Source organism: Elephantulus edwardii, unplaced genomic scaffold, assembly GCF_000299155.1.
Source record: "Elephantulus edwardii isolate Elephantulus edwardi_28Jun2011 unplaced genomic scaffold, EleEdw1.0 scaffold00212, whole genome shotgun sequence".
Lineage (NCBI taxonomy): Eukaryota > Metazoa > Chordata > Mammalia > Macroscelidea > Macroscelididae > Elephantulus > Elephantulus edwardii.
The window spans coordinates 3,096,284-3,160,144 of NW_006399962.1; the positions used below are offsets into that span (position 1 = coordinate 3,096,284).

General features: G+C 39.6%; 1 protein-coding gene across 1 annotated transcript; it reads left to right on the plus strand.

Moving 5' to 3' along the window:
- The first annotated feature begins 34,052 nt into the window (after positions 1–34,052).
- On the plus strand, positions 34,053–52,883 carry LOC102873456 (retinol dehydrogenase 16-like). Its single transcript, XM_006897608.1, has 4 exons — positions 34,053–34,365; positions 50,330–50,588; positions 51,831–51,994; positions 52,666–52,883. Exons 1-4 carry the CDS (start codon positions 34,053–34,055, stop codon positions 52,881–52,883), a joined length of 954 nt encoding a protein of 317 aa, XP_006897670.1.
- Positions 52,884–63,861: the final 10,978 nt, after the last annotated feature.

Genomic DNA, 63,861 nt, shown 5'->3' on the forward strand with positions numbered 1-63,861 from the left:
CTTAGCAGTCCATGGTATATTCAGTACCCTTCTCCAGCAACACAGCTCAAAGGCATCAATTCTCCTTCTATCCTCCCTAATGTAAAGCAAATGATTGACAAGACCATGGCCTGTATCAGGAGCACCTTAGTCTCCAGAGTGTCACCATTGCTCTTAAGTACCCCGGAGAGGTCCCTAACAGCTGACTTTCCCATCACAATACGTCTAGGTGCCTTCAAGTCGAGTATGATTTATAGTGATTCTAAGATTAACAGATATGAGTCCTCTACTATCCTGTGCCATCCTCTTAATCTCTCACATGCTTTAACCCTTTGCTGCAGTCATTGAGTCAATCCATCTGGTTGAGGGTTTTCTTCTTTTTTGCCAGCTCTTTACCTTTCCAAGTATGACATTCCTCTCTAAGGAGTAGCCCCTCCTGGCAACATGTCCAAAGTATGTGAGGCGAAGCTTTGTCATCTTTGCCTCTAAGTACTCTGGCTACACTTTCTCCAAGAGGTGTCTGTTCTTTCTTTCGGCAGTCCATGGGGCTCTTCTCTAAAACCACAGCTCAAAGCTATCAATTCTTCTGTCATCCTTAATCATTGTTCAGTTTTTAGATACATAGAAAGTGACTAAAAAGATGGTGGCCTGAATCAGGAACACTTTAGTCCTCAAACTGGTATCATGGTTCCTCAATAATTTGGAGAGGCCCCTGACTACGTACTTTTCCAGTGCAATATGTCTCCTGATCTCCTGACTGCTGGTAACAAGCATGCTGATTGTGGAGCCAAGTGATTAAGCTGTTGACAATTTTAATCTTTTCTCCATATATTATGATTTTCCTATTGTTCCAATGGTGAGAATTTTTGTTTTCTTGACATTAAGATGCAAACTTTGAAGGCTATGTTCTTTGATCTTCTGTAGCAAGTGTTTCAGCAAGCAAGGTTGTGTCATCTGCCTATCAGTTATTACTGAGTCTTCCTCTGATCCTGATGTCATACTCTTCTTCATAAAGTCCAGATTTTCTAGTGATTTGCTAAGCATACAGGTAAAATAGGTGTGAAGATAGGATACAATCCTGAAGCACATATTTCTTAATCTTAAACCATGTAGTGTTCACTTGCTCTGTTTGCACAACAGCCTCTTGGTCTAGGTCTAAGTTTTACATGAGCACAAGTAAGTGTTAGCCACAGTTTGTTATTATCCATAAAATCAAATACCTTTGTATAGTTGTTGTTGTCGCTGTTGTTTACCTTCGAGTCAGAACCAACACATAGCTGACTCTCCCAGGGTTGTCAGAAGCAGTTAATTGCATGAGTGGAGATGGCCTGTCCTTCTCCCATGGAGCAAAAGCACAAATAGGCATTCTTCCAGTGGACTCTGCTGTCAGCTAGAATCCATCTGGCATCGGCAGTGATATCCCTGGAGCCATAACTTCTAAATCCATCTTGAACGTCTGGCAGTTCTCTGTCTATGCATTGTTCTAACCATTTTTGAAATATCTTCGGCAATATTTTGCTTGCATGTGATGTTAATGATATTGTTGGTTAATTCCCACATTCTGTTGGATCACATTCCTTAGGAATGGGAACAAATAAGGATCTCTCTCCAGTCAGTCAGGTAACTGTTCTCCAAATTTCCTGGCACAGACTGCTGAACACATCCAGGGCTGGACTTACTAGTTGAATGTGTCAATTTGTATCCCATCAATTCCTGGGACCTTATTTTTGCCAATGTCTTCAAGTGCAGCTGGGACTTCTTCCTTCATTACCATTGGCTCTTGATCATTTAGTACTTCCCCAAATAATTCAATGTTGGTTGGTTCTTTTTAGTACAATGATTCTGTGTATTCCTTCCATCTTATTTGATGCTTCCAGGATCATTCAAGATTTTGTCCATAGCATCTCTCAGTATAGCAACTCGGGGCTGGAATTTGTTTTTCAGTTCTCCCAGCTTGAGAAAGGCAGAGCAAGTTTTTCATCCCCCCCCCCACAGTGCTCCCCCCACCCTGACCCCACAGCATCTTTTTGCTTTGTTTTGGCGCCTAACACTTTAGTGCAATTTTCAAAGTCTCTTCTATCATCAGTTCTGGTTTTATCTTTCTCTTCTATCTTTGCTCTTCATGGAAGATATCCTTGATGTCATCCCACAACTCATCTAGTCTTCAATCATTGATGTTCAATGCTTCAAACTTACTCTTAGGATGATTTTTAAATTCAGGTGAGATAGACTCAAAATTATATTGTGGTTCTTGTGCGCTTGTTTTCATTTTCTTCAGTCTCAATTTGAACTTGCAAATGAGTAATTGGTGGCCTGATCCACAGTCAGAACCTTGCCTTGTTTTGACTGTTTCTCCAACAATTCTTCTTTCCACAGGTGTAGTTGATCTGATTCCTGTGCAGTCCATCAGATGAGGTCCATGTGTAAAGTTGCCACTTGTGTTTTGGTTTTTTAAAAACTCCTTGTCTCCAGTGAGCAGCTTGGTTTCTACTTTTCGGGATAGATCTGTTTGTTCTCTTGGAAGTCCACTGTATGTTCAATAATCTTCTCCAACATCACAACTCAAAGTGATAGATTCTTCTATCATCATTGGTAATTGTCCAACTCTCTGATGTATAGCAAGTAACTGTGAAGACTATGACCTGGATCAGGCACCTTTTAGTCTCCAGGCTGACATCATTGCTCTTTAGCACTCTGGAGAGGTCCCTGACAGCAACTTTACCTAGTGCAATTAATCTTTTGAGTTCTTGACTATTGGTGCCAAAAGTGTTGATTATTGAGCCTAGCAAGTGGAAATTGTTAACAATCTCAATATCTTCTCCATCTATTGTGGTGCTGCCAATTTTCTAATAAAGTGACTCTCCAGGTGCTAAAAGCAAGTCCTCCCTCGTGATACTAGCCTGAACCCTTTGTCTTTTCTACTCTTGTCTTCTCTCTAGCTCATCTTGATTTTGGAACTCTGTATTTTGTTGTTTGTGCTGATGAGAACTTGGTTTTTCAGAATTCATCTTTATCTTATCCCCTCCCCTTAAAGCCAATGTTCTTTCCCCCTTCTTTTCTTTTTTAAAAATTAATATTTTAATGAAAGTTTATAGAAAACTTGGATTTCCATTCATTCATTGTTGCACATTTTCCTCCCTACCACTCTCCCTAGTCATTGTTCAGCTCTGTGATGCATAGTAAGTGATTGCAAAGACCATGGCCTGGATCAGGTGCACCTTAGTCTCCAAAATGACATCACTGCTCTTCAGTACTTTGGAGAGATTTTTGACAGCAGACTTTACCAAAGTAATACGTCTTTTAATTTCTTGGCTGCTGGTGCCAAGACTGTTGATTGTGGAGCCAAGCAAACTAAAGTTGTTTACAATCTCAATCTCTTCACCATCTATCATGATGCTGCCAATTGGCTCAGTTTTCTTGATATTAACATTCAATCCATATTTAAGGCTGCAGTCCTTGACCTTCTGCAGCAAGCACTTCCGGACCTCCTCAGTTTCAGCAAGCAGGTTGTATCATCTGCATAACACAGATTGTTCATGAGTCTTCCTTCAATCCTGATGCCACATTTCTCCTGCTAGAGCCCAGTCATAGATTGAAAAGGTATGGAGATAGGACACATCCTTGGCATACACCCTTGAAAATTTTGAACCATGTAGTATTCCCTTGCTCTGATGATTGTCTCCTGGTCTAAGTATAGGTTTTGAATAAGCTTGATCAAGTGTTCTGGATTCTCATTCTTCTCAGAGTTAGTCACAGTTTGTTGTGGTCCTTTGCATAGTCAATGAAACACAGAGAACTGACACCTTTGAGCTGTGGTGTTGGAGAAGAGTATTAAATACACCAGGGATTGCTAAGAGAACAAACAGGTTTATCCTGGCAGGGTTAAATCAGAATGCTCCTTGGAGGTAAGGATTCTAAACTTTGTCTGACATACTTTGGACATGTTGTTAAGGAGGGACCAGTCCTTGGAGAGGGATGTCATACTTGGGAGGGTGGAAGGACAGTGCAGGAGAGGAAGACTCTTGATGAGATGAATTGATTCAGTGACTGGGGTAATGGGGGTAGGTGTGTAAGAGACAAGATTGGCACAGGATAGAGCAGGGTTCAGGGCTGTTGTACATAGGGTCACTATGAGTCGCAGGTGACTTGATGGCAAATAACAACAACAACAACAACAACCACACCCCTCCAAGTTCAGTTTTCTCTTTTTAAAAAGATTCTTTCATTGTTGCACAAAAAGCCAGTGCTCTTGATTTACATGTGGCTGAGCTCCAGGATTAGTGATGAAAGTTAACAGATGATGGGGCAAACTCATCTCAGTATTTTACCACTTTTTTCCACAAGATCCATAGTTACCTAAGAAGATAACCAAGAAAAGTCTCATTTTCAGATGCTTCAGATGAGAACATTGAAATGTCAAATCACTTTTCAGAAAAATCGAACCAATTTCTGGTGAATTGATCCTGACTCATAGTAATCCTATAGGAACAAAATCTAGCAGAAGCCAGCTGTCACATCTGTCTTTCAAGGAGCAGGTTGGCGATTTTGAACTTCTCATGTTTCAGCTAGCACTGATCTAGCACTGCCTCACAGAATTCCTTGGAAACTGCTTCAGTTTCAAATAACTGACATGATACTTGGGCTCTGATGGCATAGTCTGTATGGTTGCGCGGCTAAATCAACAGTAGTGTCTCTCAGACCGATCAAATCCACCAGCTGCAGCAGAAAAGATGAGCAACCTCCTTCCATTTGATTTACAGCCAAAACCCCACGAGGGTCAGCTATGAGTCAGCTCTGACTGCGTGGCAATGAAAGAGTGAGGCTCTTATTTTATCTGGAGAAGAGGGAGGAAAGACTATTCAAGTTTCTCACCTGATTGTAAATGTAAAATATGATTCTTGGGAAAAATATTATCAAAACCAAAACAAAATTGGCCGTAATTTTAGCACATAGAGGTAACTGCTGTTGTTTTGTTTTGTTTTTGTTTTTAACTTGTTATGTGCCATCTAATTGGATCTGACGTCACAGGAGGAGATTGCCCCTCCTTCTCCAGCAAAGCATCTGATGGGTTCAAACTGCGTGCCTTTGGGATTGCAGTGCAGCTTCCTGCCACTAGGCCACCAGAGCTCCCTATCTACTGTTAATATTGTGGCCACCAGAGCTCCCTATCTACTGTTAATATTGTGGCATATGTAGAACTATATTTTGCACATATTTTGTATCTTTTCACTTAAAACATGATCAATTTTACAACATAATGAAAATATCTGTTGTTATTATGTACTGTCAAGTCATCTGTAACTCAAAGCAGCACTATGCACAATAGGTCTGAACTCTGACTATTCTGAGTCAGTCTTGCTGCTTTCAACATACCTACCCCCACTGCCCCAGTTACTGTGTCAGTCCATCTCATCCAGGGTCTTCCCTGCACCTTTCCAAGCGTGATGTCCTTCTCCAAGGACTGACCCCTCCTGACAACATACCTAAAGAAAGTGAGACAAAGCTTCAAAATTCTAGCCTCCAAGGTGCGGCTTGGTTTCACCCTCTCCAGGACAGACCTGTTTAATACTTAATAATTTAGAATATCCATCCTGTTGGTAAGAGTTGGAATCAGCTTGAGGCCACTCTGCACCAACATGCTTTTACTTTATGCTCAAAGTCATAGTGTGAATTCGCACTTGTGAGGATCCCATGTGTTACAGAGTAGAGCTACACCCTAGAGTGTCCTTGGTTGTAATCTTTACTACAGCATTACTTATGGGAACTCCAGCAGCTTAGTGGTAAGAAGTTGGACTGCCAAACCAAAGGCAGAGAGGGAGCTCTGGTGGCCTAGTGGCGAGAAGCTTTGCTGCAATCCCAAAGGTGCACGATTTGAATCCACCAGATACTCTGCTGGAGGAAGGCAGGGCAATCTCCTGTGCCAGTCAGATCAAATTTGATGGTACACAAAACACAAGAAAAAACAAAACAAACCCAAGGCAGAGAGTTCAAATCCACCAGATGCTTTACGAAAGAAAAATGGGCATTTCCTCCCAGGTGATTTGCTGCTGGAGAAAGAGCTATGAGTTGATTCTGACTCAATGGTACATAACAACAACATCTATGCAGTAATCTATAGTTTGGAATTGTTTCCTCCTTTTATTGCTATAAATCTCTAATCTCTATTAATATGTATATTGAGTGCATTCTTAGCAATAAAATACGTAGAGCAAAGCATTTCTACTCGCATTTTTATTAGTATATAGCAAGGCATGGTTTTGAACAGGAGAGAACTCATCCCTCTGAAGCAATTAAGCCCAGAATCAGCAGACACTGCCCTCTGCCCTAATTCAGCCTAAACTTACTCTTTCCTCCCCCCCACCACTTTATTTTTATTTTATATTGGTTTGCACACAAAATTTGCATATATTGTGTATTATTCATGTACATTGCATTTTACACATTTCTACATTCACATTGGGTTTCAAACGATCAATCTAGTACATTGTGTTTTATAAAATGAATCACCATTGGCTTATGCCAACTATTACCTTCTCTTTTCAGGTCCCCATTGGATCTTTCCCAATTCCTCACCTCCTCTCTTCACTCACCATACTCTGTTATTCTAGTGATTTCCTCCCCTCCTCATCCTCTCCCTCCCTGTCCTCCTCCCCTTTCCATTTGAGAAATCATCTCACCCCAGTAACAATGTTTAACAGAACAGCAAGCAATAAGTGTTGAAGAGGATGTGGAGAGATTGGAACTCTCATGCACTGCTGGCAGGACTGCAAAATGGTCTAACCACTCTGGAAGGCAGTTTGGCATTTCCTCAAAAAGCTAAAATAGAGGTTCCATATGACCCAACCATTACACTGCTAGGAATACACCCCAACAAAAATAGAACTGAGACACAAATGGATATTTGTACACCTAACAATCTGCGTTATGCAGATGACACAACCCTGCTTGCTGAAACTGAGGAGGACCTCATGCACTTGCTGCGAAGGGTCAAGGACTGCAGCCTTCAGTATGGACTAAGGCTCAATGTCAAGAAGACAAAGATTCTCGCCACTGGACCAATTAGCAGCGTCAGGATGGATGACGAAGAGATTGAGAGTGTTCACAGCTTCAGTTTGCTCGGTTCCACAGTCAACACTCTTGGTACCAGCAGTCAGGAAATCAAAAAGCGTATCGCGATGGGAAAGTCTGCTGTTAGGGACCTCTCAAAGGTACTCAGGAGCAACAGCATCTCTCTGGAGACTAAGGTGCGCCTGATACAGGCCATGGTCTTTGCAATCGCTTGTTATGCATCAGAGAGTTCGACAATGACTAGGAGGACAGAAGGAGAGTGGATGCTTTTGAGCTGTGGTGCTGGAGAAGGGTACTGAATGTACCGTGGACTGCGAGGAAAACAAACAGATTCATCTTGGAGAGGATTAAACCAAGCTACTCCTTGGAGGCAAGGATTCTGGGGCTTCGTCTGACATACTTTGGACATGTTGCCAGGAGGGACGGGTCCTTGGAGAGGGACATCATGCTTGGGAGGGTGGAGGGACAGCGCAGGAGGGGAAGACCCTCTATGAGATGGATTGATTCAGTGACTGGGGTAATCGGGATGGGTGTGTCAGAGGCAGTGCGGTTGGCGCAGGATAGAGCAGGGTTTAGGGCTGTTGTGCATAGGGTCGCTATGAGTCAGAAACGACTCGACGGCACATAACAACAACAACAACATGTTCATAGCACATTATTCACAATAGCAAAAAAAAAAAAATGGAAACAACCCAAATGTCCATAAACAAATTAATGGGTTGAGTAATTATGGTTCATTCAAACAATGGGATATTATGTAGCTGTAAGAATAAATGATTTTATAAAATCCTATGTAACATGGGAGAATCTAGAGAACATCATGCTAAGTGAACTAACTCAGTCTCATAAGGACAAATTCTACACAAGATCATTATTATAAGAACAGAAGGATAACTATACCTACTTTTGATGCTCTGAGGTCTACCTGTTTACTCATAGTCTGTAGACTTGTGCTTTCCCCCCTTACATTTTCTAGATAGTTGTTTGTTGTGGGGTGTTTTTTTTTTGTTTTGTGTGTGTGTGTGTGTGTGTGTGTGTTTTGTTTGTTTGTTTTTAAGGTTAGTGGGAAGGAGCTGAGCAAATGGAAAAAGAGTGACTTTCAAGGTTGGGGGGAAGAAAGCGTGACATATTCTATGATGTCAAATAAGGACTATTCTAAAACATCCCCTTAAACTGGGATGTCGGGTCTGTATTTCCTCTTTTTAAATTTTACTTTATTTCATTATTTTTTGTGTGTACCGTCAAATCAGATCTGACTGATATAGGAGGAGATTGTTCCTCCTTCTCCAGCAGAGCATCTGGTGGATTCAAACCATGTACCTCTGAGATTGCAGTGCAGCTCCTTGCCACTAGGCCACCAGAGCTCGCCCAGGTCTGTGTTTTCTAACCAGGTTGTGACCAGATTTTTCTTGTACTTAGTCTCTTTCTCATTCTTGCTTTCTTCTTATTTCTTGAAGAGTTATAAGGCATCCATAAAAATTGGAAAATGCAAGTAAATATGTAGAATATCAATTCTGTTTCTAGACTACTGGACACCTTCTATTTCTTTAATGTCAGTTTCTGTACTCACAAAGTAGAGGAATGACCCATTCTCTCCCAGACACTGGCTAGGGTTATGAAGACTAAAAGGAGAAGGAAGACAGAATAGGCTAACAGGATCAGCAAGTTTCTCATAACCTGAAGCTACCATTTGATTATTTAAATATCCTGCTTCCTCCAGCCAACATCTACTACAATCTTTGTAATTAGAAGATAAATTAAAACTTAGTTAAAGAGTATTCATTTGGACCCAAACTATGGACACATGGACATACTCTCCTAATGTCTTTAAGTTTTCACTCTCCCTAGGTCTCTGAAGCCTTGTGACAAATGCTAGCGTATCTGTGCCCATGGCTATGTGAGTGGTTGGCCAAACAAGGCTTTTATAAAATACCAAGTGGGAGCCTGCTGGATATAATGGAACTGGCCCCGAGCCTGCTGTCACTAAAGACTAAAGACGTTGGGGTGGGGCATGTGGTCATAGTCTCTGGTGTCATAGGCAGTGTATCCTTATGCTGCAGTGATACTGCACTCTCAAGTAAGGCGTAGAGGCCTTCTGGGAGTCCCTTAAGTATGAAGCAGGGTCTGAAGTCTCTCCTCAGCTCTCTTGCTTCTTTGAGAACATTCTCCTGGGAATGAATTTAACCACAGCCTTAGATTTCCTCCTTGTAGATCTCTTTTGTATTGTATTCCTCCCACTTCCCTAAATGGGGCGTTCATTGAGAACCACTTCTCAATATTGAGTGGAAAGAGAAGCTGAAACCCAAAGATTTTAACAAAACATACATCTTCCTTAAAGTAGGACTCACAACCAGGAATTGTCTGTGGTTGAACTGGAACGTGGATGCCGTGACTCCTGCACACACGTGCACATATCCACTGCGATAGTGACCTTCAGGGAATGATGAAGTTGGGGATCCAGTGGACTCTATGCAGCAGATATTTACTAGATAATCTTATAGGTGCTCAGTATGTCTAGAGCAAACACAATTTAACAAACTGTCAAGCTAAATGGGTGGAGAGGGTAGGCAAAGGAGAGGAAGATTTTCAACCAGGTGGATTGACATGGTGACAGCTGCAATGGGCTCTGTGTGTCAGGAAATGTGAGGATGGAGCAGGATAGAACAGGGTTCAGATCTTTTGTTCATAGGGTTGTTATGAGTTGTACTCAATACCACCTAACAACAACAACAAGCTAAAAGCAGTTTAAGATATTATAAAACATTGTTTTCTTCTCAAGTAACACTAGGACTCAATTATACCTTGATGTCCCTGGTTGAAGGTGATTCTTGAGCTAAGTGAGATCTGAACAGAAGATGGAAGAAAAAGAAATCAAGTTGGTATCCAGACAAAGAGAGTCTTTGTAAAGGACTTTCTGGCTCCCCTCAACAGCTCAGGCTGAAGGTGAACATATTCCCTGTGCTGCGAGGCTTCCAAGCAGGAGGGACAAAGCTCGCTGTTGTTAGGTGTTGTAAAGTGGACTTCAACCCATAGTGACCTTATGTTCAGCAGAGCAAAATCTTGCCCCATTCTCTGCTATCTTCCCAGTCTGCTATGCTTAAGGCCATTGTTGTAGTTTCAGTCTATCTCCTTGAGATCTTCCTTTCCTTCTCTGAGCCTGACAACATGTCCAAGGTCTCACCATCTTTGTCTCTAAGGAGCACTCTCGTAACACTTTTTCCCAACACAAACTTGTTTGTTCTTTTGGCAGTCCATGGCTTAGTGTTTATGGGACTAGAAGGAAATAGGAGGAGATAGAATGTGAATGGTGCCAAGTTCTAGAATAGGTAGGATTTTGATATAATGATCAGATTAGGTAAAACTATTTGAAAAATGTTTCAAACCGTGTGCAAAGCAATGTTATTAATTTTCACTGTTGTTCTCCCACCGACTTCTCCTCAACTCACTAAGCTTTAAGGCCTGCCCCAGCTTGGTCCTAGGTTATAGTTCTGTTTGGTTCCCCATCCCCTCATTCCCTTACACACACCTATGGAGTCCTTTCCCCTGTATATATCTGCCTTTGAAGAGAGAGCTCACACCCTTTGGGTGAAGATGGCTATGATAAAGCCTGGTTTGTTCAGGACCATATAATTCGCAATGATAGGCTTTCAGGAATCATCCTGGAGATAGGGGACATAGTAACAATGAAGTTAAGGAGGCCTATGGCAAGGAGTTCCTGGCTTCCTATGAGTGAAATTGGACAGAGCATGGAAAAGTAAACCCTTGGCTGGGAAACCAGGGCCTGTCACTTTCTGTTCCATCCGTGCCTTGAACTGTACTCCAGGCTCTGTGCTTGCCTTCTCATAGAATGAAGGCATTCAACTATATACCCATGGTTTCACATGGTCAGCTCAGAGCTCTGGTGGCCCAATGGTAAGGAGTTATGCTGCCAGCACAAAAGCTCCTGGTTTGAATTTACCAGCTGCTCCATGGGAGAAAGATGGGCACCCTCAGAGCAGATGGTGACAATGGCAGAGAAAGGGGGGGGAGAAGTTTGTTCTGCTGTGCAATTTATTGCCTCTGAAAACCTTCTGAAGAGTCAGCTATGTGTCAGATCCAACTCAACAGTACATAATAACAACATATGATCAACTGGTAATCCCAAGAAAGAGATTAAACTCGGATGATTTATCTACATGAACCAAACTACAGGAGGAGCTGAAAACTAAAACCAACCAGGTAGTCTGCATGTAATTGACTCCCAATAAAAATTTTAGACAACAAAGACTTGAATGAACATCCTTGGTTGGCGACACTTGCTATATATTCTCAAACATCCACGCCAGATTAATGGATCCTAACTCCCCATGGAAAGGACAATGAAGAGCACAAGTTTGATAGTTCTTTTAGACTTTGCCCTATGTACTTTCTTCTAACTGATATTAATATCTGTTATTTTCTTGTAATGAATCATAACTGTGACTATAAAAGCTTGTAATGAGTTCTGTGAGTCGCTCTCATGAACTATTGAACCCAAGGTTGATATTGGAACACACAAGAACTTTGCATCTAATATCAGGAGTGAAAATAGCCATGGTTGGAACTGTCTCCTCTAAATTCATACCTGTCCTGAATCTACATGCAAGCTAATAAAGGTTTTTCTATTTAAATAAAGTTCAATTTCTTTCTTCTCCTTTTGTTATCTGTACTTTGTGTTTCTTATCCAAGAAAGCATTGCCATATCAAAAAATTACTAAGAAGTCCTTATGTTGTATATTGTAGTTTATATAGCTCTTAAATTTGTCTTAGATAAATTTTTAGCTATTTTTATATATGGTATAAGATAAGAAGCCAATTGATTTTTTTTAAAGCATGTAGATATCCAGATTTTCTGGTACCAGTTTTCCTTTCATATTGAATGATTCTGGCAATCTTGTTTAAAATCCGTTAACCATATACATGAGGGTGTATTTCTGAATTTTTTATTCTATTCCATGCACAGTTCTATTGTTGAGGACTTTTTTTTAAATCCACCTTCACACTATCAAGCACCTGAGTGTTGTAGATTGAATTTTGTCCTTCAACATTATGTTTCAACTAGCTATTGCATGATTTCCAGTATGGTGTTATTGTACTCCATATTGCATTGATGTAATTATCTCCTATTTAGTACTGTGTTGTAAATCCTAACCTCCATCTATGGTTAGAGTAGAATTATATTATCCTAAATAGGATTAAGTAATCAATCTGATTCCCATGTAGGCCATCAAGTGAGGTTCCATTTGAAAAGTTATTGTTTGTGTTTTTAGAAAATGTAGCTGCCAATATTGGTAGAATTGTAAAATAGTACAACCACTCTGGAAGGCAGTTTGGCACTTCCTCAAAAAGCTGATCATTGCAAAAAAAAAACCCACAAAAAACATACAAACAAAAAAAGCTGATCATTGAAATTTCATATGACTCAGCTATTCCAATGCTTGGAATATAATCCAAAGAAACTGAGAATTGAAGCTCAAAAGCAGACTTGTACACCAATGTTCATAGCAGCTTTATTCACCATCGCTAGAACATGGAAACAGCCCGTATGTCCAACCACAATCAAATGGATTAAGAAATTATGGTATATTCACACAATGGAATACACATCATGCAGGAGCAATGATTTTGTAGATTACTACCTAACTTGGGAGGGGCGGAGAGCACTATGCTGTGTGAACTAAGTCAGTCCCATAAGGACAAATACTGTATAAAACCATTATTATAGAATAAGTATGAATATTCTGGGGAGGGGGGGAGATCTGGTGTGAAAAACAATGTATTTGAACTTTATAAATAAATCAGTATAAAATAGAATAAATGTATTTTTTTAAAAAAGGTATTTACAAAGAATAAATCAATGTATCAAATTAGATAATCCTATTTCTGGCCTCATTTCTATCGCCATGCTCCTAATTTCCAATACCATTATTTCTTTACTGTTTCCAAATTTTGCATTCCAGTCATCAATTATTATTAATGATAATGCATCTTGATTGCTTGTTTAGTTAATACTGGACAGCAAAATTTGGTAAACTTCTTCAATGTCTTCCTCTTTAGCTAATGGTGCATATTATTTGAATAATGTTTGAATAGCATTAATGGATCTTCATATGCATTTACATAATATTCTATCATTCTCAACGTTGTACTTCAGGATAGAACTTGTAATTACTTTTTAACTATGAATGCTAATGCAGCACCACTCTTCTTTTATTTTTCATTCCCAGCATAGTATACTTTGTGATTGTCTAGTTCTAAGTGGCCAAAGCCAGTCCATTTCATCTCACTAATGCTTAGAATGTCAATGTTCTTGCATTCCATTCCATTTTTCAAAAATCCTAGTTTTCCAACACTCATTTCATGTTGAATTACTAAAGGATACTTACATCTGTCTCCTCATTTTGATTGACTTCTAATCTGAGCTCTACCTCTAATAAAATAACTATCTGTGTTCCTCTATTGTTGATGGGTTTTAAGATGCCTTCTGTTTAAGAAGTGGATGGTCAATCCTGCATCCTAGTCTGTCCTAAACTGGGAGCTCCACTAAAATCTGGTCACCATAGGTGACCCTTCTGACATTTGACACAGGTGGCATAACTTTTAGGATCATAGTAACCTACAATTTACCTCAGTACAGAAAACAGACAAGTGTTATACTAATAAGAACAATATCAAACAAGCAATAATATGCTTAAGGTATAAAGTAATTACCAATATGCAGCTAATTCCCCCGATACAACAAACTGACATGAAAGTGTTGCACCTCTAATAGGAAATCAAACATGACTATCATGTTGCTAGGTCCAGTTGAAGCCTGTGGCAGTGTGGTAAGATAAAGCCCCAGGTGTGTGTTATAGTGTTCCCCCTAAGACCCATGGCTGGCACAGCAAGGTAACACCTGGATGTGGATATTAAGATCATAGTGAGGCCTGAGCTGGATCTGCAATGCTGGTATTTCACACAAAGCCCCAGGGGTGTTGTTATTAAAAAAGGGCTCAAAGAGGTATTGTTATAAAAAAGGCTGACTGCCAACCAATGCTGCTCTAAAATAATTGGCCCAGGAAGCAAAGATGTTGTTGTCGAAAGGCTGATGGGCTGCATAGGAATCAGATTGACTACATCTGTGGAAAGAATCATTGAAGAAGTTCCACATCACCAGTCAAAACCATGCTAGGTGCTGACTGTGGAGCTAATTATTCATCTATTATCAATTATTCATGTGCAAGTTTAAATTGAAGCTAAAGAAAATTAAAGCAAGTTCATAAAAACTAAAATATGATCTTGAGTCTATTCCACCTGAATTTAAAAATCATCCTAAGAATTAGTTTGAAGAATTGAACACCAATGATTGAAGACCAGATGAGTTGTGGGATAACACCAAGGATATTATCCATGAAGAGAGTAAAAGGTCATTATAGAAATAGAGGAGAAAGAAAAGACCAAAATGGATGTTAGAAGATACTCTGAAAATTGCACTAGAGCATCATGAAGCCAAGACAAAGAGAAGGTGAGGTAAAAGAACTGAGCAGAAAATGTCAAAGGGTAGCTTGAGAAGATAATGCAAATTATTATCATGGAATGTGCAAAGAGCTGAAATTGGAGAAGAAAACGGGAAAAATTAGTTTTGCATTTCTCAAGTTGAAAGAACTGGAAAATAAATTCAAGCCTTGAGTTGTAATATTGAGAGATGCTACGGGAAAAATCTTTAGTGATTCAGGAAGCCACAAAAGAAGATTAGTAGAATACATAGAACCACTGTATCAAAAAGAATTGGCCAACATGGAAATATTTTGCAAAGTACCATATGATCAAGAGCCAATGCTGATGAAGGAAGAAGTTTAAGCTTCATTGAAGGCATTGTCAAAAAAATTAGGCCCCAGTGATCAAAGAGATGACAATTGACATGTTTCAAATAACAGATGTGCAGCTCTAGATGTGCTCACTAGTCTATACCAGGAAATTTGGAGGACAGATGGCCTGGCCAATTGACTGGAAGAGATCCATATTTGTTTCCATTTCCAAGAAAGATGATCCAATAGAACATGGAAAGTATTGAATAACATTAATATCATATGCAAACAAAATATTGGTAAAGATAATTCAAAACCAGGTAGAACAGTAAGTAGAAAGAAAATTGCCACAAGTTCAAGCTGGAATTAAAAGAACTCATGGCTCCGAGGACTGCTGATGTCAAATGGATCCTGATTGAAAGCAAAGAATACCAGCAGAATGTCTGTATGTGCTTTACTGACTCTGCAAATGTTTTTAACTGTGTGGATCATAACAGTTTATGGCTAGCATTTAGAAGAATAGGAATCCCAGAACACTTAATTGTGCTCATGCGAAACCTATACCTAGAACAAGAAGCTGTTGTGCAAACAGAGCAAGGGAACACTACCTGATTTAAAATTAAGAAAGGTGTGCCTCAGTTCTCATTTCCTCAGGGTATATGCCAAGTAGTGGAATAGCTGGTCATATGGAATTTCTATGTTCAGGTTTTTGAGGAAATGCCAAGCTGCCTTCCAGAATGGCTGTACCATTTTACAATCCCACCAACAATGTGTAAGAGTTCCTTTCTTACCCCATCCTCTCCAACATTCGTACACCAATGTTTACAGCAGCATTATTCACCATCTCAAGAACATGGAAACAGCCCAAATGTCCAACCACAAATGAATGGATTGAGAAATTATGGTACATTCACACAATGGAATATTATGCAGCACACAGGAGCAATGAATTTGTAAATTATTACCTAACTTGGGAGGGACTGGAGATCATTATGCTGAGTCAACTAATTCAGTCCCACAAGGACAAATATTGTACAAAACCATTATTGTAGAATAAATATAAGGATCCAGGAGGGGAGGGAGAGGGTGGAAGCAGAGGGATGAGTATGTGCAGGGGGAGGGAGGAATTAATCATGGGCTTGTACAATTTGATAGGAGAGGTGAGGGAAATGGAAAGAATCTGCTCTTGAAAACAATGTATTAGAATTTTGTAAATAAACTAGTATAAAATAAAAAAATAAGAAATGTGTGTAGTAGAGTTGTATCCTCTCTTCATACTTATTCAGTCTGCATGCTAAGTAAATTATTTGAGAAACTGTGTACTCTTGAGAAGAATGTGACATTAAGATTGGAGGAAGACTTATCAATAACCTACAGATGATACAATCTTGCTTGCTTAAATAAGGAGTAATTCAAGCACTTGCTCTAGAAGATTACAGAATATACCCTTCGATATGGATTGCTCTCAACATCAAGAAAACAAAAATTTTCACCACCGGACCACTAGGTAACATTATGATAGATGGAGAACAGATTGAAACTGTCAATGACTTAATCTTACTTGGATGCACAGTCCATACACTTGGTACTAGCAGTCAGGCAGAAAATCAGGAGACATATTTCATTGGGAAAGTACGCAGTCAAGGACCTCTCCAAATTATTGAGGAATAATGATGCCAGTTTGAGGACTAAGGTGCACCTGATTCAGTCCCTGGTCTTTTCAATAACTTGTTATGCAGCTGAGAGCTGGACAATGAATAAGGATGACAGAAGAAATATTGATGTCTTTGAGCTGTGGCGTTGAAGAAAAGTGCTAAATATCCCATGAACTGCCAAAAGAACCAACATGATGTCTCAGGGAAGTTGCAGCCAAAGTGCTCCTTGGCAGCAAGGATGCCAAAGCTTCATCTGGCATACTTTGGACATGTTGCTAGGGGAGGCTATTTATGCCCTGGAGAAGGGCATCATGCTTGGGAAAATAGAGGGTTGGCAAATGAGAGGAAGACCTTCAACCAGATGGAGTGACACAGGGATGGCACCAATGGGTCCAAATATGTCAGAGATTGTGAGGATGGCACAGGATAGGACAGAGTTTAGATCTGTTGCTCCTGGGGTCACTCTGGGTTGTACTTGATGGCATGTAACAACAAAAACAACAAAGAAGATGAAGCTATACTTATTATGCTAATGATGCAAAGTTAAGGTGAGATACATCTTTCCTAAAAGTGACTACTCTTACTCAGGTAATAGTCCTGATTGCATGTAAAGGGAGGATTTTTTTGATGTGGTCTTACATCACCTGTTAGAAGAGATAAAGAGAGAGAGAACTGAGCAGAGAAAGAGGTAGCTCAGTAATAACAAGGAACAGCAACTAGGAGCAGAGCATGTCTTTTGGTTGCAGAATCTCTGTGCCAAGAACCTCCTACATCCAGAGGAAGAATGATGCAAAGACACATTGAGATCTCAAAGGGACACCAGGCCCACAGACATTAGAGTGCACAACCTTCTCTCAGAGGTAACAAAGAAAGACTTCCTCTAGATTGATGCCTTGAATGTGGACTTCTAATCTCTTAAGTTGTAATAAAATAAATTTCTCTTTATTGAAGCCCATCCCCTGTAGCATTTCTGTTATATTGTTTGTTTTCTGGTGCCATTGAGTCGACTATGACTCAAAGCGACCATGTGATAAGCAACAGATCTGAACATTGTCCTATCCTGTACCATCCTCAGTCTCTAACATGCTCAAAACCATTTTTGTAGTCACTGTGCCAATCCATCTCATTGAGGGTCTTCCTCTCTTTCCCTAACCCCCTATCTTCCCCAGAATGGTGTCTTTTTCCAAGGCCTGATCCCTTTTGAGAACATGTAAAATATGTGAGAGGAAGTTTCATTTTGCCTCTAAGAAGTCCCCTGTTTGCATTTTCTCCAACATAGACTTGTTTGTTCTTTCAAAAGTCCATAGTAAACACTCTACCAAAACCACACTCAAACATGCCAATTCTTCTGTCTTCCTTAATCACTGTCCAACTTTCAGAAGCATGGGAAGCAATTGAAAATATCACAGCTTGACTAAATGCATCTTGCTGTTTGAACTGACATCTTCACTCTTCAGCACTTTTAAGAAGTCATCGACAGCAGATATTCCCATTGTAACATGTCTTAATTTCTTTGCTGCTCCTATTGATATAGTTTGTGGATCCAAGTGAAATGAAGTTGTTGACAACTTCAATCTCTTCTCCATCTATTGTGGCAATGCCTATTGACCCAGTGGAGAGGATTTTTGTCTTTTTGATGTTGAAATGTAATCCATATTGAGGACTATAATCTTTGATCTTCTGTAGTAAGTGCTTCAAGTTTTCTTCACATTCTGCATGTTGGGGTCATATCATCAGCATATTGCAAGTTGCTGATGAGCCAGTCCTGGTGCCACATTCTCTTCATACAGTCAAGCTTCTCAAATTATTTGCTCAACATATAGATTGAATAGGTAGGGAGAAAAGATGTAAACCCTGGTGCACACTTTTCCTGATTTTAAATAATGTAGTAGTTCCTTGTTCTGTTGAAACAACTGCTCTTTGGTCTATATTTAGGTTTCTCATGAGAACAATTAATCTTGTACTCTCATTCTTCTTAATGTTATCCATAACTTGTTATGATCCACATAGGTAGCTACCTTTCATAATAGATGAAACACAAGTAAGCATCTTTCTAGTAGTCTATGCTTTCAGCCAAGATCTATCTGACATCAGCAAGCTATTCCTCATGCCAAAACATCTTCTGAATCCAACTTGAATTTTTGGCAGTTCCTCGTCAGTGTACTGCTCTAGCCATTTAAAAATAATTTTCAATAAGATTTTACTTGAATGTGATAATAATGATACTGTACAATAATTTCCATGCTCTATTGGATCACCTTTTTTGGAATAGGAACAAATATAGATGAGTGCATGCAGAGCTGCTTCTGTTTCTTGAAGTACCTTAAGAGAACCAAATCATGAGGCCTTATTTTTTAACTATTTATTCAGTGCAGCTTGAACATCTACCTTTGTTAGCATTGGTTATTGATCATATGATACTTTCTGAAATGGTTTCAGACCAATCAATTCTTTTTTAATATATATCATGGATCTGTATATTTCTTCTGTGTTCTTTTGATGAAATTTACAAAGTGTTGAAATTTGAAAGCAAAAGGGGGAGAAGACACTTGGAATTTCTCAAGCTTAAAGAACTAAAAGACAAATTCAACCTTCAAGTTACAGTACTGAATGTCTCTATGGGCTAAATGATGCAAGAAGCATTTAGAAAAGATGTATTTCTGTTATATTGTTGTTGTTGTTAAGTGCTGTTGAGTTGTAGATGACTCACAGCGACCCTATGAACAAAAGACCTGAACACTTGTATAACTTTCACTGTTTCTCCAAGTTAATAGAACTTCCAGAGACAAGTTACTTCAGAAGTGGATGTCACTCCTGCTTCCAAGCTTGTTTTAATTGGGGAACTCCACCAAACACTGTCCACCATGGGTAACCATTATCACATTTGACACATCAGTGTCACAGTGTTTAGCTTCACAGCAACCACAAGTTACCTCTGTACAGCAAATGGACAAACTAGTGCTATACCACTTAGAAGAATGTTTGACTAAAACTAGACATGGAGGTTGCAGCCCGAGGGCCCAAATACTCTTTTAAATAGGAGGCTGAAACAACCTAAATAGGAGTTAGAAACAAACTAAGTGCCCATCAACAAACAAATGGATAGAGAAGCTGTGGTATATTCACACAATGGAATACTACACTGCATTGAAAAACAAGAAACTCATGTAATATTATTCAAAATGAGTGACCCTGAAGGACATTATGCTGAGTGAAATATCTCAGTCACACAGGGACAAATACTGCATAGTGTTGTAAAACAGGACTGACATTGGAGTTGGGGGGAGACTGAAAAAAAATGGGATAAATAATGTATACTGCATTGAAACAGATGAGGGAGAAAACGGTTTAAAAAGATATGTGATTAGGCATTATTGTCATGACAGGAATCCCAGATGAAGACTGTATCATGGAGTGGACCTGGGGGAAGGGATTGTAAAACAATGAGATCATTTTTCTTTTACTTTTCAAAGAGAAGGGTGTACTGGGGCAGGGGCAGGGTGAAAACAGCAACAATGAATGGATGGAAATCCAAAGTCTCTGTAAATTTTCATTAAAATTAATAAGAATAAAAAATGTTTAAAAAATAGGAGGCCGAATATAAACAACTCACAGCCAATGGCCAGTAAAATTGTCCCAGAGTCACCAGAAACAGAAATCTAAATCTCTGTAGAACTAGACTGCTTGAGAATACTCCCCACCTGCATAGCAGCACTATATATCTAAGACTATTAGGAATGTGGATAGGTATCTCCACAGCTTTCCATTGAGCTGGAAGATGGAGAATGGTAATCTTTATGAGAAAGCACCAAAATTTACCAACCTCTTCAATGAGCTCTCTTTCAGATATTCCTTTTGCTGTCCTAAACCCCAGAGTTTAGAAATAGTTGACGTAGACAGTTCCTGTCAGTTTTTCCTTGTTACAGCAGGGAACTATTCCTGGAACTTTTTACTGTGTCATCTTCCCAATACCCTCCCCTTCCCTATAATTTCCAATCTATCTTTTTCAATATTCAGAGTGATCTTGGTTGCTGTGAACATTTAACTATTTTTCAGAGTTCTCACATAGTTTGTTCTGATATTTTCTGGTTTTCGTTGATGCTTCTGTGGATAGATTTTAATTTGGGATTGTTTACATCCTCATTTTGCTGACTTCACAGTGTGATGAGTTTTTCCCCCCTTAAAAAATGATAAAACAACTTACACAATGGAGAAAAAACAAATGAATATTGTAGATCTGATGAAATAGGCAAGGTATATAAAGAATTCTCCAACTAACACCAAAAACATAGGTCATTCACTTTCAAAAGGATCAATAAATTGATCAGATATATCCAAAGACTATTAACATATGATCATATAAAGCACATGAAAAGATGCTCATTAATGTTGTTATTGTTGTGTACCATTAAGTTGAAACCAACTAATATCTGACCCTCCAGCAGGATTTTAGAGGCATTAAATCAACAGAAGAAGATTGCTTGTACTTCTCCCAAGCAGACACTGATAAGTTCGAACTATATGCATGTGAATTAGCAATGCAACTCTTCACCACTAAGCTACCAAGGCTCCTTGATCACCATTGATCATCAGGGCTCCTTAAACAATTAATCATATTAATCAATGGTAATTAATATTATTTTTAAAGTCTATGAAAGTTTTAAAAATCAATATAATTTGTAAGCCTTCAGTCAAATTTTTAAAAAGACAGCAAAAAATTATGTTTGTTGTATAAACATTATATATTTATAATTATATATTATTGTTGTTGTGAGCCATCAAGTCAGAACCAAACCATAACTGACCCTACAGCGGGTTTTCAGAGGCAGCTCATAGCACGGGAAGAGATTGTCTATCCTTCTCCCAGGGAGCTGCATGGGGATTTGAACCACGTGCCTTTGGGAGTGCCACTGGGCCACAACAGTACTCTATTATTTATGTTGTTGTTATGTGCCATCAAGTTGCTTGTGACTTATAGCAACCTTATGCACAACAGCACTAAACCCTGCTCTATCCCTTGCCAATCTTATTATCTCTGACACACCTACCTCCATTACCCCAGTCACTGAATCTCATTAATCCATCTCATTGAGGGTCTTCCTCTTTTGCACTGTCCCTCCACCCTCCCAAGAATGATGTCCCTCTCTTTGCAACATGTTTCAAGTATGTCAGACAAAGCTTCAGAATCCTTGTCTACAAGGAGTAGCCTGGTTTCACCCTCTCTAGGATGAACCTGTTTGTTCTGCTAGCGGTCCATGGTATATTCAATACTCTTCTCCAGCACCACAGCTCAAAGGTATCAATTCTCCTTCTATCATCCCTGGTCATTATCCAGCTTTCTTTCTGATGCATAGAAAATAATTGCAAAGACTATGGCCTGGATCAGGTGTACCTTAGTCTCTAGACTGATATCATTGCTCTTCAGTACAACTCATGGTGAACCTATGATTTAAACTCTTCCTATCCTGTGCCATCCTCGTCATCTCTGACACACTTGAGCCTATTGTTACAGTCACTGTGTCAATCTATCTCATTGATGATCCTCCTCTCTTTCACTGACCCCTCCACCTTTCCAAGCATAATGTCCCTTTCCAAGGAAAGTCTCTCTTAACAACATGGCCAAAGTATGTGAGATGAACCTTCACCATCCTTGCCTCCAAAGAGCACTCTAGTTGTGCTTTCCCCAAAACCCATCTGTTTGTTCGTTTGGTAGTTCATGGGACAATCAGTACTCTTCTCCAGCACCATAATTCAAAGGTATTAATTCTTCTGTCATCCTTACTCATTATCCAATTCTCATATACATAGCAAATGATTGAAAAGACCATGTCCTGAATCAGGTACACCTTAGTCCTCAAAATGACACCATTGCTCCTCAATAATTTAGAGAGGTCTCAGACAGCAGAGTTGCCCATCCTGGTACCAAGGGTATTGACTGTGAATCCAAATAAGATGAACTGACAATTCAATCTTTTCTCCACCTATCATGAATTGCTTATCAATCTCGTTGTAAGGATTTTTATCTTCTTGATGTTGTTTAAGTCTTTCATATTATGCTAATCTTTGTTTAAGACCTACTGTCTGCTGGTCAGGAATTCCCCTGAATTATTCAGTGGCTCTCTAGACCACAGTTCATTATTTATCTTCCTCTAAGCATGGACTCAAGAGAGAATGGATTGGCAGAAAATCTTAATACTTACAGGGCTATTTGGCTAGTGGAGATGGAAAATATATCCCAGCCATCATCAACTTCAACCAAACCAAGATTGGACAGTGAGTCTTCAGACAATTTAGAATTTTGTACAATATATACAATTATCTTAAAACTATCTTTATCTTAAAAATCATTGATTTATTCAACCGTTGTCTCAGTATTTACAGGTTAAGGGACAAGTTAAGCACCAGTTTTTAACATCTAGATTAGAGAACTTTAGTGTGGGTAAGACTGGTCTCAGAGAAGCAGAGGAGGCTCTGAGAGGAGCCTGGGAGGAAGCAGAACTTGGGATGCGCATCAGAGTAATCACAGACAGGGCAAAGAGCAATGCGATTGAAATGAAATTTTAAAATATTCGGGAACAAAAAAGTATTGAGTCTCCACCAGAGAGATCCTGGAGAGTAGTATAAAGTCTTACAAAAGAAAGGTAGACTTATTGATAATTTAGTCTCCATTTTAGCCAAATCATGTGGTGGATTTCACGTTCTTTTACTTTCCTCTGAAACAAATATGTCTTCATTATGGCCTATGGTTTGGGCATCAGGAACCTGCTGGCCAGGCAGATGATCTTGTAAAAGCTGAGGGCTTTGACTGGCTGGTGTCAAGTCTGAATAAGTGACTGAGCAACTGAAGGGCCAAATCAGACAGGCTGGAGACCATGATTCTGGATGTCATGGATACCCTGTGGGTGGGAAAACATGGAGGAAACAGAGGTATCACCTAGATACCAGTTTGTTTCTTTTTTTCATGGAAATGGGAGACATTTTTCCTGCCACCTGGGAAAATTCCCAAGGTATTTTGATTGATACAGGCCTTCAGTTTTGTATTTTGCAGAACAGAAGTCCTGGAGTGATTGACACTGAACACCAGGGTTAAATAAAACTGGCTATGTTCAGGGCTAATTCTCTAAAGAATTCAACCTGGAGGGTTAACTTGTGACTGTTGGGGGCCTAGCCCAGGCTGCGTTCTGCTCATATCCCATGAAGTTCACATATTCTTATTTGAATTTCAGGAAGCACCTTTCTCTATGATATTAAGTCATCCCACTTAAGGTGACTCTGATGTTTTGATAGCTTAAAGGACTTCAGTTGAAATAACAAGTATATCACTGTCTTTTGATTCTTAATTATAAATATAAAACATGTTCATTGCAGTAAAGAAAGCAAGGAACAAAGAAAGAACAGCATTCACTCTCCTATTATCAGAGCTACTGTGCAATGTGTAACCTACAATCAGCATTTGCATCAGCAAATTCCCTCCAAAGTATGATATCCAGTATCATACATACTCCAGCATGTTGACACGTGATAACTTATTTAAGCAATCCTACATTGTTAACTAGGAAACTCTGGTGTGTTGCAATCCCGAAGGCACGTAGTTCAAGTCCACCAGTGCTCCACAGGAAAACAACGGGCAATCTCCTCCCATGCGATTAATTACCTCTGAAAACCCACTGGAGGGTCAACTAGGCTTGGTTCTGTCTTTATGGTACACAACAAAACAAAACATTGTTGACTACTGAATTTGTTTCCCAGTTTTATGGACATAAATAACATATCATTAAGAATACTGTGAATATTGACTTTTTAACATTTTCAGTGATATTACTTAAGTATAAATACAAAGTGGTATTAAAGACTATAAATGTCCTTTTTTTGTTTTGTTTTTTGGTTAGTTTTTCTTTTTCAGATTTCCCCCCCTGTTTATTTTTTTTAATATAAAATTTTTATTTTATACTGGTTTACTTGCAAAGTTTACACATTGTTTTTCATACAGGATCTTTTCCATTTCCTTAAGCCACCCCGCCCTCCACTCATCAAGTTGTGCCCCACCCTCCGCCCATACTTACCCCTCTGCTCCCCTCTCCTCCCCTTAGATCTTCATATATGTTTTACTAGTTATCTGATTCTACAACAATGGTTTTATACAGTATTTGTCCTTATGGGACTGAGTTAGTTAATGTAGCATAATGCTCTCCATTCCTCCCATGTTAGATAGTGATTTACAAAATTATTGCTCCTGCATGCTGCATAACACTGTTGGTGGGATTGTAAAATGGCACAACCATTCTGGAAGGCAGTTTGACATTTCTTCAGAAAGCAGAACATAGAAATTCTATATGATCCAGCTATTCCACTTCATCGCATATACCCCAAGAAAATGAGAACTGAGGCACAAACGGAGACTTGTACACCAATGTTCATAACAGTGTTATTCACTATCCCAAGAACATGTAAACAGCCTAAAAGTCCAACCACAACTGAATGGGTTGAGAAATTATAGTACATTCACACAATGGAATAAACACTATATACATCTTTAAGGTAAGAAGTTTCTAAGCAGGGCAAGGACTTTTTTTTTCAGGGCCTTTTCTCTTTCAATATGTTGTCAGGTAAAATATAACCAGCAGCACCTCATCCCAACCCACATGGACCTCTGAAATACTGTCTCTATTCACCTGAGGGCTAGTAAATAAATCTTGAAAATCCTGGATATTTTATCCTTTTACCCTGTCTCTTCCAGGGAGCTCTCTTAAAAGTTTGATTGGCTGGGAGTCAAGGAGTATGAGTGGTGGGAGACATTCTCTGGAGCAGATGCTAGATCACCACTTGTGTGTGATATTAGGTGACCTCATCTCCTATCCCAATCCTGCCCTTTAGCCTGAAAACAAGATTTGGGATTCCCCACGTTAGAGAATGAGCTTTGGCCTTGAGCGATTATTGCCTAAGAATTGATGTTGTTGTTAGGTGCTGTTATATCAAGTATGACTCATGCAGCCCTATGAACAATAGCTCCGAATCTGTCCTGCTCTGGGCCATGTTCATCTCTCACATACTTGAGTCCGTTGCTGTAGGCACTGTGTCAATCCATCTTGCTGAGGGTCTTCCTCTCCTTTGGTGATATTCCACCTTCAAAAGCAGGATGTCACTTTCTAAGGAAGCCCCTCCTAACAACATGCCCAAAGTATGTGAGATTAATAAACTTTTCACCATCTTTGCCTGTAAGAAGCACTCTGGTGCAGCTTGGAAATGAGACTCCCTGGACTGGTCCATCTTTATGGTGCAGAAACATGAACGTGACTTTTAGCTTTTCCACAGACTGTGCTGTTGGTTTGGACCAGGGAAAGGAAAGAGAAAGAGAATTTGTGGTGAGTAAACTTCAGTCCTAGAGGGAAACTTGGAGATATGTTTATTCATCACTCAGTGGCCTAGGAGAACCCCTTGGCACTGACTAGGGGCTGCCTTGAAAAGGGGTAACTCGAAATCCACTCTTTGAAGGATTTAAAAAAATAATTTAAATAAACATATAGACAATGACTAGGGATGATAGAAGGAGAGTTGATGCCTTTGAGCTTTGATGCTGGAGAAGAGTATTGAATATACCATGATCTGCTAGGAGAACAAACAAGTTCATCCTGGAGAAGGTGAAGCCAAGCTGCTCCTTGGAGGCAAAGCAAGACAGGATAAGTCCTTGGAAAGGGACATCACGCTTGGAGGTTAGAAGGACAGCACAGGAGAAGAAGACCTTTGATGAGGTGGATTGATTCCATCACTGGAGATAGGTGTGTTGAAGACAATAAAATTGGCAAAGGATAGAGCAGAGTTTAGAGCTGTTGTACATAGGGTCGCTAGGAGTCAAAAGTGACTCAATGGCACATAACAACAACAACAATATAGTCATTGGATCAGAAAAAAAAAGGAAGCACTCCGGCTAGACTTTGTCTAAGACATATCTGTTCATTCTTTTACAGTCCATGAGGTATCCAGTACTTTTCTCCAGTACTACAGATCAAAGGCATCAATTTTCCTTCTGTCATCCTCATTTATTTTTTAATAATTTTTTTAATTTTAATTATTATTTTAATGAAAATTTACAGAAATGTTAGATTTTCATTTATTCATTGTTGCATATTTTAGCTCCCTCTCTCACTCCCCTCTCCCCCAGTTCACTTTTTTTTTTAATATTCATTCATGGTTGCACTATTACCTCCCTCCCAGGAATTCTCTTTGCAATGTACCTCTTATTTTGGTCTGTTGTACGTATAATGCCTAATCACATATTCCTTTTAAATAGCTCTTTACTTCATCTGTTTTAATGCAGTATTCATTATTTATTCCCTCTTTTGTTAGTTTTCCCCAGCCCCCTTGTCAGTCCTGTTTTATAACAGTGGTGTTATGCAGTAGTTATCCTTTTGTGACTGAGATATTTCACTCAGCATAATGTTCTCCAGGGTCACCCATGTTGTGTAGTATTTTATGAGTTCTTTTTTAGTGCTGCGTAGTATTCCACTGTGTGGAAAATACCATAGTTTTTTTTATCCATTCATTTGTTGATGGGCACTTGGGTTGCTTCCATCTCCTTGCTGTTGTGAATAACACAGCAACAAATATGAGTGTGCTTGTATCTGTTTGAGTGGCAGCCCTGGTTTCTTTAGGGTATATTCCTAGCAATGGAATTGCTGAGTCAAATGGTATTTCTATATCCACCTTTTTGAGAAAGCACCAGATGGCCTTCCACAGTGGTTACATCATTTTACATTCCCACCAAAAGTGAATAAGGGTTCCAGTCTACAACCTCACTAGCATTTATTGTTTGCTGCTCTGTTGAATTTTGCTACTGTTGCTGGAGTGAAATGATACCTTACAGTTGATTTTATTTGCATCTCTCTGACAGCTAGGGATTTTGAACATTTCTTCATGTGTTTGTTGGCCATCTGAATGTTTTCTTTGGTGAAGTGTCTATTCATATCCTGTGCCCATTTTTCAATTAGGCTGTTTACCTTTTTCTTGCTAAGGTGTTGGAGTCTTCTATAAATTATAGATCTAAGCCCTTTATCAGACATATCATCACCAAATGTTTTTCCCTTTTTACCCTGTTGGAGAAGTTTTCTGATGTGCATAGGGATTTGATTCTTATGGTAGTTCTCATTCATCTATTTTATTCTCTCCTGATTGTAGGTTTTCCAAGATGCTTGGAAGACTGTTCATATTGTGGATTAGGGCTTCTAGAGTTCTTCCAAGGTTTTCTCTAATGAAGTTTATTATAGTCCTTGGTTTTACTCCGAAGTGCTTGATCCAGTTTGAGTTGGTTTTTGTGTGTGGTGTGATTTGTGGGGCTCACTTGAGTTTTTTTACAGATAGTTTTCCAAGTTTGCTAACACCATTTGTTAAAAACGTTTTCATTTCCCCATGTAATTGATTTTGTCCCCTTGTCAAAGGTCAGTTGAACATAGATGAGTTGATTTCAGGGTTTTCAACTCTATTTCATTAATCATTGATCTATGTGTCTGTCACTGTACCAATACCACACTGTCTTGACCAACACAGCTGTGTAGCAGGATTCGAGATCAGGAAGTCAGATACCTCCTACCTTGTTTCTCTTTTTCAGGAGTGCTTTACTTATTCAGGGTCTCTTTCCATCCCGTATGAAATCCTTATTCATTGTTAAGCTCCCAGATGCATAACAGGTGATTGAAATAAACCATGGCCTGAATCAGGTACACCATAGTCTTTAAACTGGCAACATTGCTTCTTAGTATTTTGGAGAGGTCCTTGACAGCAGACTTTTCCAGTGCAACACATCATATGACTTCTTGACAGATGGTACGAAGGTTGTGGATTGTGGGTCCAAGTAAGATGAAATAATTGTTTTTCACACTGGATCTTTCCCCTTTAACTTACCCATCCAATGTATACAAATTTTATGAACTTTGTATGTAAAGTAGAATAAAGTGTAAAAAAAAAAGAATGAAAAAATATTAAATCATTGGCAATTTCAATATTTTTTCCCTCTATTATGATGCTGAAACTAAGGAGGACCTGAAGCTCTTGGTACAGAAGATCAAGAACTGTAGCCTTTAATATGGATTGAAGCTCAACATCAAGAAAACAGATTCTCACCACTGGGCCAATTAGCAGCATCAGTAGGGATGGTGTAGAGATTGAGATAGTCAACAGTTTTAGTTTACTTGGATCCACAGCCAACACTCTTGGTACCAGCAGCCAGGAAATCAAGAGACAAATTGCACTGGCAAAGTCAGCTTTGAGGGACCACTCAAGAGTACTGAAGAGCAATGACATCAGCCTGGAGACTAAGGTGTGCCTGATCCAGTCTCTAATCTTCGCAATTATGTGCTATGCATCGGAGAGTTTGGACAGTGAATAGAGATGATAGAAAGAGAATTGATGCCTTTGAGCTGTGGTGCTGGAGAAGAGTGTTGAATATACTATGGACTACTAGGAGAACAAACAGGTTTGTCTTAGAGAGGGTGAAGCCAGAATGCCCCTTGGAGTCAAGGATTCTGAAGCTTTGTCTGACATACTTTGGGCATGGTGCAAGGAGGGACTAGTCCTTGGAGAGGGACACCATGTTTAGGAGAGTGGAGGGGCAACGCAGGAGAGGAAGATCCTCGATGAAATGGATCGATTCTGTGACTGGAGTGGTGGGAATGAGTGTGTCAGAGGTGGCGAGGTTGGCACAGGATGGAGCAGGGTTTAGGGCTCTTGTACATAGGGTCGCTATGAGTCACAAGCAACTTGACAGCACATAACAACAACACCAACAGCAACATTATGATGCTGCCTATTGGCCCAGCAGTGAGAAGTTTTGTCTTCTTGATCTCGAGATGTAATATACATTGATGGCTGTAGTTTTTGATCTGCTGCAGCAAATGCTTCAAGTCTCACCTTTCAGCGAAGAGCCATTTAACGTCTCTAGTGCCATGGCCTCTTCTAAACCCTGCTTGCCCATCTGAGCATTTGCAGTAAATGCTTTTGTATAATAATCAGTACAATCTTGCTTGTGTATGTTAGTGATATTGTTCGATAATTTCCACACTTTGTTGGACAACCATTTTTTAGAATGGTAATAAATATGGATCTCTTCCACTCAGTTGGCCATATAGTTGTCCTCCAGATTTCTTGGCATGTCCTGGTGAACATGTCCATGGCTGCATCTTCTTATTCAATTTTTATTCCATCAATTCCTGGCATCTTGGTTTGTTTTTTTTTTTGGTTCCTTTTAGAGCAGCTTGAACTTCCTCCTTTATTACCATTGCCTCTTGTTCATATGCTGTTACATGAAATTCTTCTATATCAGCCAATTCTGTTTGGTACATTGACTCTGTGTCTTCTTTCTGTCTTCTTTTAATGCTTCATTCAACATTCTGCCCAGAGAATCCTTAAGTTCTACAACGCGAGGCTTGAATTTGTTCTTCAGTTCCTTCAGCTTAAGAAATGCCAAGTGAGTTCTTTTCTTTTGATTTTCTGACTTCAGTTCTTTGCTGGAGAATAATATTGAAAATATCATGGACTGTCAAGAGAACAAACAAGTCTGTCTTGGATAGAGTGAAACCAAGCTGCTCCTTGGAGGCAAGGATTTTTCTTTTCTTTAATTTATTTGAATCAGATCTGACTGGTACAGGAGGAGATTGTCCCTCCTACTCCAGCAGAGTATCTGGTAGATTCGAACAGCACAACCCTGGGATTGCAGTGCAGCTTCTTGCCACTAGGCCACCAGAGTCCCTGGAGGCAAGGATTTTGAAGCTCTGTGTCACATACTTTGGGCACATGGCAGGGGGATTCAGTCCTTGGAGAAGGACATCATTCTTGGAACGGTGAAGGTACAGGACAGGAGAGGTAGACACAGATGCGATGGATTGACACAATAACTGAGGTAATGGGGTAATGTCAGAGACAGTGAGATTAGTTCAGGATAGGACAGGATTTAGAGATCTTTTACATAGAATTGCTATGAATTGCAAGTGACTTGACAGTACATAACAACAAACAACAGAATTTTGCATTTAAATATAAAAAGAGGCCAAATATCACAGTGTCATTCCTTATAAAATATGTAGTGAATATTGAGGGATACAAAAATGAAGAGAACCTGCGCTCAAGGATTCTGAAGTCATCAATGTCTTATGTGATTGTCACAATGTCTTCTGTTTCGCCCATACTCTCCCACTCAAAAGCAAAGCAAGACTTTCATATTTAATTTGAAACATCTTCATTCTTAAGATTTTTTCACTCATTCACAGAGACACCAAACAGAGAAACACTCCATAGCCTCCCAGGGATAAAGACTAGAAATGTGGACTTTGTGTCCTCTCCTGAAAATTCCTCTGCTGCCTGCTACCATCTCCAGAAAGTTAAGGGTCCCTGGCTCTTGCTGCTCAACCCTCCCTAGGGGTAGGGGGGGGAGTCAAGAAACACTCCCTGGGGGGTCAAGCAGCACAGGAATTGGATCTTACTTTCTTTTGTTGTTGTTGACAAATGATTCTTTATTGAAGTATTTTCATCTGTAGTTCCTTAGCTAGTTGGGCATTCCACAGCACCACTGCTGATTTTTCTATGATGTCATGAGGGTGGCGGCCATCAACATTGCAGCCCACAGATTGAGCAATTCCCAAGATCTCTTTAACAGTTCCAGAGAATTCTCTGGCTAAAGACTGGTGTCCCATCTGCTGGGCAATGCAAACAATCTCATCAAAAGTGATATTTTCACTGTGCTTAATGTTTTTCTGCTTCTTTCTGTCTCTGGGTGGTTCCTTTAAGACTATGATGATCAGGGCATCACTTCAATCTGGGCCTGTCTGTCCTGAGTGGTCAGTTTCACAGTAATCTTTAGTCCCTTCCAGTCACCAATGGCCTTGGCAATGTGATCACCAACCTTTTTTGGAGACAGACCCAGAGGACCAATCTTAGGGGACAGAGAGGACGTGGCACTGAACCCCTATGTGGGACAACTGAAGAAAGTTGCACCTGAAGCCTCCTCCAACCCGAAAACCGAAAGGGACCTTACTTTTGACAGCAAAGGTTGCATCTTAAGTATTCTGACTTTGTTAGAGGGAAACAAGAAGGGTACAGGGTTGGGGTGGGGTGAAGTCCAATGTATAGCAGGGTATATCCTCCCCCAAGTCCTCACCAGAGGCTCTCAGTGAATCCTTCTCCTCCTCCTCGTTGCAGCCTTCTTTCCCAGGAAGGTATGGTGGATCTGAGCAAGTGCTCAGTTTATGCCAGTAAGAGTCGGCAGAGTGTATAGGTTCCAGAGAGGCTGCTTCTTCTAGCCTCCCTTTGCCGTCTTGACCTTTTGTGAACAGAGTTGGTGACTCCCCTCTGGAAATCCTCATTCCCTTTCCCCACCCCTACTCCCCACGACCCAGATCTTTGGTTTCTGCAGGGAAGGCCCCGTCTCTGTCATTTCAAGATAAGGCCTCCTCCAACCACCTCTGCACTTACTTGACAGCTGCATGGAAACAGGTTTGGGCAACTAATCTCCCTTCCGGTCCTTTCTAGTTTCCATTTACATTGACTTTTGATTATGTCCTATGTCTTCAGAGAGTCCATACTGGGTAGGAAAAGGGGAAATGCAGGAGGTGCGCCCTGAGCTGGAGAGTGGTCAAGCTGTGACTGTGCTGAAACTCTCCTAGATGACCCCTCAGGGACATCATTGGCTAGATTCAACCGCTGCACCACCAGGGGGCGCGCTCGTGCCCTCGAGCTGGCCAGGGATTCCGAGTGCAGCTTTATCAAAGCCTGTCCAGCTGTTCGTCTCTAGGACACTGGTAGTGTTGGTGTCAGAGCACCTGTGAAGGAAACTGGAAGCTGTGAATCACCTCTGAAATATCATAACCCCCTCTTCGATTCCAGGTATGTGAATCTCTCTCTTAGTTCCTGTACTTCTTTCTTATTCCCATAGACATCAACTTCTAGCATTTGAGATCAACTCTGGAAGAGATTCCAAAGGTCCTGTTAAAATCCGGAAAGGATTATAAACAAAAATGTGGAGATGGGGGCATATAGGGGCGCTGTAGGCATCCTTGGGATGAAAAAACTGCGGTCTCTGTAGAATTCCTTCGGTCCTCTTTTGCTTGCTTTCTCTCCCATTCCTTTCTGAAGCCCTGGTCAGGAGGATCCTAACAAGCTCTCCCAGAAGTGGATAAGGTTGATTTGTGCTTGGCCAGCTTTTGCCCTGTCACTGCAGCCCTCTACCTCGAGCACAGACTCTTCCTGGACCAACAGTAGACTTCCAAAGGCAACGTTTGTTTTATCCTTAAAGGAAGGGACTGGTAACTGCCGGGTTTGTTCTGTCTGTGTTTGAATTTCGGGTTCCCATAGGAAACTTCCATTCTCCTCCTCTATCTCTTCTTCCTTTACTTCTGGGGCAGAGCTTCCACGAACAAGCTTAGCAGGACTGCGAAAACCTGTTTTCTCCTGTTCCTGCCCTTCCTCTGCTATCTGTCTGACCTCTATGTTACACCCTCTGTCATAAAATGCTAGTGACAATCTTTGGTCTCATTCTTCAGTCAGTTTTTTATGGGTTCCAATCTCTAATCCTTTAGTCTTATAAAAGGCAGCTCTTCCTGTCAGCCACTGGATTTCAACTGATGGAAACTCTTTCAGTTATTAAGATTTATTGTCCTTCCCACTTAAGAAAATTTAGGACACTGTCTCTGAGACCTTGTGGTATAGCTTAGAAAAGAAATCTGAGTCATTCAGATTCTCTACATGTAACCTAGGCAGGCGGAAGGGTCAGATGGCAACGTGGTTGGGCACCCAGGACCGGGAAGGAACATTTAAGCAGCAAAGGGTAAAAGTCCCACCTCTTGCTTTACATAAATTATTAACTTCAACCCTCATTAGTGACCATTTCCTCTCCCCTTTCTTTGTTCTTGGTGGTCAGAACCCCCTTTATAATCCCTTTTAGCTTCCTGTCCTGAAGAATTACTGTGGAAGGAGGACTTTTATTACTTTACATGCTTTGCCTTCTCTTTCTGATAACAGACAGAATGATAGACTTTAGAAGGGGACAGGTAGAACTCTGTGAGACACTGCAACTTGCTTGATGTCACACAACTAGGTTGTGGAGGTAGCTTTGAAATCCAGATGTGTGTCCCCAAGTAAAAATTTTCCTGATTGTGGAGACCAGAATCTAGGACTTGAATAGGTACAAAAGTAATTACACACAGTTCAGAACTGGAGGCATTCCAGTGTGTGTGTGTGTGTGTGTGTGTGTGTGTGTGTGTGTGTGTGTGTGTGAGAGAGAGAGGCAGAAAAGGATGAGAGAGAATGGCTGGGAAGAGGTGAGTGGGATATATAAAGGGTTGAGAAAACAATTCTTGGATAATCAATAATCTTAAAACTGGCATCAGTCAGTAAGCTGGAGTTCATAGGTTGGGGTCAGAGTCAAAGATGCCTAAGCAAGCTGTTGAACAGGAAGTTGCTTTCATGCCAAAAAGCCTTGAGATCACTTTGATTTCAGTTCTACTTATTGCAGAGGCAAGTACTCTTCTGATCCTAGTCTATCTGTGTGCCCCTAAAAGACATGTGGCTCTACCTGGTGGGCCTTATAGGCCTATACTACCTTTTGCGCTGGTACCGAGAGAGGCAGGTGGTGAGCAATCTGCGAGACAAGTATGTCTTCATCACGGGATGTGACTCTGGCTTCGGGAACCTGCTAGCCAAACAGCTGGACCTGAAAGGTTTGAGGGTGCTGGCTGCATGTCTCACGGAGCAGGGGGCCAAGAAGCTGAGGGACCAGACGTCAGACAGGCTGGAGACAGTGATCCTGGATGTCACCCAGACAGAGAGCATCGCTGCAGCCACCCAATGGGTGAAGGACCGTGTGGGCAACAGAGGTAACATCCAGATTCCTATTTTTGCTTTTTGCTACTTCTCTCTATCTTAATGGGAGGCCTTTTTTTCTGCTGCCTGGGAAGAATCCTAAAGTGTGTATCCAGTTGTATTAAGACTTCACCACCAACCCAGAGGCACATGGTTCGAATCCACCAGATGCTCTGCTGGAGAAGGAGGAACAATCTCCTCCTGTACCAGCCAGATCCAATTTAACGGTACACACACACACACAATTTTTTAAATTTTAAAAATTCTAAAAAAAAAAGACCTCACCACCTCACCACCATGCCAGTCTGAACCCCTTATGCTTTCCATTCTTGTCTTCCCCCATCTCATCTTAGTTTTGGAGTTCCATAGTGTGATAAGTTTGTGCTGATGAGAATTTGTGTGTCTCAAATTAGCTGTCAATCCATCTCATTGAGGCTCTTCCTCTCTTTTGCTGACCCTCTACCTTTCCAAGTTATAGCCTCTCTTAAGAACTCACGGCAACCCTAAAAGACAGGGTAGAACTGTCCTATAGTGTTTGCAAGGTATAAATCTTTACAGAGTAGATTCTCACATTTTTCTTCTGCAGAGAAGCTGGCAGGTTCGAACTGCTTGCACACCTTTGAATTAAGACTTGAGTGCTAAATGGCTGCATCCACTAGGGATCCTTAGAAATTGTCTTACTGTTGCTATTGTTAGATTCTGTCGAGCACAACTCATAGCAACTCTATGAACAACAGCTCTCTGAACCCTGTTTTATCCTGTGCCATCCTCATCATCTCTGATACTTGAGACCATTGCTGCAGTCACTATGTCAGCCCATCTCATTGGGGGTCTCCCTTTCTTTTACTGACTCTCCACCTTTCCAAGTATGATATCCCTTTCCATGGGATAGCTTCTCTTAGCAACATGCCTGAAGTATGAGAGACAAAGCTTTGACATCCTTACCTTCCCCCCCCTTTTATTTAAATTTATTATTAATTTCAGTAAAAATTTACAGAGACTTTGGATTTCCATTCATTCATTGTTGCACTTTTCTCCCCTTCCAACCCTCCCCTCTAGTACACTACCCTCTTGAAAATGTAAAAGAAGAATTCTTTCATTGTTTTACAAACCCTCCGCCAGGTCCACTTCACCATTTAGCCTTCACTCTAGACTCCTGTCATGACAAAAATACCTATTCACATATCCCTTTTAAACAGTTTTCTCCCTTATCTGTTTCAATGCAGTATACATTATTGAGCCCATCTTTCTCAGTCTCTCCCCGCCCCCAAGGTCAGTCCTGTTTTATAACAGTGGCACCATGCAGTATTTGTCCTTTTGTGACTGAGATACTTCACTCAGCATAATGTCCTCCAGGGTCACCCATTTTGAATAATATTGCATGAGTTCCTTGTTTTTCAATGCAGCATAGTATTCCATCGTGTGAATATACCACAGCTTTTCTATCCATTCGTTTGTTGATGGGCCCTTAGGTTGTTTCCAAATCCTTGCTATTATGAACAAAGCTGCAATAAATATGGGTGTGCATATATCTACTTGGATGTCAGTTATGGTCTCTTTGGGGTATATTCCCAGTAGTGGAATTGCTGGGTCAAATGGTATCTGTATTTGCAGCTTTCTGAGAAAGCACCATACTGCCTTCCACAGTGGTTGCACCATTTTACACTCCCACCAGCAGTGAATAAGGGTTCCAGTTTCTCCACAACCTCGCCAACATTTGTTGCTTGCTGTTCTGTTAAATTTTCCTATTCTGATGGGGGTGAGATGATATCTCATAGTTGTTTTAGACATCCTTATCTTTAAGAAGCCCTCTGGCTACACTTTCCCCAAAACATATCTGTTTGTATTTTTGGCAGTCCATAGCATATTCAGTACTCTTCTACAACACTATAGCCCAAAGGCATCAATTCTTCTATCATCCTTATTTACTGTCCACCTCTAAGATGCATATCAAGTGATTGAAAAGAACATGGCCAGAATCAGGCACATCTTGGTCTGCAAACTGATATCATTGTTCTTCAGTAATTTGGAGAAATCCCTGACAGCAGACTTTCCCAATGCAGTATGTCTCCTGATCTGACTGCTGGTACCAAGGATGTTGATTGTGGATCCAAGTAAGAGGAAATCACTGAGAGCGTCAATCTTTCTCCATCTATCATGATGTTGTCTCTTGGTTCAGTCATGAAGATTTTTGTCTTCTTGATGTTGAGATGTAGTCTTTGAACTTGAGCAGCAAACCTTTCAAGTCCTCTTCACTTTCAGTTAGCAAGGTTGTGTCATCTGCATAATGGAGGTTATTGAGGAGTCTTTCTCTAATCCTGATGTCTATGAGTGTTTCTCTGATCATGATGTCACATTCCTCTTCATAGAGTCCAGCTTCACTAATTATTTGCTCAGTAACCAATTGAATAGGTATGGAGAAAGGATACAACCCTGATGCACACCCTTCTTGATTTTAAATCATGCAATATTTCCTTGTTCCTTTCAGACAACAGTTTTTTAATGTAGGTTTAGATTTTGTATAATGTTACAGAATTCCCATTCTTCTCAATGTTAGCCATAGTATATTATTATCCACACAATACCTTTGCGTAGTCAATAAAACACAGATAGACATTCTTCTGGTATATTCTGGGTTTAGTCAAGATCCATCTGACATCAGCAGTGAATATCTCTAGTACCACGGCCTCTTCTAAACCCAGCCTGAACTTCTGGCAGTTCCCTGTTGATGTACTGTTTAAGCCATTTATATGTGATCTTCAGCAATATTTTGCTTGCATCTTGTATTAATGATATTGTACAATGATTTCCACAGTCTATTGGATCATGTTTCCTGGGAATGGGAAAATATGGATCTCTTCCAGTCAGTCAGCCAGGTTGTTAACAGCCCTCTAAATTTCCAGGCATAGCCTGACGATCATACCAGGGTTTCATCTATTAGTTGAAATATTCAGTTGGTATCCTATCTATTCCTGCAGCCTTATTTTTTTTGCCAGTGCCTTCAGTGGAGCTTTAATGTCTTCCTTCATTACCACTAGTTTTTGTGCATATGCTGCTTCCTGAAATTTTTCATTGTCAGCCAATTCCTTTTGGTACAATGACTCTTTGTATTCCTTCCATCTTTTTTTGATTCTTCCAAGATGATTCAAGATTTTTCCCACGGCACATGTCAGTAGTACAACTCTAGGCTTGAATTTGTTTTTCAGTTCTTTAAGCTTGAGAAATTCTGAGCAAATTCTTCCCTTTTTATTCTCCAGGTCTTTGTGGAGTTGGTTTGTTTGTTTCCTATTTTATTTTTTTTATTGTGATTTTAATGAAGGTATACATGAGGTTGGGTTTTCATTCATCCATTGTTGTATATTTTCCTCCCTTTACCCTCCCCCAGTTCACTTTGCAACACATCCCTTGTTCCAGATTGTTGTCATACATACAATGTCTAATTATACATTTTTCCTCTCATCTGTTCCAAGGTAGTGTTCCTTATCTATCTACTCTTGTCCTGTCCTCTTTCAACCCCTCCTCCATGTCAAGCCTATTTTATAACAGCAGTGGTATACAGTATTTGTCCTTTTGTGACTGAGATATTTCACTCGTCATAATATTTTCCAGGCTCAACAAATCTTTGACAATTTTATCAATGCTTTTCCCCTCTGTGTCTTACTGTTTTGGAATTCCGATTACACATAAATCATTTCCGTTAATGGTGCCCCACATAATTCCCAAGTTGTCTTCATTGTCTTCCATCAATTGTATTTTCCATTGATTCAATTTTGCTCTTTTGTCTTATATACAATCCATTTCTGAAGTCTGATATTAGTCTTCTAGATTTCTGTTTCTTGTTTTGTATAATTTCTGCTCTTCCATTTTTTGTCATTTGTTCTTGCACTGTTTTCTAAGTTCTTCTAAAGTTTTGTCTTGATTTCCTTTTTCTGTCAGCAGTTTCCTTGAACTTTCTCTAAATCCACTGAAGGTACTTCAAGGACTTTCTTTTGTTTGTTTGATTGGTTGTTTTGGTTTGTTGTGTTGGGGTTTGTTTTAATTTGTAATTTTAGTGAAAGTTTACAGAAAGGATGAGTTTTCATTAATTCATTGATACATATTTTCCTCCCTTCCCTCCTCCAATTAATTTTGTAATATATATCTTGTTCCAGATTGTCAATTGTCATACACACAGTGTCTCTCCATCCATTCCCTGCAGATAGCCCCTCCCTCCTCCCAATCTAGTGTTGTGTGCATTACTTTTCATTCTTTCTGTGCTTACACCTCTCCCATCCAGCCTAATTTTAATAGTGGTGGTCCTATACAGGATTTATCTTTTTGTGGGTGAAATATTTCACTCAGCATACTATTTTCCAGACTCATCCATGTTACGTACATTTTTACAAGTTCTTTGTTTTTCAGTGCTGTGTAATATTCCATTTGTGGTTTTTTTCTATATCCATTTGTTTGTCTACAGGCAGCGGGGCTGCTTCCATATTTTTGCTATTGTGAATAACACTGCAATAAAATGAGTATGCATACATGTATCTGAATCATACCTCTAATTTCGTTAGGGAATATTTCTAGTAGTGGGATGTTGTTGTTATGTGCTATTTAGTCAACTCCAACTCATAGCGACCCTATGATGCAACTGCTCTGAACCCTGCTCTTTCCTGAGCCAATTTCAGTATCTCTGACATGCATACCCTCATAACCCCACACTGAGTCAATTATCTCATCCAGGGTCTTCCTCTCTTGCACTGTCCATCCACCCTTTCAAGCATAATGCCCCTCTCCAAGGACTGGTTCCTCCTTACAACATACCAGAAGTATTTTATGATGAAGTTCAAAATCCTTGTTTCCAAAGAGCATCCTGGTTTTACCCTATCCAGGATAGACCTGTTTTATCTCTTAGCACCCATGGTATATTCTGTATTCTTCTCCAGCATTACAACTTGAAGGCATAGCTGGGTCAAATAGTATTTCTATTTCCAATTTTTTGAGGAAGTGTCAGACTGCTTTCCATAGTGATTGTACCATTTCACATTCCCACGAACAGTGAGTGAGAGTTCTAATCTCTTCACACTCTTGCCAGCATTTGTTGTTTGCTGGCCCTGTTGAACTTTGCTATTGTTGCTGGAATGAGATGATAACTCATTTTGTGTGTGTGTGTGTGTGTGTGTGTGTATGCGCGCGTGCACATGCTGTCAAATCGAATCTGACTGGTACAGAAGGAGATTGTCCCTCCTTCTCCTGCAGAGTATCTGGCGAATTTGAACCCGAGCACCTCTCTCTTGCCAATGGGCCACTAGAGCTTACCCTCATGATTGTTTTGATTTGCATTTCACTAATAGCTAGGAATTTTGAACATTTCTTCCTGTGTTTGTCGCCCATCTGAATTTCTTCTTTGATAAATTGTCTGTTCATATTTTATGCCCCCATTTTGTGATTGGGTTGCTGCTGCAATCAAAATGCTGCTTACACAAATTCGAAATAGCCATGCTATGTCAGCCAGCTGATGACTGTCAACTTTATTTCTTCTTCAGGGTTCTCATTGAATTCCTTCTTCTCTCTCTATCTATTCCACTCTTTTATCCTTTTCTTTGAAGCTCAGCATCCTAGGATTAACATCCATATCTATTTCACTTGGCTTATCTTCTCTTTGTTGTAGACTAGGTAGGTAGCTTGCCTGTGTAGTCTGCCATCTCACCAGAAAGCCCATAATATTTTTAAAAATTTTTTATATTTATTTTTTAAATTGTTATTTTAACAAAAGTTTACAGAAAAGTTGGGTATTCATTCATTCATTGTTGCACATTTTCTTCCCTACCTGCCAGTTCACATTTTTAAAAAAAATATTCATTGATTATTGCATAATTTCTTCCCTCCCCCTTAACTTGTCCTCCTATCCACTTTAGTATGCACCTCTTATTTGTATGATTGTTATCATTATATTCATTATATTTCTACTTATTAGTTAATGGCAAATCTTTCTTAATTTGTAGTAGTTGATAGTAATAAAGTCTGAAAAGAGTTACAATTACTATGTGTAAGGTGGAAAGCCAGAAACAAAGACAGCAAAACACCAGTTGCCATTGAGTTGATCCCAGCACAGGCGTTTCCAAGGCTGTGACCTTTAAAAAAGCAGATCATCAAGGATTTCTTCTGAAACTCCTCTAAATGAGTTCCAACCACCAACAGTTAGTCGTCAAGTCCTAAATCTTTTGTGCCACCCAGGGCTCCTTTAAAGTGGAAGGAGTGATGTAAATAAGGGAAATGAATAATTTGAGACCATTTCACAATGGGCATGTCTGGTACCTACTGTGCAAGCCCTTCCCTAATCTATGAGGTCAGCTATGAGGTGGTTATGACTTGATTGCAATGATAGATTTTAGGCTTTCTTATAAAAAACTTTTGGTTGATATAAGAATTCTAAGTGTATAGTGGTTTAAGAGTTATGCTGCTAACCAGAAGGTCAATAGTTTGAACCCACTTACTGGTCAAGGAAAAAAGATGTGGCAGTATTCTCCCATTAAAATGTGTAGCCTCAGAAACCCTATGCGACAGTTCTACTCTGCAATAGGGTCACTATGGATTGGAATAGACTCAAGGGCAGTGAGTTTGATTTCTGTGTTCTAATTAATTTGTAATACTTAATCTCCAAGATGAATGAAGCGTGGCTGAAGAAATTTGAACAAGGGAGTCACATGGCTAGACTTGGACATTAGAAAATTTACACTGGCATCTTTGTAAAGGAAGAAAACCGAGGAGCTTAACACAACCAGTTAGGTATAGTGACAGTAGTTGTGGAAAACTGAAGACTATAAGAGAGCTTTGTGCATAGAATGAACTCACTGGAGTAGTACCTGGCTAAATAACTGGCATTGTCTTGACTAAAATAGCAGTTGGAGGTTTGAGGTTGACACAGTCTCAGGAACCCCTATGGAATAATAAGTTAAAAACTGAACTACTAACCAAAAGTTCTGCAGTTTTAACCCACCAAAAGCTCTTCAGGAGGAAGCTGTGTCAATCTGCTGCTATAAATATATACAACCTTGGAAACCCCATAGGCCAGCTCTACTCTGAATTGCAATTGACTCAAGAACAGTTGATTTAGGTTGTTTTTTTTCTTCTTGAAGGACAGGTGTGGCAATATGCTTATGAAATGTTCCAGCCTTGAAAGTCCTACAGAACAGTTCTCCTTGGTATACATGGGGTTGTCATGGTCTGTGATCAGCTTAAGCAACTAACAACTCTCCCCTCCACTGAGTATGTGGAAAATAAAGCAACTAGAAATGGCAAAAAAAAACCCCAACAACTAGAAAACATTGTTTTCAAGAACAAATTCTTTCAATTTCCCTCATCCCCCTCACCCAACAAATTGTACAACCCCATGATTAATCCCTCACCCACACACATCCTCATCCCTCTGCTTCCAACCTCTCCCACCCCTCTTGGAACTTTATACTCATTAAATAATAATGGTCTTATACAGTATTTATCCTTGTAAAACTGAGTTAGCTCACTCAGAATAATGCTTTCCAGTCCCTCCCAAGTTAGGTAATAATTTACAAAGTTATTGCTCCTGCATCCTGCATAGTATTCCATTGTGTGAATGTACCATAATTTCTCAATCCTTCATTTGTGGTTGGACATTTGGGCTGTTTCCATGTTCTTGTGATGGTGAATAATGCTATGAACATTGGTGTACAAACCTCTATTTGTGCCTCAGTTCTCATTTTCTCAGGGTATATTCCAAGTAGTGGAATAGCTGGGTCATATGAAATTTCTATGTTCAGCTTTTTGAGGAAGTGCCAAACTGCCTTCCAGAATGGTTGTACCATTTTTACAATCCCACCAACAATGTATAAGAGGTCCTTTCTCGCCACATCCTCTCCAGTATTTATTACTTGCTGCCCTGTTAAACTTTACCACTGCTACTGGAGTGAAATGATATCTTATTGTGGTTTTGATTTGCATCTCTCTGATTGCCAATGATTTTGAGCATTTCTTCATGTGTCTGTTTGCCATTTGAATACCTTCCTCTGTGAAAATTCTTCCCATGTCTTTTGCCCATTTTGTAATTGGGTTATTTATCAGTCTTTTTCTTGTGGAGGCCCTGGAGTTTTATGTTAACTTTTGTTACAAGACAGGATCCACATCTCACACCATACACAAAAATCAACTCAAGGTGAATCAGAGACCTGGGAGTAAAGCCCAAAACCATAACGTTCATAAGAGACAAATTGGGATCAAGCTTAGAAGTGCTAGTCCAAGGTATAAAGAGAGACTGCCAAATACAACCAGAAATGCACAGTCTAAAGAGGATAAAATTGATGCATGGGATTCTAAAGATTAACTCTCTGTGCACATCAAAAACTTTTTCCAACAGAGTGAAAAGAAAACCTACATACTGGGAACAAACATTTGGTAATACCATCTTCAAATGGTATTTCTATTTCCAAGTTTTGGAGAAAGCCCCAAACCTCCTTCCATAGCGGTCGCACCATTTTACTCCCACTAGCAGTGAATAAGGGTTCCAATTTTTCCACAACCTCACCAGCATTTATTGTTTGCTGCTCTGTTGAACTTTGCTATTGTTATTGGGTGAGATGATGTCTCATAGTCGTTTTTGTCTGCATCTGTCGGAAAGTCAGAGATTTTGAACATTTCTTCGTATGTTTGTTTGCTATCTGAATGTCTTCTTTCGTGAAGTGTCTATTCATATCCTGTGCCCATTTTGTGATTGGGTTGTTTACCTTTTTCTTGTTGAGGCACTGGAGTGTTTTATAAATTTTGTACACGAGTTCCTTATCAGATATGTCATTACCAAATATTTTTCCCAGTTTCAGGGTTTTCTTTTTAATCTGTTGGAGAACTTTTTTGATGGGCATAGGGATTTGATTCTTAGAAAGACCCAATAATCTATTTTCTTTTCTTCTGGTTGTAGATTTTTCAAGATTCTTAGACTGATTATACCATGGATTTGGGCTTCTAGAGTTCTTTCACACTTTTCTCTGATGAAGTTTATAGTCAATGATCCACTTTGAGTTGGCTTTTGTGAATGGTGTGAGGTCTTTTACAGATAGTTTTCCAAATTTGCCAACATCATTTATTAAAGAGGCTTTTGTTTTCTCCACTTAACAGATTTCATCTCCTTGTCAAAAATCAGTTGACCTCAAGTAGATGACCTGATTTTGGTGTTCTCAATTCTATTCCATTGATCTAAGTGTCTGTCAGTACCAGTACAGGTCTGTACCAGTACCATGCTGTTCTTACCATGATGACTGTGTAGTAGGATTTGAGATCAGAGAGTGAGATGCCTCCTACCTTGTTTCTCTTTTTCAAGAGTGCTTCACTTATTCAGGATCTCTTTCTATTCCAGATGAAATTGGAAACTGCCTTTTCATCTGATTGAAGAATTCAATTGGTATATGTATTGAGATTGCATTGAACTTGTAGATTGCCTTTAGAATTGTCATTTTCACAATATTGAGTCTTCCTATCCATGGACATGTTATATTCTTCCATTTCTTTAAGTCTCTTTTGGTTTGTCATAATGTTTTGTAATTTTCTTTGAATAGGTCTTTTATGTTTCTAGTTAAATTTACTCCAGAGTATTTAATCTGTGGTTAGCTATTATGATAGGTATTATTTTCCTTAGCTCCATTTCTGTATTCTCACTGTCACAGTAGAGAAATCCAGTTAATGTTTTAAATTATTATTTTAACAAAGGTTTACAGAAGAGTTGGATTTTCATTCATGCATTGTTACACATTTTTCTCCCTATTCCCCTCCAGTTCCATATTAAAAAAAAAAAAGCCAAACTCATTCATTGTTGCATCATTTTCTCCCTCCTCCCTACTTCTTCACTACACTTTACTATGCACCTCTTATTCTGGACTGCTGTCATACAGATAATGCGTAATCATATATTCCCTTTAAACAGTTATTTCCTTCATCTGTTCCAATGTGGTGTTAATTATTTTCCACTCTTTCCTCAATATCCTCCCAACTCCTATGTCAGTCCTATTTTATAACAGTGGTGTTGTACAGTATTTTTCTTTTGTGACTGAGATTTTTAACTCAGGATAATGTCCTCTAGGGTCACCTATATTGTTTAATATTTTATTAGTTCCTTGTTTTTCAGTGCTGTGTACTATTCCATTGTGTGAATATATGTGTGTGTAGAATAGTTTTTCGATCCATTCGTTTGTTGATGGGCACTTGGGTTGCTTCCATATCTTTGCTATTGTAAATAACACAGCAATAAACATGGGTGTGCATACATCTGTTTGAGTGGCAGCTCTGATTTCTTTAAGTTATATTCCTTGTAGTGGAATTGCTGGGTCAAATGGTATTTCTCTTTTCAACTTTTTGAGAAAGTGTCAGACTGCCTTCGATGGTGGTTGTACCACCAATTGATTTTTAAATTTGATCTTGTATCCTGTCATTTTGCGAAATTGTTTGACTATGTCCAGTAGTTTTCTCACTGCGTTTTTAGGGTTTCCTAAGTAAATTATTATATCATCTGCATAGAGAGATAATTTTACCTCCTGTTTGCCAATTTGGATACCTCTGATTGCCTTTTCTTGTTGTATTGCTATCAGTAAGACTTCCAATAAAATATTGAATAAAAGAGATGACAATAGGCATCTTGCCTAGTTCCTATTTTCAAAGGGAGTGCTTTTCATCTCTCTTCATTGAGAACGATGTTAGCTCTTGGTTTTGCATATATACTTTTTACTATGTTGAGGAAATTCCACTTATTCCTATTTTGTTGAGTGTTTTCATCAGGAAAGAGTGTTGGATTTTGTCAAAGGCCTTTTCTGCATCATTTGATAGGATCATATGCTTCTTGTTCTTTACTTTGTTAATGTGATGGATTACATTAATTGTTTTTCTTATGTTGAACCATCCTTGCATACCTGTTATGAATCCCATTTGGTCATGTTGAATTAATTGTTTTATGTACTGTTGGATTCTATTGGCCAGGATTTTTTTTTGAGGATTTTTGCATCTATGTTCATGAGAGATATTGGCCTATGGTTTTCTATTTTGGTGGTGTCTTTCCCTGACTTTGGTATCAAGAATATGTTTTCTTCATAGAATGAGTCTGAGAGAATTCCATCTTTTTCTATTTTCTGAAATACTTCATGTAGAATTGGTAGCAATTCTTCTCTGAATGTTTGATAAAATTCACTAGTAAAACCTTCTGGTCCAACAATTTTTTTTTGTTGGAAGTTTTTTTATTTATTTCTTTGGTTTCTTCTTTTTTAATGGGTCTATTTAGGTGTTCTTCTTCAGTCTGTGTCAGTTTAGGAAGGTTGTGAGTTTCTAAGCATTTGTCCATTTCCTCTAGTTTTCTTATTTGTTTGAGTATGCTGTTGTTGTGTACCTTTGAGTTGGAACAGACCCATGGCTGACCCTCCAGCAGGTTTTCAGAGGCAGTTAATTGCATGGAAGGATATTGTCCATAGCTTTTCATAATACTACATTGTTAACCTTTTTATTTTAGTTGTTTCTGTTGTGGCGTTGCCCCTTTCATCTTTATCCAGATTATTTGTGTCTTTTCTTTCTTGTTCTTTCTTAGTTTTGCTAGTGGTATGTAAATTTTAATGACCTTTTTTAAGAACCAACTCCTGGTCATGTTGATGGTTTCAATTGTTTTTCTGTTTTCTATTTCATTTATTTTTGCCCTAATTGTTATCATTTTTTTTTTCCTGAGGGTATTGGTTTTCCTTACTATTCTTTTACAATTTGTTGGAGATGTTGGATTAAAGAATCAATTATCATTTTTTTTTTCCTTATTGACATCCACTTGCCAAACAAATGCCTCTGGAAACTCATTGAACCTTGATAAATGTAGATAATTATAAAAAGGCTTCAGGCCTTTTGCTCACAGAGTCATTATGAGCCATGCTTGACTCAAAGGCAATCAACAACAAAAACTATTACTGCTTTAACTGTTTCCCAGAGGTTTTGGAAAATTGTGTTTTCATTGTCATTTGTTTCAAGAAACTTTTTAATTTCATTATTTGTTTCTTATATTACCTATGTATGTTCAAGCAGAGTGTTGATCAGCTTCCAAATTTTTATTTTATTCCTTTTCCCTCTTATTAATTTCTAATTTTGTACCATTCTGGTCTGAGAAGATGCTTTATACTATTTCTATGTTTTTTATTTTATTGATGCTTGCTTTGTGATCTAAAATGTGATCTATTCTGGAAAATGTTCCATGCACATTGGATAAGAAGATGTACTACACTTTTTTTAATGAATTAGCCTGTATATATCTATGAGATCCAGTTGGCTTATTGTGTGGTTTAATTCTTCAGCATCTTTGTTGAGTTTCTTCCTGGTAGTTCTATCTTCCCTTGAGAGTAGTGTATTGAAGTCTCCTGCTACTATAGTGGTGTTGTCTATTTCTTTTTTTCAGTTCTTTTAGTATTTGTTTTGTTTCTATCATCTGGTGCTGTCTAGAGACTAAGATGCGCCTGATCTAGGCCATAGTATTTTCAATTACTTGCTATGCATCAGAAAGCTGGACAATAACTAGCGATGACAGAAGGAAAATTGATGCCTTTGAGGTATGGTGCTGGAGGAGTATTGAATATACCATGGACTGCTAGGAGAACAAACACGTTTATCCTAGAGAGGGTAAGACTGGGCTGCTCTTTGGAGGCAAAGATTCTGAAACTTCATCTGACATACTTTGGACATGTTGCAAGAAGGGACTATTCCTTAGAGAGAGACATCATACTTGGGAGGGTAAAGGGACAGCACAAGAGAGGAAGACCCTCGATGAGATGGATTGATTCAGTGTCTGGGGTATTAGGTGAAGGTGTGTCAGAGACAATAAGATTGGCACAGCATAGAGCCAGGTTTAGAGCTGTAATACATAGGGTTGCCATGACTCGCAGCTGAGTCGATGGTACAAAACAACAATAATCATTTGGTACATAGACATTTATTATGGTTATGTCCTCTTTTTCTATTGATCCTTTAAGCATTATATAGTGACCTTCCTTGTCCTTTGTGATGGCTTTTACACTGAAATCTATTTTATCAGAGATTAATATCACTGCTCCAGCTTTTTTCTGATTGTCATTTGCTTGATATATTTTCCGCCCACCCTTTTGTTTTTAGTCTTTCTTTATCTTCACTTTTCAAGTGTGTCTCTTGTAGACAGCATATTGATGGGTTTGTGGGTTGGTTTGTTTGTTTTTTTAATGCAATCTGCTACTCTTTTTCTCTTCACTGGTGCATTTAAAACATTCACATTCAGTGTAATTATTGAGAGGCAAGGTTTTATTGTTATCATTTTGTTGAGTTCTTTTTGGTGTTGTTGCTGATTACTTTGGTCCATCTTACTTTCTCTGGTATCTCTGTAAGAAGGACTTCCTTCAGTATTTCCTCTAACCCTAATCTAACTTTTACAAACTCCCTTATGTTCTGCTTATCTGAGAATATCTTGATCAAATATGATGGAGAGTTTTGCTGGATATGGTATTCTTGGTCAACAGTTGTATTCTTTGAATGGTTAATATATGTCATTCATTCCACTCTCTTCTTGCTTGCCTGGTTTCTGCTGAGAAATTGGCACTTAATCTCGTTTACTCTCCCTTATAGGTTATTCTTTGTTTCCTCCTAGCTGCTTTCAGAATTCTCTCCTTATCTTTGGTTCTGGCAAGTTTGACTATTATGCCTTGTTGTTTTTCTTTTGGGGTCTATTCTATATGGAGTCTTCTCAGCTTCTTGCAAATATGTTCTCTCATTCTTCATTATTTCTAAAAAGTTTTCTTCTAATAATTCTTCCATAACTTTCTCGGTGTTTTTACTTATTTCTTCCTGTTCTGAGATTCTGATTATGGACATGTTATTCCTCTTGATGGTGTCTCACATTATTCTTGGGCTTTCTTCTTTTTCCTTCCTTATTGATTCTGCTTTTTGTTCTAGCAGATAATTGCTGAGAAATCTACTTCTATTTCCCTGGTTCTGTGTTCCATCTCTTCAACTCTGCTCATATGTCCCTCCAATATGTTGACAGCACCTGAAACATTGGTCTTCGTATTCTGGGTTGTGGTTTCTTGGTTTTTCCCCAGGGTCTCTAATGTCTCATTTGTTTAAACTGCATTGTCCTCAATTGGTTTGTTGTTGTTGTTGTTGTTGTTGTTTTAAATTCCTCTTGGCTTTTGTCTGCAGAGTCCTGTAATTCTTCAATTTTTTTTTTTCTTTCATTCATTGAAAATAGCTAATCATTGCTCTTTTGAATTCTGTGTCAGAAAGTTCCATCAGATTTTCTGGCTTCAGAAAAATTCATTGATTCTGTGTTTTAATCACTTTTTTGGGATGACATCTTGTTTTTGTAGGGTATGAGTTAGTCTGCTTCTTCTGTGTCATTGTTGTGGTGGAACTTTTTTGTGCCTGGGACCTTAGCAGGTCCTTGGTTTAATAACCTTGGCTCAGGAGTTCACTGCTCCAGAGGAGGGAAGAGGCGCTCACCCTCCCTGAATGCTTCTCTGATCCTTTGACTCAGGGAATACTTACTTCAGTTGGGTCTGTGAGTTAGAGAAGCCTTCTCGGCCAGACAACTGCTGCAGTCCAAAGGATCTGCAGCTTAAGTACTGACTCTGGGAGGGGCCAGGGGAACCAAGGTGGTGTTCAGGAAGGAAATGGCTTCATCTGTGATATTGGTGCGCCTGGCACAGGACAGCAGGGCAGCAGCTGGGTGGTCTCCATGAAGCAGTGGTAGGACAATGGTCTCCATGGGGTGGCAGGGTGGCAATCTCCACATGGCAGGGTGGCAGTGTAGCACTTTGGCCACTCATCCAGATGGGAGCCTGGTCTGGGAGGGAGCGTGGTCCTGGCAGGAGTGCTAATCTCTACAAACATATATATTCCATGTACAAACATGGATTCTTAAAAATACAATATCTGAATTCAATGCTTACTATAAAATCATCAAGTTGATAATAAATAGATGACATTTTCTTTTTAAAAGCAAAAAAATACAATATCTAAGACAAAGTATTTGCATTTTTTACAAGCATGGAATATGCTTCTGAGCAAGAGAGGTACTTAGTCTTTGGATAAACACTTCCAGAGTTAGCAGTCACCACCTTCTACCCTAATTCAATCTATGACTCTTTTGCTACTCTAAGGCTAATCAATTGGTAACTGTTTACTAGAGTTCCTAGAATTGTACACTTTCTTCCATGGATCTTTTCCAGAGAGTGTTCCTGAAAACGAGATTGGCTGGAGACTGAGGGAAATGGTTTGAGGGTGGTTCTCTGAGCAGAAAGGAAGATAGAATGACATTTCTAGAAGAAAAGAGTGGAATTTGGGCACACAAGTGTTACGTGAATATACCTCATCTTATCCCCAAGCCTGCCCTTTGATTTGCCAGCATGAAAGGCAAATTTTGCCTCCAGTGTAGTTATTGTTCAATGTTGATGCAAGTGATTTCAAAACTGAGCCAATCTATCTATGCCCAAATGAAATAATAGCTTTAAATTATTTTTTCTAGTTTTCTCTTGTTCTTTACTCTGTTTCTTCTAATTTTTTAAGAGATTGTTGAGTACTTACTAGATAATGTGCTGTTTAAAAATCTGAAAATGTAGATAGACATATATAATATCGTTAGTGTGTAAAAACTTAAACATGTTATCTATGTTTCTACATTAATGAGTAATCTCTATTTAAATATCAGTTCCTACATTCACCAAATATGGAGGACACCTCACTCTCTCCCAGACACTGGACAGGTCCAGGAGAAATTAAAGGAGAAAGAAAATATAGTTACTGTCTTACAGCTTACAACATCTGCACATGTGCAACACCCTGCAAATACCGTCCAGTTGTTTATTTTACCCTACTCCTCCCAGTCAACATTTATTGCTATCTTTGCACTCCTTTAGAATGTGTGTGAATTTGGACCATAACAGTTTACACTCTGAACATACCCTTACAATGTCTCTTCTCTAACATATTTTTCAGGTCTCTGGGGCCTGGTGAATAATGCTGGCATTTCTATACCCACAACACCTAATTCATGGCTGTTGAAACAGGACTTCATGAAAATATTGGATGTGAACCTCCTGGGATTGATTGAAGTAACCCTGAGCCTGCTACCCCTACTGTGGAAGGCAAGGGGCCGAGTGGTCAACATTGCCAGTATAATGGGCAGATTGTCTTTCATAGGTGGAGGCTACTGTATCTCCAAGTATGGGGTAGAGGCCTTCTCAGACTCCCTAAGGTATGAGACTAGGATTAAGACTTCTTCCCACCTCTGCTAGTTCTATCTCTGTATGTGAGCCTTTTCCTAGAAGCTCATTTAATGAGAGCCTTAGACCTCTCCTTGGAGAGAGCCTCTTGCTTCTTTGTTTCTGAATTGTGAAAACAGTCATTAGGAACTACCTTCCATTGTTCTGAGTTTAAAGTTGGTGAAATACATCCCTACAACTGAGACCTGAGGCCAGAAATAGAACATGGACACTTAGACTCCTAAGCATATATGCTTCTCCACTGTGACATCAACCTTCAAGAAATATGGAGATGAGGCACTCATCTGATGCAGTCCAGGAGAGATTTGCAAGGCAGGCACTTGTATGAATGCCCATTGTGTCCTAAAGAAATAAGAGTTAGGTCTTTTAAACTCTCTGGGCTGATAGCAGGACACACACACTGCTTTGACTGCTTTGATACACTGTTTTCTTATAATTCTTCTAAACAAGTTAGCTATGGCAGTCTGTTAAAGGGAGCTTCCTGGAACTTGAGTATGAGCTCATAAAAAGTCACCCTGACAACCAAGCAAAGAAGGGATTCTAGAAATGCTGAAGGTTTTATAGCAGCAAAGACCTAGGCTGAGGTTGAATACGATTCCTGGATTATGGTGAGTCAACCAAGAAGGAAGAACAGGGCCAGGGTCAGCCAGGTAGCTGGAGAAGTGAACAAAGGTGGGTTTGGGGCCTTTGAACCCTGGAGAAGTACTAGCACTTCATGCTATTGTCAGTGGAAGCTCATGCATAAGAGTTAATCAGGAGAACTTCTTGGTCAAATAAATTCTTGAGATCTCTCTGACTGATATGTTGTGCATTGCTCTGAGTGAGGAGAGGTAATTCTGAAAGCAGAGAGGCACTTGACAGAAAACTGGCGTAGGAGCTCAGCTGAAAAATTACCTAGGGCAGGAAAAGGAGAACAGAGGATGCTGAACGTAAAATCAGCAAGACTGAATGATTACTGGTTGGGGGGAGGTGGGGTTGGAAATAGGAGGAGAAAGCACTCCAGTAGCACTTTCCCCCGGGATAGGTAAGATTCAGAGCTAATTTTTGCATAAGATAGAATTATTTCTTATATTACTTAAACTCTATACAAAAGCAATTTATGGTCATTATTATTCACCTATTGACTGCTGCTTTTCATGACTCAATTTACATTTTTTTCACCAGTCCTTGATCTTTGTTGTTCGGTATTTTCCCCGTGTCTGCCATCCTTTTAGGAGAGAGCTCTCCTATTTTGGAGTGAAGGTGGCTATGATTGAACCGGGTTTCTTCAAGACCGATGTAATCTCCAGTGCAAAGCATTGTCAAGTTCTGCAGGAGGTGTGGGACCGGGCTAACCCAGATATAAAAGAGATGTATGGCGAGGAGTTCCTGGCATCCTGTGAGTGAGTTGTAGACAGTATGAGAAAATCAAACCCTTGTCTGGAAGGCTGGGCCTATCACTCCATGAATCATACTGTGTCCTCCAGTCTCTGCCTCCAATACAGAGTGGGAACATTCAGTCCCATTCTCAAGGTTCTCGCTGGTCAACTTGTAACTTTCACAAGGGATCCAGGATTACCAGATCTGGGACTGCTTCTCTGAATGCCTTCATTATTTTGAGAAATAATTTGAAGCCAGAGAAGAAAAACAACTTTGAACTTTCAGAAAGCTGCTATCAGAAACAGCTTGTTTTCTTGTGCTTAGATTCCAAATGTTAGCAGAAACCTTTGTGCCATCCATTATTCTCAGGCTAAAACCTAGACTTGTTCCCAGCCTCAACACCCAAACTGCTGTCAAATAGGTTGTGACTCATAGTGATCTCTCATCAGGTTTCCAAGGATCTAAATCTTTATGGGAGGAAACTACTAATTTTTCTCCTTAGGCACTAGACCACCAGGCTGATAACTTCTCTGGAGTAGGACTGGGCCAGGTCATATTGTTTCAGTAAATTGAATGGAGGATAAATTTGGAGCTATAAGAATTCTTAGGAACGCATCTCCTAAAGCAAATGCTAGGATGAGAAGGGTGGGAAAAGAAAGTATAAACTTGGTCTTTTCTGATTCTTGACAGATAAACACATTATTAAAACATCAGAGAAAAAATGCAACCCTGACCTGTCTTTGGTGACAAACTGCATAGAACACGCACTGACTTCCTGCCACCCTCGAACCCGCTACTCAGCTGGCTGGGATGCAAAGCTCTTCTTCATTCCCTTGAGCTACATGCCTACTACCTTGACTGATTTCATCCTCTCCTTGAGAGACGTGAAGCCTACCAAGGCCTTGTGAAGACAGGTCTGAGGGGCATGGTGGGGCAGGTTGGGGTGTTATGTAAAGGGGAATGGGTTGGGGAATGAAAATACAGGACAATAGCTCCCAAATCAGTATGGGTACTCACTTGTGACCCCTTGTGACCCTTATGCCATTTCTGAAAACTTTAGGATATTAGAAAGAAAGTACTAAGATTTGCAGTTTAGTGAGACAATAGCACTTTTGGTTGTGTGTGACCACTGGAGAATCTGAGCCTCAAAAGCCCTCCTACTATCCTGAACAATCCACATGCTTGTGAGAAGATGTGAGCATATGGAAGAAGGCCCAGGCCCCATCTATGCCACCTTTTGTCTTTCTCCTCAGGATCTACAATGACTGGTGGCTTGTCTACATTTTCCCCTAGGTGGAAATGGCTGAAGATATCTATGGTCAAGAGGAATGGAGACTGACGACCTGCATGTCCCCTTGAACTTTCACTATACTTTCTGCACAATTAAGTAAATTGCATTTTCTGATCTTAAGCATTTGGGCTCAGGGACTGCTGCTTAGCCATCCATAAATATAGTGTTTCTGAAAGTTTTAGTTTGGCCCACACCTGCATTCCTGATTTTTCAGATCTTGCTAGTCTCTGAGCCTCATTCTTCTCATCCAGAACTGAAAACACCTCTGCCCCCAAGAATACCTGCATTCTGTCTTCTCTATGGCAAGCCTCCTCCATTTACTTACTCTGGAAACAGATGAATAAAAGTCTCAAAATCCAGATCTGGAGCTGCTGAACTGAGAACAGGTTTGAAAGTAGTGGAGATTTGCCTCCCACTACTTCTCAACTCTATCTCCTACCTGTTTCTCAGGGCTGGGCTCTTGGTCTGAACCTCCTTTTTTGTCACTATTGGTACAGAATGCTCAAACTCTGCTGAGTTCTTCCAAGGTAAAACTCCATCTGACTTTGAAACCAGCTAGTCTTTGTGACAGCAGTATAGAGACAACTATGATGCACCTTATTTTGGCAAATTTGAGGCCCTGGTTCAATTTCTGATCTCTAATATCTGGCAAGTTGGTTTAAATTTTTACCTGAAGATGATGCTGACATTCGTTCCAAGTAACCATTCAGGACCCCAGCATCATTTTTACTCTGTACATTATTGAATCTAGAGCAAAGCACCTCCCTACCATACCCCTATGACTCATTTTCTTGCCTTTTCTTGATGACTTCTTATCTCTGATCATTTCTTTCCTCTTCCTCCTTAACCTCTTTCAGCCAAAGACTCTGCCTAGCCTTTTGCCTCTAGCTGCTCAGGGAATTTGAAGCCTGTATGTGCCATCTGACAGGATCACAGTCTAACTGAGGATCATCAGATCAGAAAATTCTGTGCCCCTGATTCCTTTCCTGCTCTGCAGACTATGTTCTGATATCAATCATAACCCTGGCTCCCTACATTTGTTGCCATTGGCCTTGTACCTTGAAAAAGCTTCAGCACTCTCCCTTATTAGGTATTTTTAAAGAATATTATATTTAATTTAATGAATGATATTTTTTTCAGCCTACTTTATTTTCTTTAGCCATAAAAATGTACCTCCTAATGGGAGTTGTGGGAGAAGGATGGGCAATCTCTTCCCACACAATTTACTGCTTCTGATTGGGAATGGGAGGAAATCGGTGGGCGTGATTAAATAAAGATCTACATGTGAGGATACATTATTGTGGTGTCTTAAATATGTGAAGAAAAAAAAATTCTTAACAAAATCCTAGCTATTGTTGTTGCTGTTGTTGTTATGTGCTGTTGAGTCGCTTATGACTCATAGCGACCCTATGTACAACAGCCCTAAACTCTGCTCTGTCAGGTGTCAGTCTCACTGTCTCCAACACACCCACCCCAATTATCCCAGTCACTGAATCAATCCACCTCATAGAGGGTCTTCCCTTCCTGCGCTGTCCCTCCACCCTCCCAAGCATGACATTCCTCTCCGATCCCTCCTTGCAACATGTCCAAAATATGTCAGATGAAGTCTCAGAATCCTTGGCTCCAAGGAGCAGCGTGGATTAACCCTCTCTAGGATGAACCTGTTCATTTTATTAGTAGTCCATGGTATGTTAAATAATCTTCTCCAGCACCACAGCTCAAAGGCATCAATTGTCCTTATATCCTCCCTAGTTATTGTCCAACTCTCTGATGCATAGCAAGTGATTGCAAAGACCATGGCCTGTATCAGGCATACCTTAGTCTCCAGAGTGACACCATTGCTCTTCAGTACCCTGGAGAGGTCCCTAACAACAGACTTTCCCATCACAATACATCTTTTAATTTCCTGGCTGCTGGTGCCAAGAGTGTTGACTGTGGAGCCAAGCAAGCTAAAGTGGTGAATAATCTCAATCTCTTCACCATCCATCCTGATGCTGCCAGTTGGCCCAGTGGTGAGAATCTTTGTCTTCTTGATATTGAGCCTTAATCCATATTGAAGGCTGCAGTCCTTGACCCTGTACAGCAAGCGCTTCAGGTCTTCCTCAGTTTTAGCAAGCAAGGTTGTGTCATCAGCATAATGCAGATTGATGATGAATTTTCCACCAGTCCTGATGCCATGCTTCTCCTAACCATTAGATATATCAAAACAGTATATAAGAAAGTAATTCATCATGACAAAGTGGGATTCATAACAGATATGTAAGGGTGGTTAAACATAAGAAGCCATCAGTGATATTCATCACATTAGTAAAGCAAAGAACAAGAACCACATGATCCTATCAATTGATGCAGAAAAGGCCTTTGACAAAGTCCAACAACATTTCCCGATTAAAATACTAAAAAATATAGTAATAGAAGATAATTTCCTCAACATAATAAAAAGTATATGCACAAAATAAAGAGCCAACATCATTCTCAATGGAGAAAGATTAAAGGAATTATCATTTTAATAGATACCAGATAAAGATGCCCACTATCACCACTTCTATCCAATATTGTATTAAAAATACTTGCTAGGGCGATATGAAAAGAGAAGGAAATAAAAAAGCAACAAAATCAGCAGAGAAGTGGTAAAACTGTCACTATATGCAGATAATATGATCGTGTACACAGAAAACATCAATGATTCAAAAAATAAATCCTGTTACAACTAGCAGACCAATTTAATAGGATGGCCGACTGTAAGATCAATATACAAAAACCAGTGGGATTCCTCTACAGTAACAAAGAAAACACAGAAAATTTACAAAGCAATACCATTTTCAATAGCCAACCATAAATTGAGATACCTGGGCATAAACCTAATTAGAGAAACAAAGACCTTTATAAGGAAAATTACAAAACACTATTGTGAGAAATAATAAGAGACTCAGCTAAATGGAGAAATGTTCCCTGTTCATGGATAGGAAGATTCAACATAGTGGAAATGACAATCCTGCCAAAAGCAATCTACATGTTTAATGCAGTTCCAGTACAGATACTAAACTAATTTTTCAGAGACAGAAAAGGCAATTAGAAAATGTATTTGAATAGCAAAGAGACCCCAAATAAACAAAGGACTTCTGAAAAACAAAAATAAAGTGAGAGGCATAGCGCTCCTTGATTTCAAAATTTACTACACAGATTACTCCTCCCCCTGCTCCCTAAGTTAGAGGCACTGGAATCCTAAATCAGCCTGAGGGTGTTAAGCTGAATTCCTAACTCACCTGCCCCAGCCCACAGAGTACCTCCTCAAGATGTGGTTTATGGCACAATCATATATTACCAAGTTTACCGGGTAAAACAGCTACTTTGGGACTGTGTTATGAATGGAGTAAAGAAAATATCTCTGTAAATTGCATCTTGGTTTTCCTGTATTGAGATATCTTACATATATCTTGATGGTTTATGATCCATTGGTGAATCATGTGCTGTGTGATTGACAAGGAGAGGAACCTTGGAGATTAACTTTTATGTTTCATGTTCTACTTGATACTACCTTACAGTTTCTGGCTTTTATTTTTGCCACTAATAAATCTTTTATGAGTAAAAAAAAAGGGCCCAGGACAATTTCCTGCCCTTATCCTATCTGCCATTACTACTCCTCCTGTTCACTAACACATAGATACCCTTGCTTTGGGATGCACCAATATAAAGGGGATTAAAAGAGGGGGTTACTACTATTATGGATCCTGACAAGACATCTCCCTCACCTATCATAAACTGAAGACCAGGACCTTGCCCCTAAACCACCAGAGAGAGTAGAGATTTGAGGAGCTTGGCCATGCCACTGCAAAGACCAAGGAGCTCCACAAAAGACAACTGCGAACTTCAGAAGAGGTGGGCTCAGACTGGAGAGATCCCCACCAAGCTACACGTGAGAACTGAGAGTGTGCTGAGAACTGAGCCACCAGAATCAGGCAAGGCCTTGTTTCCTTGACCCCAAATCACATAAGGAGAGTGCAGCTGCCAGCAGGGTCTCTGGCTCCTGTGTTCTTTAGCTCCATCAAGGACAATTCCAGGCTTGTGGGGAGATTGGACTGAGGTTTCCCTGGGGTTATAGGTCCCTCCATCTGGGGATCCTTGCTTACCAGGGACCAAACAGGACAAGAAACGGAGCTACAGCAGAGAAGAATTTTCTTAGCTCTCTGTGAGAGATAGGGCTGACCTGAGACCCCTGCATTTGAGCTGTTTGAGCTAGGTGTGCTGATCTCCTGACACACCAGAGACAAAGGAAGACTCTAAGATGCAGAAGAAAAGGTGAGAGAGGTGAGGCTCTGTTCCAAAAGCAAGTATTTTCCATTGTTTATGGGAGAAGGGACTGAGGCTTCTCTGAGAATATAGTCCCTCCATCTGAGGCTCCTTGCCTCGGCAGCTGTTAGGGGCCATCCAAGGGGCCAAACAGGACAAAAGACATTGGGACACAAAGCTACAAAGAAAGCCTTTTCTCAGCACTCTGTGTAAGGGAGGGCTGACTTGAGATCCACTGCACACAAGCTGTTTGAACTGGTAGCCCTGATCTCTGATCTGTGCCACTCCAGAGACAAAGGAAGACATTAAGCTCCAGGAGAAAATGCATGAGAAACTGCTTGAGTAGAGCACCTAGTCTCACACCACTCAGCCATTTCATACATGAAGGAGGACTACTGAGTCAGTGGCAGGGGGCTACATCAAGGCGAGATTCCTACTACAGGGCTGCAGTGAAGAACTGAGAGAACCTCAAGGACTTTAGGAAAGGTACAGTTTCCCAGAAAAGACTTATAGTAGAGTAAGTAGCTCACCCTATAGACTGAACATTTTAACTTGACAACTGATCAGTAACATCATACAGACAAGAACTACCAAAAATGTTCACAGACACAATAGAAATGGCCTAACATTTATCAATAAAAACATTACATAATGCTGAAAAAACAGCAGGCAGTTTCAAATACTGTGAAAAAATGATTTAAGCCTTCTCCAAAAAGAGCAGAGAATATTACAGACCTCATGAATATCCCATTCAAGAAGGCAGATGATGTATGCCAGTCTGGAGACATTCAAACAGCTATGAATGAAGTACAAATAATGGAAGAAACAATGGAAGCCACAAATAAAAGTAACAATCTAGAGGTAGAGAACTAGAAAAAATATACTGATGAAGAGTTATTTGAAGAGCTACAAGAAGGTGCAAATGATGAAAGAAACAATAGAAACCACCTAAGAAAGCAAACACTCCAGAGACACAGAGCCAGAAGTAGTATATTGATGAGGAGGAACTAGCACAACTATTGAAGAAAATAAAAAAAAAGTGGAAGGAAGAATGAAACTACAGATAATGAGGTACAAGAACTTTAAAAAGAAATCCAAAGATAGAGAGGGTATACTGCCAACACAGTCCTGGAAAGAACAGAAATGCATGGAAATGCAATCCAGAATACTAAGACGGCAATGCCAGAAGTGTCCAATAAGCTTGAAGGACAAAAAGTAGAAAAGAAGAGATGGAGCAGAGATTTGGTGAGCTGGAAGACAAGAACCCCAACAGAATCATACTAGAAGAAAAATCAGATATGAGACAGAAGACAAAAAAAGAAAAAGAAGAAACCATTAGAATCATGTGGGACAACATATAAAGTAATAACATGAGTATGACTGGAATTCCAGAATATGAGAGGAATAGGAAAATCACAGAGAAAATTGTGGAAGAGATACTAGAAGAAAACTTCCCAGGTATTATGAAGAATGAGGAAATATGCACTCAGAAAGCTCAAGGAAAACCAAATAGACAAGGCCCAAAAAAGAAAATCAAGACATGTCATAGTCAAACCCTCCAAAATAAAAGATAAAGACAGAACACTGAAAGCAGCATGAGAAAAACAGAGTCACCTACAAAGGAAAAGCAATTAGAGTAAGTTCTGGTTTTCAGCAGAAACCATGAGAGCAAGAAGACAATGGGATGGCATTTATAGAAAGTTGAGAGAAAACAATTGCCAACCAAGGATCCTGTACCCAGAAAAGTTCTCCATCAAATATAAAGGAGAAATTACATCCTTTGCAGAAAAGAAGGAACTTAAGGAATTTGTGAAACCAAGACCAAGTTTTCAAAAACTTTTAAGGGAAGTCCTTCACACGGAGACAGCAAAGGAAAGTGGATAGACCATAGTAACAAGAAACAATAAAAAAAGAAACACTGAAAATGGCAATGGTAAAACCTGGCTTATAAATAATTACACTTAATGTGAGTGGACTAAATGAATGAACCAACCAAGAGGAAAAGAGTAGCAAAAGGGATTAAAAACACAAAAACAAACAAAACACAAAACCCATCAATATGTTGTCTACAAGAGATGTATCTAAGAAATGAAGAGAAAGATAGACTAAAAAATCAAAGGCTGGGAAAAAATACACCAAGCAAATAACATCCACAAAAAAGCAGAAGTGGCAATACTAATCTCTAGTAAAATAGACTTCAGAATGAAAACCACCTTAAAAAATAAGGAAGGGCACTATATAATGAAAAGGGGCACAGTGGATCAAGAAAACATAACGTTGGTCAATACTTATGCACCAAACTATAAACCTGCTAAATACATAAAACAACTATTAACAGAATTGAAAAAAGAAATAGACAGCACCACAATAGTGTTGGGAGATTTTAACATGCCGCTCTCAGCAAAGGATAGGTCAATTCAAAAGAAACTTAATAAAGATGCAGAAGACCTAAACTATATATTCAGTCAACTTGAATTTGTTGATTTATTACATAGACTGCACCCAACTAAAACTCAATCACTTTCTTGTCAAGTACACAAGGCACATCTTCCAGAATTGATCATGTATTAGGGCACAAAGTAAGTCTCAAAAATTCAAAAGCATTGTTATTATACAAAGTATCTTTTCAGACTACATGACATAAAACTATAAAATAACCACAAGAAGATAAAGCTTATAAACACACCAATACGGAAGCTAAATAACATCCTGCTAGAGAAGTGAACATCCAAATTAAGACAGACTGGGAAGAATGATTGACCACCCACTTCTGAAATGTAATTGGCCTTTGAAAACCCTATGTAGAGCAGAGCACACTTACAGTAGACAAACAGATATGGCAACTGAAATTGAGCCAAATTTGGAGACACAAAGGAGGAGAAACAGTTAAGAAGAAATTAACAATTGGTATGTGGAATGTGAGAAGAATGAATATAGGAAAACAGGACATTGTGAAGAAAGAAATGGACTTACAACCAGGAGAAGATAAAATAGATGAATGGGATCTTCTAAGAATCAAATCCCTATGTACTTCCAAAAACAACTCCAACAGGGTAAAAAAGGAACACATGAGGGACACATGAACAGGGTTGAAGAGATAGAACACAGAACCAGCAAAAAAGAAGATAGAATTGTCATTACGGACTGGAAAAAAAGTATTTGGGAATGACATATCAAATAAGGGACTTATATCCAGAATTTATAAAATACTTGAGCACCACTACAAAATAAAGGTAAATAATCCAATTGAAAAACTAGCACAGGATGTAAACTTCACCAAAGACACTTCACCAAAGAAAACATTCAGATGGCCAACAAGCACATGAAGAAATGTTCAAAATCCCTAGCTCTAAGAGAGAAGCAAATTAAAACAACGATAAGATATCATCTCATCCCAGTCAGAGTAGCAAAATTTAACAGAACAGCAAGAAACAAATGCTGGCAAGGCTGTGGAAAAACTGGAGTCCTGATTCACTGTTGGTGAGAGTGTAAAATGGTGCAACCACTGTGGAAGGTAGTATGGTGCTTTCTCAAAAAGTTGCAAAGAGAGATACCATTTGACCCAGCAATTACACTACTGAGAATATACCCCAAAGAGACCATAACTGACATCCAAGCAGATATATGCACACCCATGTTTATTGCAGCTTTGTTCACAATAGCAAGGAATTGGAAACAACCTAAGTTCCCATCAACAAACAGATGGATAGAGAAGCTGTGGTATATTCACACAATGAAAGACTACGTTGCATTTAAAAACAAGGAACTCATGCAATATTACTCAAAATGGGTGACCCTGGAGGACATTATGCTGAGTGAAGTATCTCAGTCACAAAAGGACAAATACTGCATGGTGCCACTGTTGTAAAATAGGACTGACCTTGGGGTTGGGAGGAGACTGAGAAAGATGGGTTCAATAATGTATACTGCATTGAAACAGATGAGGGAGAAAACTGTTTAAAAGGGACATGTGGTTAGGTATTTTTGTCGTGACAGGAGTCCAGAGCAAAGGCTGCATAGTGGAGTGGAGATGGGGGAGGGTTTGTAAAACAATGAAAAAATTCTCCTTTTACTTTTCCAAGAGGGTAGTGTACTAGGGGGGGAGGGTTGGGAAGGGAGAAAAGTACAACAATGAAGGAATGGAACCCCTCAAAAAAAGAAATTGCACACATAAATACTGACATATTGAGTATTAGCAAAATGAGCTAGATTGGCACAGGACATTTTTAATCCCACAATCATACAATCTACTATGCTGGAGATGCAAAGATCAGAAAAAATGAGGTCACTTTCATAGTTTAAAAAAAGCCATTTCTAGATCCATCTTGAAATACAATATTGTGAATGACAAAATAATATCCATTCACATATAAGGAAGACCTGTTAACAAATTTGTGTGCCTACAACCAGAGCCAAAGTGAAGTAAATAGATGATTTCTATTAACGGTTGCAGTCAGAAATTGATCGAACATGTAACCAAGATGCATTAATAATAATGGGTGACTGGAATGCAAAAGTCAGGAACAGGAAGAAGGGTCAGGAGTCAGAAAATAATGGACTTGGTGACAGAAAAAGTGAGGCTGGAGAGAGAATGATAGAATTCTGTGCAATCAATGCTTTACTCATAGCAAATACCTTTTCTAACAAACACAAACACAGGTTATACACATCAATTTCACTTGATGGGATGCACAGGAATCAGATTGATTACATCTTTGGAAGGAACCATTGGAGAAGTTCAGTATCAGCAGTAAAAATTAGGCCAGGTGCTGGTTGTGAAACAGACCATCAACTGCTCATTTTGTAAGTTCAAATTAAGACTAAAGAAGGTTAAATGATATCCACAGAATCAAAATTTGGCCTTGAGTCTATCTCCCATGAATTTAAAAACCATCTCCGGAATAGGCCTTGAACGCTAATGAATGAAGACCAGATAAGCTGTGGGAAGATATCAAGAATATTGTTCATGAAGAATGCAAAAAGTCATTACAAAGAAGGAAGACAAAGAAAAGACGAAAACGGATGTCAGAAGAGACTCTTAAATATTGCACTAGAGTTCCAAGAAGCTAAAGCAAAGGGAAGGAATGAGGATGTTAAGGAGCTGAATAGAAGATTTCAAAGGGTCACTCGGGAAGACAATTCTAATGAAATGTGCAAGGGGCTGGAGTCAGAAAATCAAAGGAGGTGAACTTGCTCAGCCTTTAAGCTGAAAGAACTAAAGAATAATTCAAGCCATGAGTGGCAATGATTAAGGATGCTATAAGTAGAATATTGCATGATTCAGGAAACATTAAAAGAAGACAGAAGGAGTTTATAGAGTCATTGTACCAAAAAGAATCGGTTGACACTGAAGAATTTCATGAACTAGCATATGATCAAGAGGCAATGGTAGGCTGACACCATACAGGTGCCAGGGAGCTGCTTGCAGACACCATGCTCATGCTGGGGAGCTGCATGCTAATGCCATGCATGCACTGGGGAGCTGCTGATGCACACACCACAGAGCAACACTCCAGGGAGAGATGTGTCAAGGAAAGCTGGAATCTGAGTGAGTTTGAGCCTGGAACTCCAGTCTCATTGTTGCCAGCCCACTGGAACTCTGGTTCTGATGCCACTAGCCTCCACCCAGAAAGCCACTCCCAGCATGCACTGGGAGTGACACTGGAACTTGAGTAAGTTACTTTGGGGGGAGAGGGTCACTGTTATTTGGCTGGATCATGTGAAACCCCTTCGGCTCAATCAGAAGGGAGTGAAACGGATGGAGCTCATCCTTAAAGAGAAAACCAAGGCTTCCTAGTTTTCCAATCAGTTCTCCACACTCTGCCTTTCATCTCCTCACTTCCAGTCCATCAAATGTCTTTAGCCCAGAGCACCTTGGGCTACCCTAGTTGCAGCAGTAGTCTGACAGAGGAGACTGCTTCCACAGGCCTTTTCTCTATCAAACTGAGAGAAACCCAGACAAGGTAGCTGCCCCACCCTCTTCTGGAGTGGTAACTTCAGATCGAGAACATGCTATCACCTCAAACATGAAAAACTCTACCACAGCAAAGGCATATAGCTGGCAGGCTGCCTTATCCTCTACACAAGCCCAAAGCAAGATGTCACCCCCAAAAAGTGACACAGTATCAACGGATTTCCAGAAACCAGAAAGTCTCATGAAACTTTCTGACACAGAATTTAAAAGACCAATGACTGAATATTTTCAATGGGTGAAAAATAAACTTGAAGAATTACAGGACACCACAAGCAAAAACCAGGAGGAGCTAAAAAAAAAAAAAATCCAAAACAATGCAGATAAAACAAAT

Bases quoted from the DNA above. Each gene is read 5' to 3' on its own strand.
- LOC102873456 (XM_006897608.1), top strand. From the start codon at position 34,053: ATGTGGCTCTACCTGGTGGGCCTTATAGGCCTATACTACCTTTTGCGC. The intron at 34,366-50,329 runs GTAACATCCAGA...CATATTTTTCAG, and splicing joins GGACCGTGTGGGCAACAGAG to GTCTCTGGGGCCTGGTGAAT. The intron at 51,995-52,665 runs GTGAGTGAGTTG...GATTCTTGACAG, and splicing joins CGAGGAGTTCCTGGCATCCT to ATAAACACATTATTAAAACA.